Source organism: Diceros bicornis, unplaced genomic scaffold, assembly GCF_020826845.1.
Source record: "Diceros bicornis minor isolate mBicDic1 unplaced genomic scaffold, mDicBic1.mat.cur scaffold_61_ctg1, whole genome shotgun sequence".
In the NCBI taxonomy this organism is placed as follows: domain Eukaryota; kingdom Metazoa; phylum Chordata; class Mammalia; order Perissodactyla; family Rhinocerotidae; genus Diceros; species Diceros bicornis.
The window spans coordinates 912,811-984,899 of NW_026691491.1; the positions used below are offsets into that span (position 1 = coordinate 912,811).

The 72,089-nt window shown below is 43.8% G+C and overlaps 2 long non-coding RNA genes across 3 annotated transcripts in view; one reads left to right on the forward strand and one right to left on the reverse strand.

Annotated features, from left to right (window-relative positions):
* Window positions 1-11,772, reverse strand: part of LOC131403261 (uncharacterized) — a 19,420-nt gene extending 7,648 nt beyond the window's left edge. Inside the window, exons 1-2 of the long non-coding RNA XR_009219346.1 lie at window positions 11,726-11,772; window positions 4,789-4,906 (exon numbers count right to left, since the gene is read on the reverse strand). This is a non-coding gene — a long non-coding RNA (uncharacterized LOC131403261). The remainder of the gene's footprint in view (window positions 1-4,788; window positions 4,907-11,725) is intronic.
* Window positions 11,773-24,614: 12,842 nt separating this feature from the next.
* LOC131403237 (uncharacterized) lies at window positions 24,615-51,753 on the forward strand. 2 transcript variants are annotated; one of them, XR_009219315.1, is made up of 4 exons: window positions 24,615-24,951; window positions 31,264-31,326; window positions 51,067-51,188; window positions 51,349-51,753. It is a non-coding gene; the product is annotated as an uncharacterized LOC131403237 (long non-coding RNA). The 2 variants fall into 2 exon arrangements; XR_009219314.1 differs by having other exon boundaries at window positions 51,070-51,188.
* The last annotated feature ends 20,336 nt before the right edge of the window (window positions 51,754-72,089 follow it).

The window sequence follows — 72,089 nt, forward strand, 5'->3', positions numbered from 1 at the left end:
CTTAGGGTAGGGACCTGGATGGAGCAGGCCCTGGGGCTCTCCCTGGGCTTGGGTGGGCAACCCCGGCCTGCCTCGGATCAGGATACACAGGGCCAGAGCTGGCGGCTTGCGAGGCTGCTCTTCCCGGCCTCCTCCCAGACTCGGAGGGCCGCTCTGAAGGCCCGCCGCCCAACCCGGCCCAGGGTTTGGTTTGGGTATACTCGGGCCTCGTAGATGGCGCTGTTACTTGGGGGAGAGAAGAATGGGCAAAACGCTAAGGGACAGCGTGGCTCAGGGTCCGCAGGGCAAGGCCAAATGGAGGGTGCAGGCACGCTCAGGCCTCCATCACCCCATCTTGGGCAGAGGCCCACGCCTTCCCCGCAAACCCCCCCCACCCCCGACACTGCTCCTGAGCTAAAGTCTGCGCCGACCCCAGAGAGAGAAATTTAGTTGCCCACTCGGCCCGCCTGTAACCTCCCCTCTGGGCGCCTCCCCACACCCCCCTGCTCCCTGGCTCCTCCCAGTGCGGGGGAAGGGGAAAGGCTCCCACCCTGTCCCCAAAGGCTCAGATGAACTCCCTCCGGGTCTCAGGACCCACTAAAAGGGTCCTTCCAGTTCACGCTTCAAATCGAGTGCACAGGTGAGTCTCCGGTAGGCGGACCTCAATTTACCTGGGGGAGAGAATCTAATTCGGCCTTCGTGAAGTACGTTAACACAAATGTAATAAAGACTTCAACAGACAGGTTCGCCAAGGCCCCGCTCGTCTTCAGTTACCCTGCTCCTTGGCACAAATGAACCAAGCACCAAGGAGTCAAATCTTCTTTTATATCAAAGGGGGGGGGAGTGGATCGTCCCCATCGAGCTGAACAATTGCCACCCAGTTGAACAGGGTGTCAATTAACAAACCGCTGCTCGTGGCCGACTTCAAAAAGGTTAATACTTTCTGAAACCTCTCTGGTGGCGAGTGTGCAGCGAACAGGAGTTCGCCCCTCTCCTCCCTTTCTCCTTCGCCCTCTCCCTCTGGACTCCGCGCTGAAGCCGCAATGAGGCTCCCTCCTCTTCCTGTCCCCAGTCAGACTCCGCGAGCCACGGCCCGGGCTAGGCGCCCGTGCAGAGGTCAGAGAGGGGCGCCGCGGCCGCAGGCCTGCAGGGCGCACCGGTAAGCAGGGCGCGGCAGCAGCGGAACGCTCTAGCTGGGAACCCAAGACCCGCCAACTTGGAGAGCGCACACGCCGGCCGCAGAGCCCCAGACCCGCGGCAGTCTCCAAACGCGCAAGCCCCGCAGGCAGCGCGGCGGGACACACGGAAATCTGCGCCTTGCACACCCGCCCATCTTTCTCCGTGGGACACTAACGCGCCGTGTGGCCGGAAGCGCTTTCTCCCGGTGGCTGGGGCTGTGCATTTTAATTCCCAAGCCCAGTGGTTGAGTCATCTCTAAATTGGCGAGCGAAGGGGGCGGTGGCAGGAAACCGGGTAGCTGAATGCCTTTGCCTGCGGGGTGGCAGAGCCCTTCCCACCAATAGCGACGGCTCAGGGCTGGCTTTGTAGTTATTTTTACAGGTTCTGCCCGGTGCCCAACATATTGCCCTGAAAAGCAAGAGGCTGCTGCAATTTATTCCAATGGGCGGGTTTTAAGAAGCTGGCAATTTGAACCGGCTGGGTGTTATTTAGTGCAACATGAAATCAAATGATCCTATTTCTCAAATAACAGTGTCTGTGAGGAGACGTGAATCCTCTGAAAGGGTAATTGTCTGCTGATGGTGTTTTCTATTATACCCGATCTTGGCCTAAATGATGCGCGGCAGCAGGGCTGAGAGCGAGGGGTGAGATCAGTGCGCGAACTCGCGCTCTGGAGGCAGGAAAAGGCAGCCCCGCTCGCGTCTTGGCAAGTCGAATGAACAATGCCACCCAAAGCGCCACCAATTTGACGTCATTTTGCAAGTGTCTGACATCATTAGACATGAGTGATCTTGTGCATAAGAGAATAAAACTAACTCTCCTTTCGAAACGTTGGGAATCGTTAGAGATTGGAGACTGCCATCACCCTCACTGTATCCTGGCGTCGTTCAGTCAGACAACAGATCGACGATAATCTGGAAAATAAAACCTACCTGGGCTCCCCTCTTGCCCCCATGTTAATATTGAGAATGCCAAGTCCTTCTGTCCAAGGACACACTTCTGTCTAGGATCTTTCCAGTCCTGTTTCTGGAACCCAAATTCAATTTCTGGGAAAGATATTGTATCCACGAGGCGCCTATTAGTTACGCGGCATGTGGCACCTTTTGGAGGAAAAAGTTGGCCCTGAGCTTTTAAATTGTCCTCCGTGGGCCCAGCCACTGTTTTGGGTGGAAACCAGATATAGGAGTTCAGCTTGTGTCTGAGAGAAGCACCGACGAGGAGCAAATTTAAGAAATGAGCTTAAGAACAGGGACAAAAGTGGCAGGCCGCGACCTGCGCGTCTGGCCTCGGGGCGTGTCGGTACCCGCGGTTCGAGCGCCAGCGCGCACACTACTGATATCTGGGGCTACCTGTCTGCAGAATTATTCCCGGTTGCAGAGATGGTCGCAGGCAACAGCCTTGCCCATAAACCCTTTTTACTTATTACTCAGGCACCTTGAGGGGAGTGACCTCCTCTTCACACTAGCCTTCCGGCCTGGACAGAAGCGGGTTCGGCCATTCCGGAGAAAGTCACCTCCAGGACCACACCCAGACCAAGGACAAGACAAGGCTCTGAGCATTTCCTCCATCCCCACCACCCCTGCCCTTCAAACTTTTTTCCTAAGGGGGATTTTGTATGTTCCGAATATCCTGGAATTGTAGGCACAGCCTACACCTTCCGCTAACTTGCAGCATTTCAGGCTGATCCTCCAAGAACGAATTAGTAGCTTGTTTCTGCTCTGGCTTGGCAAGTTTATTTTTATATTCTCTTTGGATATTTTGAGATTATATATGTATTTTTTCCCATACTGTGATCTCTGTTTACAAGTCCATTTGGTTGTTCATGATCTTTCCCCCTTCCTTGGCGCTACTTCCCAATATCTAGAGAAGCCGAGGAAGAAATGGTAATTCCCGCATATCCGAGGAACCCGGCCTAGGATCTTCTATCCCTTTCTCAGAGGGAGGTTCAGCCACCGCACCTAGAGCCCAGGCACCGGACACCAGGCACGCCGTTCCTGGAGCTCTCTCGGACCTCTCTAGCTTAAGGAAAGCGGGTAGCCTGGGTTCAGTTCGCGGCGTCCCCCCCAGGATGTCATTGCTCGGCTGAGCAGCTGTTCTCCTGCCAGGCCCGGGGCACCGCTGGACACCGGGCCTCCGGAGCCCGGGTGTGGCCCTCTCATTGTCACCCTCCCGCTCTGCATCTGAACAGCCCGGGCTGCAGTTTCCTAGGGTCTTCCGGGGACATCCTCGCCTCTCCTTGCTGAAAGTTAAGCCCTTCGATGCGATCATGAAGTAAGAGGTGACCCTCCCTCTGGCCCGCGAGTGGCCTCTCAGGGACCCCTCCGAGGCTGCCGCCCCCCGCGCAGACCGGGAGCTCTGCTTTTCTGCGTTGCAGCAAAAGCATCCACCTGCCTCTTTGGGACAGAACTGCGCCAAGGCGGCGGGGTACAGTGTGAGGGCAGCCGGCCCCTTTACCCACGAGGACCAGTGCGGGGCGCCACCTCCAAACCCGCACTCACACCTCTCCCAGAGGAAGGGGTGGACACGCCGGAGCCTGTCCTCGGCCCCTTAAGGAAAAGAGAGTGACAGCAAGGAGTCCCCCTAGTAACCCCAAAGGGGCTTAGATCGGCTCCCCGCGCCTCCTCCCCCATCAATCAAGCTGGGCACCCCGGAGACTCTGCGCCTCGAGTGTCGTTAGCGTCTCTCCGCCGTCCCGAGGCTCCAGGCTCTTGCGAGGCTTCATACTCCCTCCCCCCGCCGGGCGTGCCTGCCCCTGGGTTGGCATGGACCCCCCCCCCCCCGGACACGGGACAGGGCTGGGGTCCGTGGGCTGGGGAAGAGAAGGGGCTTGGGGTGGCTCGACCCGGCCGCCACATCCCCGCCTGCAGGGAAACCCTCTCCAAGTGCAGGCGCGAGGGGTTGGGGGCTGGGAGGAGACCCAGCGGGGCCAGGGCTCCCCTCCTCCCAGGGGTCTCGGGTCCCTGGAACTCTCTAAGCCCCTGTGGCGCAGAGACAGAGGATTCAAGGGAGAGCTCTTCCTTCGCCCGGGGCTGTTTCCCGGGCCCTACACCCCTTTGCAGGGGGAGGAGCCGGCCTCGCCCAGCTCTTCGGCTCAGACCCAAGCTGCCCGGTGCCCATACCTCCCCGCTCTGCTCTCCAAGCCACGCTTTCCTCCAACCCCCACCCCCGCCGCCCTGCCCTTCCGGGACCCACTGACCCTGGGGGCGCGGAGCGGCCGCCCGCGGAGCCTGGCCGGGCGCCGCGCGGAGGAGGAGCCCGCAGCCCAGACCCGCAGCGCGGCGCGGTCGGCCCTCGGCGAGGGAGCGCAGAGCTCCCTCCCCCACGCCCTATAATTTAATCACACGAGACGTTAAATCATCAGGCCGCTCATTAATCATCACGCGAGTTATTGGGACTGAACGAGCCGCCGCGTGTTTTGACAGCCCAGACCCGTTGGCGGGGTCGGGGTGTGTCTGGTTTGGGGGTTGAAGAGGGTGTCGAACCACTCTTGGGAAACACTGCGAGCCCCGAGCGGGCTGAGGGGGTCTCTTGCCTGGGAAAAAGATTCGCCAAAGTGCAGGCTGGGCGTCTGAGTTTGGTCGAGGGTTTGTCAAAATCCCAAACGCATCCCTCCCGGGACCCTCTCCTTACTATTTGGATTTTGATCACGACGCTTAAGACAGCCTGCGGCGTATCCGTCAACAGCATCTTAATTTGCAGTTTTTCCGGAGGGCGAATTTGACCCGAACTTGTGCATCTTCATTACCTACTGCGGACGGTGTGAAATTAATGCGTTTGAAATACAGATGAAATCATATCACTGAAGTCATTTCAAAGGACAACTTTTCCCCCAACTCAAATGGGCTGTGTGGTCTTTTCCATACTATAGATACGAAGAAAGGAAAATAAAGGATTTTTTTTTCAATTAAATCCTTAATTTGAGGTTTTCTTTTTTAAAATAATACGTGTGTTTCACTTTAAAGTCGTTAGAAACTGGTTTTATTTTCTAGTTTTTTTCCTTTTCCTATTTCTATTAGATGGATTTTTCAAATGAATAAACAAATTAAATGAAAATTCATATGATTTGATTCCATACAATGGAAGAAGCAAGTGAAGTGCTGTAAAGAGTTGTCTTAGTGGCACAAGGAGGGTAATTAGTTCTCAGCATTTAGGATCTAACTCACCAGCAGAACAATGAACAAAAGAAAGAATATCTCCCCTCTGGTGGGGGTGGTGTAGATAGGAATCTGTTAACCAACTGTATTTTTTGTAAATATCCAGTATGAAATTAGTATCTGGAAGAAATGTAACTCCCAGATTAAGTCCTTTCCCTCTTTAGCATAAGCCAAGGCTAGTGTGTAGCAAGAGAAGGCCAGTTCCTGTTCTGGTAGGAAATGGCTGTGAATTTAGTTAAGCTGGCAAGTAGATTAAATCAAATTATTTCCCTTTTAAAAATATAACATAAAAACGAATGTCAACTCAAGACATGTTCAAATGCAGCTAAATTGCATTTTACCTTTTTGACTAGAAAGTGTGATCAATCTAGTAAGCAAATAAGTACATAAATCTTGACCCTGTGTTTATGTTTTATCACAGAATATGATCGATATTATTAAATGTGTCCAAGACCATTCTTGAGATATTTTCTCCCCTATTTATCTGTTGTCTGCATTTTTCTACCCTACTCACTAACACACAAAGAGATAGGTATCAAAAACTCAACATACACAAACACTGCTAGGTGAAATTCATAAATCCTACAGAAGCTAGTGAAGGGGGGAAAAAGCCATAATATGAGGTGAATTTTTTTTTTTAAATAAACCAATGGAAAAAAATATCTTGGCTAGCTTTATCTGTGCCTAAGTATGTTCTGCAGTTGCAGGGACATTTGTTGACCAGACTGAGAGATGACTTTCTATCCTAGCAGCTCTTTCTAGTTAAAGTGGCCATTGGTAACTGCCTGCTAAAAATCCTATGTGAAGACTCTGTTTTAAAACTGGATATTTTCAGGCAGGCCCGTGGCTTAGTGGTTAAGTGCACGCGCTCCGCTACTGGCGGCCCGGGGTTCGGATCCTGGGCGCGCACCAAGGCACCGCTTGTCCAGCCATGCTGAGGCGGCGCCCCACATACAGCAACTAGAAGGATGTGCAACTATGGCATACAACTATCTGCTGGGGCTTTGGGGGGAAAAAGGAGGAGGAGGATTGGCAATAGATGTTAGCTCAGAGCCAGTCTTCCTCAGCAAAATGAGGAGGATTAGCACGGATGTTAGCTCAGGGCTGATCATCCTCACACGCGCGCGCACGCACACACACACACACACACACAAAAACTGGATACTTTCGACATAACCTGCTCTATCCAGACAGCATGAATTGGTGAACTGGGCAGTTGTCTACTTCTCAAATGTAGAATGAGGATCAAGACCACATGAGATGCTTGTGAAAAAAATTAAACACACAATGTTTTGTTGAATGGAGCCACCAAAAATGAGAAAAATTAATTCCTTCCGTTCATTTGCTATTTTTCATCATGATACTGCTTTTGCAGACATCATGCATTTGACTCTCATGGGAACACCAGAGGTCTGATTCCAGGAGATTTTAACCTCTCTCGCTCTGCTTGGGGAAGTTACACAACTTGTTCACGACAGAGCAAAAGTGAGAACCCACATTTTCTGACTCCCAGTCCAGTGCTCTTTCCAAACATCTGTTTAAGATAGCTAACACACACACTTTGAATTTTTCTCTTTTGAAAGCCCTCCCTCCATCACTCAGTAAAGCTAAGTGCTAGAATATTCTGCTAGAATATTCTGAACCTCTTTCAGAGTGTAACAAATATGGAAAGTACTCTTGACTGGGGCTCAGCTCAGACCCTAGTTTTAGCTCTGACCACGGACCAGTTACTCTGTAACTTGAGTTGGGTTCCCCCAGAAGCTGACATTGAGACAAAGATTCAAGGGCAAGTAAATTTTTCAGCGGTTGCTCTCAAGAAGCAACATAGAGGGAGCAGGGAAGAGAAACAAGGAAGGGAAGAGCAATAAACTGAGTTATCAGGCAAGTTACCATTGTTTGCAGCTGCAGCTTAATCCTGCCAGAGGAGCTCTGAGAGGCAAGGGAATTGTAGTACCCAACTCTTGTCAGTCATTGCTTGGCTGTTAATTTCCCGTGGCTGGAGACCTGTCCCACAAGAGGCAGCAGAGGGCCGGCCCGTGGCTTAGTGGTTGAGTGCGCACACGCTGCTGCTGGCGGCCCGGGTTCAGATCCCGGGTGCGCACCCACGCACTGCTTGTCTGGCCACGCTGAGGCCACGTCCCACATACAGCAACTAGAAGGATGTGCAGCTATGACATACAACTATCTACTGGGGCTTTGGGGGAAAAAAATAAAATAAATAAATAAATAAAAATTAAAAAAAAAAAAAAAAGAGGCAGCAGACTCTGGCCATCAGTGAAAGCCCTGAGGCAGAGTTGCAGGTGCTGGCAGTTGGATGGTGAGCCAGTGAGCATGGAAGTAGCGAGAGCCATTATATTTTCAAAAAATGTCCACAACTAAATTTCCCAGCCCATACGTTCTACAGTGTGGCTTGCCACTCTCCAATCAAGAGGTGGACTCTATTTCTCCACTCTCTTGAATCTGAGTGAGCCAATGACTGCTTTGACTAATAGAACACAGTGGAAGTGACACTGTACTGGCTCCAGGCATAGGCTCTAACTGGCCTAGCAGCCTCCATTTCCTGTTCCTTGGCATGCTGGCTCCCTCTCAGAACCCAACCACCTGCTGAGAGAACTGCCAACCAGCAGAGAGGGATCAGGTGGGCATGCTGGCCAACAGCCCCAGCTGAACTCCAAAGCCGATGGCCAGCATCAACCACCAGCCACGGAAGTAAGCCATCTTGGACATCCAGCCTAATTGAGCCTTCCGAAGACATCTGACTGTAACAATATAAGAGACCCCGTCATGGTTAGTTTTATGTGTCAGCTTGGCTAGGCTATAGTACTCAGTTATTTAATCGAACACTAATCTAGATGTTGCTGGGAAAGTATTTTGTAGATGTAGGTAACATCTAAAGTCAGTTGACTTGAAGTAAGGAGATTATCCTCAATGAAGTGGGTGGGCCTCATCCAATCAATGAAGGCCTTTAAGAGCAAAAACTGAGGTTTCCTGGAGAAGAAGAAATTCTGCCTCAAGATTGCTGCATCAACTCCTGCTGAAGTTTCCAGCCAATTTTTTTAAAAAAAGAAAGATGGAAAGAAAAAAACCCATATATATATAATATATTTGTGTCTATATGTAGTTCTATTTCTCGGGAGAACCCTGACTGATACAGACCCAAAGCAAGAACCACCCAGCCGTGCCCAGTCAACCCATAGAACGACAAAAGGTAATAAAAATCATTTATTGTGCAACAACAGATAACCAGAACAGAATACAACATTGATATATCCTGCTTTTCAGGGCCTCAGGTTCATCATCTCTACAGTGAATATCTTTTCTAGATTTACCTTTTAGGTCTTTTTCAACTTTCTTGTACTCAGAATCCCAAGACTCATTAATGAAATGGAATATTTTGCTGTCATTAAATTGATAATACATGTTTTACTAATACTGAAACAAGCAAAATATGAAATAATTAATAAAAAATGAAATAAGATAATATGGACCAATTACTAAACTATAAAAATTGGAGGACTTGGAGAGGTTATAGAGTTAATTAAATAGTTGGTAGGTTAAGGTGAAAGAGGCTTTATATCTGCTTTCTCTATAAGGTTGCTTAAATAAACCTTAAAATATTTCTGTGGTTTTATTATGAGGGAGATTTTATCTGACGCTTTTATAAAACACAATGACGCTGACCTTGTCTACAGGCTTTCCACAGAACAAGAGGTAATCATTTTCTTCAATGACGTAGCCAAAATATTCTGGAGATGTAGTTGACTATCTTATTGGAAATGACATGATGTCCAATTATTCTCCTACTCTTGGAATGCCCAGGTACATTCTCTGAGATTTGAGAGGTCATGGGTAATCTTGTATTTCTGTTTCACGCCCATAGCAGATAATATTTTCTCTTTTTGTCTTTTTTTTTTTTTGAGGAAGATTGGCCCTGCACTAACATCTGTTGCCAATCTTCCTCTTTTTCTTTCTTTCTTTTTTTTTCTCCCTAAAGCCCCAGTACATAGTTGTATATCATAGTTGTAGAGTTGTAGCTCTTCTATGTGGGACCTGTCTCAGCACGGCTTGATGAGTGGTGAGTAGGCCCGTGCCCAGGATCTGAACCGGCAAACCCCAGGCTGCTGAAGCTGAATGCGTGAACTTAACTGCTACCACCCAGCAGGCCCCTCTTTTTGTCCTTTTATTACCCAAAGATAATGATGTCATAATTTCCAACATGTCCATTGGAAATATACTCATAAAGAGAAATTCAGCTTTGAAATAGTCAAGGAAGCTTAAGAAAGGTAAGCGATTTAGAGAATGTTGGAGAAGGAATCTCACGGGGTGTTGAAAATGGAGACATGATAGAGAACTTTGCCTTCACGCTCTAGGATATCTTAGTTTCTCTATACACCTTTCAATATCCAGTTGGGCTGAGGCTCTTTCTTCATTTCATATCGTCAGTTATAGACCACTGAATTATTTCATCTCCTCTACTTTTTACTTAAAATTCATTCCATTGATTTACAGTTCCTGCTCAGTGATGTAGGGAGCTGGAAAGACTGTTGTTCCCAATCTTGCAACAATAAAAGCCAGAAAATCAGCAAGTACTCTACAGTAGTTCCTCCTTATCCATGGTTTCAGTTACCCTCAGTCAACCTCAGTCTGAAAATATTAAATGGAAGATTCCAGAAATAAACAATTCATAAATTTTAAATTTCCCACCATACTGAGTAGCGTGATGAAGCCTCATGTTGTCCTGCTCTGTCCTGCTCTGGACGTGACTCATCCTCTTGTCCAGAGTATCCATACCATATATGCTACCCACCAGTTAGTCATTTGTTAGCTCTCAGGGTTATCAGATCGACTGTTGCAGTACTGCAGTGCTTGTGTTCACGCAACCCTTATTTTACTTACTAATGGCCCCAAAGCGCAAGACTAGTGATGCTGGCAATTTGAATATGCCAAAAAGAAGCTGTCAAGTGCTTCCTTTAAGTGAAAAGGTGAGAGTTCTCAACTTAGTAAGGAAAGAAAAAAAGTCATATGCTGAGGTTGCTAAGATCTACGGTAACTTTTATTACAATATATTGTTATAATTTTTCTATTTTATTATTAGTTATCATTAATCTCTTTCTGTGCCTAATTTATAAATTAAGCTTTATTATAGGTATGTATGTATAGGAAAAAACATAATATATATATAGGGTTTGGTACTATCCATGGTTTCAGGCATCCAATGGGGATCTTAGAACATGTCCCCCACAGATAAGGGGAGACAACTGTGTAATCAGCAAGTAAAAAAGTCATTTTCATGAACATATTGGAGTTGCTAATGTCACAAGGCAACAAACTGGCCCAAGACTTAGGCTCAGGGTTGCTCATGCCAATCTCATCCATCTTCCAGTTTCTGAGTGCGTCCACCTAGTTGTTCAACCCAAATCATGCAGGGGCAGTTGAACAGTTTCCTTTTGAGCAAGGTAGTAGATTACCATAGCACTGTAATAAATCTTAAAGTCAGTCTTCTCCAACTGTCTTGTTTTTTTAGAGTTGTTTTATCTATTCTAGGTCCTTTGCATTTCCATATGAATTTTAGAATTAGCTTGCCAATTTCTACAAAAAAGCCTGCTTGGATTCTGATTGGGATTCCATTGAATCTATAGATCCGTCTGGGAGAACCGACATCTTAACAATGTTGAGTTCCTGAGCCATATTTCTCTCCATTTATTTAGATCTTTAGTTTCCTTCAGCAATATTCACAGTTTTCAGTGTACAGAACTTTCACATCTTCTGTCAGATTTATCCCTAAGTATTTTATATTTTTTAATGCTATTATAAACAGAATTTTTAAAACTTTGATTTCCTATTGTTTGTTGCTGGTATAGAGAAATACAATCAATTTTTTATATTGATCTTTTATCCTACAACCTTAATAAGCTCACTTATTAGTTCTTAGCAAGGCGATAGAAACCAGAGGTCAGACACAGCCTGGTCTCCCTGCTCCCCTTTAGCCAGCTGAGAGGACATTTGTTATCTAGAGGACCATGAATTGGTTTCTATTTCTCCATCTGCTGTGGGACCTTGAACAAGAGAATCAAGCTCTCAGAGCCTCACGATCATAATGCTTACCTTGCCACACTATATCAGGACTGACGGGATCGGGTATTTTAAAGGCCTACCCAGGGCAAACACTCAGTACATGTCACTGCCCTTTGCCTTATATTCTAAGCTCCTTATGGAAACTTCTTTTGTGCCCCCAAATGCTAAACACCCTTTAGGCCCAGAGTAAGTGCTCAAAAAGGCCTTATTTGTTGAACTATCATGGAGTACTCAATTAAGGAGCCAAAGTCTATGTTCTTAGCTAACGTATATGCTGTTTCTAAAGATAGCAGATTCTGTCAGAGTCCATTTCTCCTTGGTCCAACCCTGGAAGTTACCTTCACGGTTTCTGTTCAGCCAAGGGCAGCCTGCTTCTCTCTGCCTGAGGATGTTCTGTGGTCCTAGGGTGCACTGGGAAGAGAGCATGGAAGATGAAAACCACTAGGGAGTTAAGACTCCAGGAGCAACTCTCCACTAATGAGTGATGGGACTACGTAGATAATAAAAACCCTACCTTCTCATCCCTCAATTCTGTTCTAGTCTACATCGGCCCTTCGAGGTCCCCGTTGAATTGAGCCACAGTTGCACACAGTGGTAACCTGCTGCTCAAGATGCCTTATATGTGCTTCCTCCCTTCCCTGTCTCTCATCCCCTCTTTCTCAACCACTTCCTGGGATCACCTCCTAAATAAACTAATTGTGCCCAGAAATCTTATCTTGAGGTCTGCCTTTGGGAATCAAACCAAGGCAGGTCAAAATGATCAAGCTAGTTAGTAGCAGATCTATAGGTAGAACCCAGGTCTTCTGACTCTAGACTATGTCCTTTAGTCTCACTGGATACGGGAGTAATACACGTGAAGCCATGATGACACGATGTTGAGTAGTATAAACCTGGACACTAACAGTGCAGTACTGAGTTGTCTCCTAAGAATGGTGTTATGAAGGACAGATCTGACTGTCTGGTTCTAAGCAGCAATATAAACAGCTAATGATTGAAGGAGGGGCTCAGGTGCAGGTCACTGAAGCCAAGAAGGGATAATTTCTCTAAAATAATGGAATAGTAGTAGTATGGGGTATTAAAAAAATCTAATGGAAATTGGGGAGAGGGGATTTAAAGCAGAGGAGCACATCTGTGGATAAGAGTTAATGATGCAAGTTTTAAAAAGCCCAGAGGTATGTGTCAGCAGCATTTCCTGTACCACATGTTTCCATAAGCATGACACATGCACGCATTTCATGAATGACCCACTAGTAGTACTACAGTGGGGTGGTGCTGTGATATACCAGAAAGATGCCTACCCCCATGACATTATTAAGTCAATTAAAGAAAAACAAATAGAAGTCACTGCATTAAATGCCACCACTGTCAGTATCATAGTATATGAAATAAAAACAAGTCTATCCTTGGGCCGGCCCCGTGGCTTAGCAGTTAAGTGCACATGCTCCACTGCTGGCGGCCCGGGTTCGGATCCCGGGCTCGGATCCCAGGCACGCACCGACGCACCGCTTCTCCAGCCATGCTGAAGCCACGTCCCACATACAGCAACTAGAAGGACATGCAACTATGACATACAACTATCTACTGGGGCTTTGGGGGGAAAAAAAAAGGAGGAGGATTGGCAATGGATGTTAGCTCAGAGCCGGTCTTCCACAGCAGAAAAAGAGGAGGATGAGCGTGAATGTTAGCTCAAGGCTGATCTTCCTCACAAAAACAAAAAACAAAAAAAAAACAAGTCTATCCAGAGAGGACTGATTAAATTGTTTCACATAACATCCATAAAAGGAAACATTATATAGCTGTTAAAAAAGAATGAGGTAGAGCTATAGCTCTCCATATACTGATATACAAAAATCTCCAGGATATGGTAAGCAAAAACACAAGAATCAGAAACGTGTAAAGAATACTACCATTTTTATTTAAAATGATATAATAGCTATAGATATAGAAATGTAGAGATATACATATGCATATAGACATAGACATAGATGTATGCTCAGAATAATCGGGAAGGCTAATTAAGAAAGTGGTAACTGGATACCTCTGGGAAAAAAAAATTGAGGGCTGGTGGCAGGGATAAGAGGGATATTTCTCACTGAATATCTTATTCACAGTTGAATTTTGCATGACGTATTGCTTTAAAAATAAGGAAATAGGGGCCGGCCCAGTAGCGTAGCAGTTAAGTTCGCGCATTCCACTTTGGCCGCCCGGGGTTCGCCGGTTCAGATCCTGGTTTCAGATCCTGGGCGCAGACCTATTCACCACTCATCAAGCCATGCTGAGGTGGTGTCCCACATAGAAGAGCTACAACTCTACAACTATGATACACAACTATGTACTGGGGCTTTGGGGAGAAAAAAGAGGAAGATTGGCAACAGATGTTAGCACAGGGCCAATCTTCCTAAAAAAAAAAAAACTTGAGCTTTAAAAGAAAAAATAATGAAATATATGAGATCTCTCTTAGAAGCCAGCCATCAGAGAAAGAAGCTAGACTATTGAATGATGCAGGACCGTGTGAAAAGAGAGGTTCAGCCAATAGCTATACCAAGGCCCAGCTCGAAGAGTGAAGACATCTTGGACATTCCAGCCTCGGCTGAACTCCTAGTTGAATGCAGCCCAGTATATAACCCAGGTCACCCAGCCGAGCCCAGCCACCTACAGATTTGTGAGACATAATAAATCATTTTTGTTGAAGACCCTGACACACACATACACACACACACAAGAAAAAAGAAAGGAAAGAAATGTATAAGAGAAAAAAAACAGAAGGAAATGTTGAATGCAAAAGGGTAACTTTTCCAAAGTAGATTCCAAGGTAAGTATGAGGTGCATTTGGGGTCACTCTTGTTGCTGCTAAGTGATAGCAAGTAATTGTGTTCACAACAGCAGTCCTGGTTGAGGGCATCCTACAGCAATGGTTCAGTGATACAGTAGAAAGCACGTAGATTTAAACCTTGGGCAAGTTCCTGAACCTCCCGAGCCTCAGTGAAACAGTGATAATAACACACATTTTACAGAGCTCTTGTGAGGCTTGAAGATAATTCCCACAGATGATTCTATGGCTAAAAGATAGTGGGTATATAATAATCATTGACTTCTTCAACCACTACCATCCCACTCAGCTGTGTCAGTTATCTAATGCTGCATAACAAATCACCCCAAAACTCAATGACTTAAAATAGCAAGGATCATTTATTATCTCATGGTTTCTGTGGATCAGAATTCAAGAGCAGCTCGGCAGGCCAGTTCTCTCTTGAGATCTCTCACGAGGTTGCAGTCAGATGTTGGCTAGAGCTGCAGTCATCAGGAGGTTAGACAGGGCTGGAGTATCCACTCACACTCCCTCACATGGCTGGTAAGTTGGTACTGGCTGTTAGCAGGAAGACTCAATTACTCTCCAAATGTCCCTTACCTCAAGACTGCTCAGGTGTCCTCACAACATGGTGGCTAGTTTACCTCCAAGTGAGCCATCCTTGAATGTCACTCACTGTCACATGAGTTAGCCCTGACTCAATGTGGGAGGGGACTACACAAGGGCATGAGTTCCTGGTGGAAAGGAATATTGGGGGAATGTTATGGGCTGAGTTTGTCCCCCAAAATTTATATGTTGAAGCCCTGACCCCCAGTACCACAGAATGTGGCTATATTTGAAGGTAGGACATTTAAAAAGGCAATTAAGTTAAAATGAGGTCACTAGGGTGGGGCTAATCCAATAATTGCTGTCCTTATATGAAGAGGAGATTAGGACACGACTAGAGGGAAGATCATGTGAGGACACAGGGAGAAGGTGGCCATTTGCAGGCCAAGGAGAGAGGCCTCAGAAAAAACCAACCCTGCTAACACCTTGATATTGGACTTCTGGCCTCCAGAACTATGAGAAAATAAATTTCTATTGTTTAAGCCGTCCAGTCTGTGGTTCTTTGTTATGGTAGCCCTAGCAAACTAATGCAGGGGCCATTGTGGAAGCTAGCTTCCACAGTGACTATCCTATTGCATTTAAAAAATAATGGCTTCCTCAGACACAAGGCTACCTATTGTATAACTATATTTATATGAAATTTCCAGGATAGGCAAATCCATAGAGACAGAAGGTAGATTAGTGGTATCCAGGGACTGGGGGCCCAGGAGAATGGATAGTGACTGCTAATGAGTATAGGGTTTCTTTTCAGGGTGATAAAAATGTTCTGGAATTAGGTACTGGTGATAGTTACACGACTTGGTGAATATACTAAAACAACTGAATTGTACACTTTCTAAGAGAGTGCATTTTATGATATGTCAACTATACCTCAATTTTTAAAAATGGCTTCTTATTGCTACATCTTCCCGTCAGCTAGTATTTTTGGGTGGTCTTCTGGGCTGGGTTCTGATCCTAGAGCTGGGCTGAAGAACACCAAAGAAACATATGCCAGTCTTCCTCCCTGCAGAAGACTTATGATTGAGTTATGGTAACGAAACATGGCTTCAAAATACTCTCAATGCATTATTTAAGTAGCTGAAAAGATTCTAGCTTGAGTCCAACCCAAAAAAGGTCTACCATTGCGAAGAAGCACTGTCTCTGTCTCACCTTCACAGGCCACACTCCAATGTCTGCTCCAACTGCAGTGGCCTGCCCTGGACAGGACACAGCCTCTCATGCCTCAGTTTCCCTGCTGTAACAAACACTTGCCATTGTGAAAAGCAGTAGAAGACAGTAGTTGAGAGTTCGGGCTCTGTGCTACATAATGTGGGTTATAATACCACTCCTCCTCTTATGAGATGTGCCGCCTTGGTTTGATGGCTTAACCTTGATGTGCCCTCAAATTCCTCTTGTAAAAAATGGGGATAATACATGTAAAGAGCTAGGAACAAAGTAAGGCTCTGCTAATATTAGCTATTTATTGGTGCACATGAGCGTGCACACACATAACAACCATTAACACAATGAATCAGTTGCCATTCCTCTTCGGTTACACGTAAAAGTCCTAGGAAATTAGGAATGCTCCTAATTCTCAGGGAGAAGTTGGAACCATTTGTTTATTGAATGTTTTCTATGGGCCAGGCCTGTGCTAAGAGCTTCTCAAATGTTACCTCATTCACAACTCACAATAATTTCATAAATAAAAATATCATTACCCTCATTTAGAAATGAGCAAAATGAAGCATTCAAGATGTTAAGAAATGTGCTCAGAGCCACACACCTGATATGAGGCAGAGTCAGGATTTGAACTCGGGTCTTCTGATTCCAAAGCATGTGATCTTTTGACAACATGGTGCTGTGTGCTCCCTTCCGTGTCCTGGTTTTCTGTTCCTGAGGGGTGGTGGGCTGGGATCCATACAACTGCCAGGGTTGACACAAAAGGACTGAAAATGAGTCTGGGATTGAGGTTCCCAACTGATGTCAGCTACTGAGTCAGCAGCAATGAGTTCAGGTGACCTGACCCCTTTGAGTGGGCATGTGAGTGCAGGGCCAGCAGCGTTGATAAAGAAGGACAGAGAGGACGCTTAGGAAATGACTCTGAGAGACAGACAAATAGTAAGAAGCAGAACAGGGGCCCTTACCTCTGATGACTCTCTTCGTCTCCCAAAGGGATATTCTTCTTGCTCTCTGAAGAAGTGATGCCAGCTTGTGTTTACCGAGGGCTAACTCTACCAGGCATGATTCTAAGTGCATCACACAGACGACCACATTTAATCTTCTCAACAAGCCTGAAAGGAAGACACTATTACTATCACCATTTTACAGGTGAGGAATTTGAGACACAGCAAGGTTAAGTAATCTGCCCAAGGTCATACAGCTTCTAAGAGGAAGTAGTAGTATACCACGCAGAGGGGCACTTGAGCCAAAATTCTCAACCTCTGTGTTCTACACTTCTCTAGGACACAATGGCAAATGTTTGTTGGAGCCGGGAGGGTGTTCTCTGTGGTGGACACCACCCAGGTGCCCCAGGAATGAATGAAGCCAACATTTCTACACAGACACAGGCCATGGATAATTGCAGACAATAAGAAGTGGAATGTTCTACACCTGGTGCCCTGTCACCTTGTAAGCATAAACACATAGCCATCAAATTAAATGGTATTTATTATGCAAGACCCTTGGTTTCAGTCTGCTTGTGAGTTGTAAGAGCAGGCCTAGAGCATCCCTTTGTTTCCAATCCTTGTAGTTAGGAGTACTTGTTGAACCCTGATGAGAAGTGCATCTAAGTGGCAAACAATTATGAAATCCACCAAATGATTTTTGAGGAGAATCTCAGCATTCAAAGATTGCTCATGCATGACATCAGCACCTACAGGGATGCAAGGATGTTGCCCACGCACCAGGAGTCCAAGGCTGTGGAGTAGTCCCTCCCAGGCAGAACCAAGACACCATCCAGGGAGACACCACGCACGGAGAAAAGAGTACAAGGACTTGAGTGTGTGGAATTTATCACTTCTGAGGATTCCGCTTTGTCAACAAATGAATAATCCTGGAGACCTCGTGGAAGCACAAATTCAAGGACTTCAGTGGAAATAGGCATGCAAGAGCTGTGAGACAGAGGGAGCCCATCTCACTGAATTAGTGAGGCTCTCGCTGGAGCCATTCAACTACTCTATTGTTCTATCGTTTGGCTGTTATTTAGCTTTCATAGAGCTGGTGTATTTTAGAGACCCACACATTAGTTGTTGGTTTACACGATATGAAATAAAATGAGGGAATCTATGATTTCATTTTATTTATTGGAATTTGCACCTGATTCTTATTGTTTTAAATTAGCTATTACGAATACATTTGAGCAAAATGTTCTTAGTAACCTCATGCCCTCCTGTATTAGTCAGGGTTCTCAAGAGAAACAGAACCAGTTAAGATAGATAGATAACTATATCTATATCTAGATCTAGATCTATATCCATATCTATATCTATATCTATATCTATATCTATATCTATATCTATATCTATATCTACATCTACATCTATATCTATATCTATATCTATATCTGGAGAGAGAAAGAGAGAGATTGATTAATTTTAAGGAATTGGCTTATGCAATTGTGGGGGTTTGGAAGTCCAAAGTCCACAGGGCAGTCCTGCAGGCTGGACATTTCAGCAGGAGTTGATTTTGCAGTCTTGAGTCTGAAAGCGGTCTGGAGGCAGAATTCCTTCCTCTTTTGGGAACCTCAGTCTTTTCTCTTAAGGCCTTCAACTGATTGGATGAGGCCCACCCACATTATGGAGGGAACTCTGCTTTACTCAAAGTCCACTGATTTAAATGTTAATCACATTTTAAAAATACCTTCACAGCAACATCTAAACTGGTGTTTGACCAAACAATTGGGCACCATGGCCTAGCCAAGTTGACACATAAAATTAACCATCGTACCTCTCCTCTTGACCATCATCACCTCCCACCAAGGATGACATCTTACCTTCCAGTTCCTGCCTTTCCACTTCCAAGTAATTTATGACCTCCCCTCTTTCCCCACCATGCTAATCCATCTTTCCACTTTATCTCTATATCTGCACTGTCCCATACATAGCCACTAGATACACATGTCCTCTAAAATTTAAATTTTAATTAAAATTAAATGAAATAAAAAATTCAATTCCTCAGTAGCACTAGCCACATTCACATGCTCAATAGCCACATGTGGCTTGCAGCTACCGTATTGGACAGCGCAGAATAGAATATTTCCATCATTGCTGAAAGTCTATTGGCCAGAGCTGCTCTAGATGGTTCTTCATTGTAACTTTGCCTTCACTATCTAGGCTTCTCTTCTCAGACATTGACTCCTTTTTTAAAAATTTATTTTTTTATTAAGGTAACAATGGTTTATAACATTATATAAATTTCAGGTGTAGATCATTCTATTTCGACTTCTTTATAGACTACATTGTGTTCACCACCAAAAGTCTAGTTTCCATTCATCACCATACAACTGTGCCCTTTTACTCCTTTCACTCTCCCCCCACCACCCTTCCCATCTGGTAACTACCAGTCTATTCTCTGTGTCTATGTGTTTGTTTGTTTTTGTTGTTTTTTTAAATCTTCCACATGTGAGTGAAATCATATGGTATTTGTCTTTCTCCATCTGACTTATTTCATTTAGCATAATATCCTCAAGGTCCATCCATGTTGCAAATGGCAAGATTTCATCTTTTTTTTGACTGAGTAGTATTCCATTGTCAGACATCAACTCTTAATCTCAGAGTTCCAGGTTTTCAGTCTCCTTCACCATCTGGATAGTCACATAAATCCATTGAGAACGTTGTAGAAAGTTGTTTTGGTGCATTTGCGTAATTGTTGCATGGAATGTTTGTGTATTAGTCAGGATAAGTGTGCCAGCTGCTGAAACAAACAACCTCAAAACATCAGTGGCTCAATATAGTGAAGGTTTAGTTCTGGCCCAAGACACAGTTCTGTGCTCGATGCTTTGCAATCATCCACTCTTCTTCCAGGGCCTCAGAGTTCTCCATTGGATCCTCTGCATCTAGCTGGCCAACTAAGGAAAAATAAGGAAGAGAGTGCAGGATGTTTGGAGGCCAGGCCTGGAAGTGGCTATATCACTTCTGCTCATACTTCATTGCCAGACTGGGTCATATAGACCCATCTAACCACTAGAAAGGATGAGAAACATAGTCTTACTGAGTGCTAAGGAGGAAAATTAACAGAATGGTGAACACATAGTGTTATATCACAGCATGTAAAAAATGCATTCTATGTCAATGAATACTATTCCTCAAATAATGAACCATGTATATGTGTAAACCCTTCTGGGTCACACAACTTCTGGGTCACACAACTCATACAAGGAAAATAAAAAATATCAGTAGCTGTCAAATGATGAGTTTCAAGGCCATATAGAATGGAGGATAAGAAAGGATAGACTTTGGATTTGGAAAAGATCTGTTTGAATTCTAGCTCTACCACTAGCTGGTCAAGAACATACTGGCAGCATGATCTTAGGCCAGGTGCCCTCAAAGGACTGTTATTGGGTTTAAATAAGGCAATAAATGCTTATACTGGTGTAAATGCTCAATGGGTGGAGGGGTTCCATATACATATTCATGTGGCATCACAGCCTTTCTCCCTACTTTCTACTTTTGAGTCATCTCTACTTAAAAGTGAATTTTCTAATAGCATAGGATGCAATGTCAAATATTTCTGAATAGTGATTGCAAAATGAAATACTTTCCATGTTCATGTCTGTTACAGGTTGAATTGTGTACCCCCTAAATTCGTATGTTGAAGTCCTAATTCCCAGCACTCCAGAATGTGACCTTATTTGGAAATAGGGTCATTGTGATATAATTAATTAAGATAAGGTCATACTGGAGGAAGGTGGGCCCCTAATCCAATATAACTGGTTTCCTTATAAAAGGGGAAATTTGGAGACACACATGCACACAGGGAGAATGCCATGTGAAAATGACATCAGAGATCGGGGTGATGCACCTCAAGCCAAGGAATGCCAAAGATTGCTGGCAAACTACCAGAAGCTAGGCGAGAGGTACGGAGCAGAGTCTTCCTCAGAAGGAACCAACCCTGTCCACACCTTGATCTCAGACTTCTGGCCTCCAGAACTGTGACACAATAAATTTTTGTTGTTTAAGGCACCCAGTTTGTGGTACTTTGTTATGGCAGCCCTAGCAAACTACATAATATAATATCCAAGCAGTTATTGACTCAAATATACAGGATTTAATTTTAAAATTGTGTGGTGTTTACATTTTAAAATGTAAAATTCTAATTTCAACATATTTCCAAAACCAATCTTCCATTCATTGATCCAACTGTTTCTGAGCTACAAAAATGGCAATTTCATATGGTTCACCCAAAGAGCCATATGTCTACTGAGATGAAACACTGGCTTTCTTTCCTCTTTGCCTAATGGGGCCATTAGGGACCCATCTTTGGAACTAGACTCATTAACATTACACAGATTATCAGCTGTGACCCGGGCCAAGTCCCTTACCTGCCCTGAACCTTTTTCTCCTCTAAAAAAACAAGGGGGTGAAGCTAGATTCCCTCTAACTCGCAGCTAAGACATTCTGTAGCTTATAGGAAGACTTGTCCATCTAGGCAGACTTCATGGCCTGTGGTCCAGGAAGTACAATCAGAGCTGTTTACAGAAATCAGCTCTCCTAATATAAACGGATTTAAGAACAATATTAAAAGGGAGTGCTCCAGCAAATTAAATATTCAAAGTGAAAAACTCTGCATTTAATAAAAGTCTGTCACCATTTAGAATGCATAATTTTAGCATAAATACTCTAGAAATATTCAGTTTGCTATGTGTTATTGTTAATAAAGAGGGTCCTGCATTTAGATTTGTCATATGTCATTAATAAATCAACCATAGAATGCAAATTTTAATTTTGAATTATCTATTTACTGTTTAATTATATTTAATTTTAGACTCTCCTAAAATGGCCTAATAAAAATTTGGGATGCTAAACGATGCCTCACCTGGTTACTCTATGTATTTACTGAAAATAATTAATTACATTCATTGTTTGGGGGATTTTTTTCCCTTAGAAAACTCATCTGGGTGAGGGGAGACCTAAATAAAACATGCTAAAAAGATGCATTTTTTTTTTTGCCAGGGTTGTAGTACAGTAGTTGTTTGCACTAAAATCAGTAAAGTAAACCTTTGTACACTATGTGGAAATTAATAAACATAAACTTGACTAAAATGGAGTCAGGAGGCCAAAAAGGGGAGCTCTGACACCCTATGAAGATAGCAGAGCCCAATAGGAAGAAGAAAGACTTCCTCTTCTTGCCAGCAACAGCTCGGCCAATGATAGACTACCACAGCTCAGCCAATGAAAAGCCACTGCACTTTCAACTCCCAGTCTCCTCCTCTTTGGAGGACTCTTTGTTTACATTAGCCCTCCCAACTTCCTCTTCCCCTCTATAAGAGTTTCTCCTCCCTTTTCTGCAGGAGGACTTGCAGGTGGCTTGACAAGTTTGTAGACCTTAGATTGCAATTCTTTGCTGATCCCAAATAAACCTATTTGTGCTGGAGAAATAACTGGCTGTTTAAGGTCCACAACTACCATGGAATCAATTTGGTATAATGATTTGATATAACAACTAAATAAAAGTAACATCAGGATTACCCTTAGACCTAGGCAAGAGGGCCCCTACCCTGGCTTTTATCTATTACAAAGCCTGTTCTGGCCCTTTTCTGGCCATGCCATTCTGTGCAAGGCAAGGAGGCCCAGGGCCAGGGGACATGCCTGCCTAGAGCGCACTCTCTCTCTCTCTCTTTCACACACACACACACACACACACACACACACACACACCATTCTGCAACACATTCCAGGTACCCATCACCCTGACAATCCCTGCTCAAAGGGCCCTAACCTCCTTTCTGAGGCCCTTAAAGACCTCTTTCCTGGACTCTTCCTGCAAGGGTGACTATCACTTCCTGCAAGGTGCTCACCCTTAGGCCTGAGGATTGGCCAAGAGGAGGCTGAGGTGGGGATGAGGACAGAGCTAGGACTTGTAGACTGGGGTGGCGGCGTTGGGGAGACACACACATCCCTGCCAGCGTGTGAGGCCCCTCACAGTGCAAGACTGGGCCCAGGGTGGGAAATAAAGTGGGCTGGGGAAGGAGTCAGAGAACTAAATTTCCCTCTGGCTTTCCAGGTTCTTATGAAGGCACATTGGCCAAGGTAGGAGGAGAGAACATATTTTATCTACAATTTGTCATCTTGATTTATAATTGTTTAATATTTTGACAGATGGTATGAGGGCGTCCATTCACACTCTTGCCCTGGCCCTGGCAAATGTGAAGGGAAGGCTAAGTAACATTATAATTTTATATTATTGACTTTTGAGTAGTCCATCTCTCTTGCTAATGATTGATTTACTAGTTTAAGTCACACCTTGCAAGTAAGTGAAATTAATGACTGAGAAAAGAAACCAAAAGAAATGAAGAATAAGAGACTAAAGAAACTATAATTTCTTTTTTTCTGCCCTGCAGGTTTTGGAGTATGGTTGTCTTTCTTCAGGAAGCTTTTCCCCCAAGTTGGTGATGATGTTGATAAAAACTGATGCTTCCTATGTGCTGGGCCCTCTTCTAAACACTTACAAACGTTAACAGATCTAATCTTTATAGCAATGGCATAGCTAGGCCCTGCAGTAATCATCTTCCCGGTTTTACAAATAAGGAACCCTGGGCTTCAGGAGGGTGACCTGCACTTGGTCACACAGTTGGGCAGTGGAAGAGGGGATTTGAGTCTAGGCAGCCTGGCTCAAGTCCCTGCTGCAGGATTCTATATCTGCACAAACAAATGTCTGCTTTGCAAGCAACTTGTTAGCAACTTTCCTCTCCTCACCAACTAGTAATGTGACCTACAGCATTAACCACATCCTTATGGTCAGCACGGATTTACAGGTAAGGGATTGTTCTGCTGTCAGGGCTGAACACAGTTGCTTAGAATTTTGTCTTTTTTGTGGTGTTTTCTTTTGCTTTTAAGTGCTGGTAGGAAACCAAGCTTAGCACAGTGCCTGGCACTCAGCATATCCTGGGAAGAAGAGAGGGAGAGGTGGCGGGAGGGAAAGAGAATGCGTCTTGCAAAATTAATGTAGTTTCATGCCAGGACAAAAACTGATCACGTGACTTGCTCCCAGCCATGCTCCATCCTTTACCCATGGTGGGGATCAGGAGTGGGCTTCTGACTGACCCTCAGAGAACGGCTCCGCCTGGAGGAGGACCAGGGTCTGTCCCGTGAGAGTTCTGAACGGTTAGGGAGAAGGAAGACGCCAGTCTCGGACAGAGAGCCCTGGGCACCCAACCCCCAAGGACCCCTGCCCATCCCGCAGCGTGCAGCCTGGGCCGGCTCCCCGCAAGGCGGCTGTCAACCTCTCCCACGACGCCCCGCCCCTCCACGACCGTCGGCCCCGCCCATTCACGGCGCCCCGTCCCGCCCCGCCCCTCCACGGGGCCCGCCCCTCCACGGCCGTCGGCCCCGCCCATTCACGGCGCCCCGTCCCGCCCCCTGCACAGCGTCGGGGCGCCGTGTTCACCCGCGGTGCATGGTGGGGCCGCCGTCCCCGACAACCCGCCCCTCCCCTCCGCGCGCTGGCCCGAGGCGGCGCGGGCGAGCGTGGCGGCGGCGGCATGCGCCAGGCCTCCGCACGGTCCGCGCCCCTGGCGAGCCCCGGCTACTAGGAGAGGCTGGGCCGCCTCCAGCGCGGGCTGCGGGACAGGAACGGCCTACCCGAGGCGGGGGCGGGAATCGGCCGGCGCCCAGGGTCGGCTGGTGCCCTGCCGTCTGTCCTTCCCACTCGCCCCGCCCGTGGTTCCCCTGGGCCTGGGTCCGCCCGCGACGGCCCCCAAGCTCCCACTGGGGCCTGGAGGACAGAGTTTACCGGAGAGACCCCCTTGTTGGAGATCTCCCGCTGAAGGACGCGGCCGCGTCGCTGAATTTGCCCGGAAGGGGGAGTAGGAGTTCTCCTGCCTGTCACTCTCAGTCAAGCCTCGTGAATTTCTCTCGTTCCCTTCTACACGCCCCCTCCGCAGTCTCTTCAAATTGTCATCCCACCCTGACAGCTGCACTGCATCAGTGGTGACAGGTCCAGGAACGCAGGCAGGTGAGTGTGTGTGTGTTTGTCAAACATATGCCCTATTTAAATGCGGGAGACTTTTTGAGGGCCATAGTTCCAGCGAAGGGATGAAATTTCCAGACAGAGAAGTCCAGCTTCTGGAGTATGTATGATACCTTGATTAAGACATGAAAGATGAGAACCGCTGAAGACAGCTAGATCTAAGAGCACATAAAGAAAGAAAATTAAAAAGCACTTTGCTATAAATAACCACATAAAAGATAAGTTGTTGGAACTATTATTTAGCTGCTATATTAATTGGTGTTGGAAATCTCATGAGTTGACAAGAAAGGAAATAGATGTTTGGATCTCTTGATAAACAAAAGGTTTAATGAGTGTTAAAGTTACAAAATCATTTTAGTGAAGAGAGCTGTGTGTGTGTAACAATGCTAAAATGACAACAATAGTTACGTGTAAGGTAAAGGCAGAAGCAAGTGGTTTTGAAAAGGAAGGAATTATATTGGTTTTATGCTAGATTTAATTTTTGTCAAATATTTTTAGAGCATCTACAACAGGCCTCCTTAATTGTCCTCACCATATTTTACTCTTTAATCTTTTTCTACATCCTATTTTCTTTCTGACATACCGCCACTCACCCACCCCAGGAACCTCCTCAACTCCAGCTTTTGAAAAATCACTTCCTTCAGTGGCTTCCCTGCACTAAGTATTGATCAGCCTGTTCCCTAACTCATGCAACGTCGGCATTCTTAAAGGACTCTAGATAGTGGCTTGAGTGACTTGCTCCCTGCCTAGATGGAGAATTCCAGGAGCTCAGAAACCATATCTAGCTGAAGCTTTAGCTGATAATAGAGTACCTTAGGTGGAGGAGGGGCTTGATATATGTTTGTTAAAGGAATGGAAGAAATCCCAAGTCAACCAGCTAATGTCCAGGAGGTATAAATGTCTTGTATAGAACATTAGCCACACATTGCCACCAAATAATGACCATGTTCCAGTCAACCAGGAAGAGTGGACAGTGTGATATTTCAAAGATGATATTGTGTCTGCGTATACTTGATAATTAAAAGACAAGACATTGCTCTGTGCATCAGTACACTTAAACTGCTTTTTCTTAAAGAAAAAAAACCCAGTTTCTTTAATGTTGTTTGTTAGGTTGTGTTTAAAATGAAACCATTGGGGCCAGCCCCATGGCTTAGCGGTTAAGTGCGTGCCCTCCGCTACTGGCGGCCGGGGTTCGGATTCCGGGCGTGCACCGACACACCACTTCTCTGGCCATGCTGAGGCCACGTCCCACATACAGCAACTAGAAGGATGTGCGGCTATGACATACAACTATCTACTGGGGCTTTGGGGAGAAAAAAAAAAGGAGGAGGATTGGCAATAGATGTTAGCTCAGAGCCAGTCTTCCTCAGCAAAAAGAAGAGTATTAGCATGGATGTTAGCTCAGGGCTGATCTTCCTCACACACACACACACAAAAAAAAACCCATTATATATAAGATTAAATACATTAAAAGAAATCACCAGGGGGAAGAACAATAAGAATAATAAAATAATTTTTTGTGTGTGTGTGTGAAGATCAGCCCTGAGCTAACATCTGCCAATCCTCCTCTTTTTGCTGAGGAAGACTGGCCCTGGGCTAACATCCGTGCCCATCTTCCTCCACTTAGATGGGATGCCGCCACAGCATGGCTTGACAAGCAATGCGTCAGTGCGCGTCCGGGATCCGAACCCACGAACCCCGGGCCGGCGCAGCGGAGCGTGCGCATTTAACAGCTTGCGCCACCAGGCCGGCCCCTAAAATAAATTTTAACATTTCAATTCTGCTCCAAGGTTCCTTAACCATTTTGAAAAACTAAAGTTTGGTTTATAGATTCAAACCAATTTAAGCTATTGTCCCATCCCCAAAGTGAAATCTTATACTGAAGTCCAGCTCCAAGTTAAAAAGCAAACAAACAAATAATAAAACAAATTCACCTCTGGGTGTGGGTGTAATTTTTTTCTTTACATTTTACTAATTTATTTTTATTGAGGTCACGTTGGTTCGTAACATTATATAAATTTCAGGTGTATATCATTATATTTCGACTTCTGTATAGAGTCCATCGTGTTCGCCACCCAAAGTCTAGTTTCCATCCGTCACTGTACACATGTCCTGCTTTACCCCTTTCACCCTCCCCACACTCCTCTTCCGCTCTGGTAACCACCAATCTGTTCTCTGTACTGTGTGTGTGTTCGTTTTTTGAGTTGTTTTTTTTTTTAACTGCTTTTTGACTCTGTTCTCTTAGAATAATAGCTTAGTTACCCCAGGCCTTTAGTTATTTGTATCTCTTAGCCCAAGTTCTAAATTTTAAAATGTCACTGGTTCAAATGGCATTCTTTTTGAACTAAGTTCATTGTGAGTTATCATTTTTGCTTCCTGTGCTAGGAACACCTGGCTGTTTATAGTCCTTATGGTATAATAACTGTGTAATGATTATTACTTAATGTTTAACACTTAATGCTTTAACTATTAAGCAAGGTGAGGCTGTTGAAATTGTATAAGGAATTTGAGTCAAATTTTATAGCCTATTCATGGTTCTGCCTTTGGAGGTTGGTTTTATTTTTAAGTCAGTACAGATATGTTGCTGTGTATACTCATTTTTCATTTTAAAAGTCCATGACTAACTCTAATGCATAGTTAATAAGTACAGAGGCTAATAATTTTGGATACACAGAAAAGTGCGGTAGAAACATGGAAACCTGGGTTCCAGTCTGTGAACTGTTGTGTGACCTTGAGCAGGTCGTTCAGCCTCTCTGAACCTTGGTTCTTCACAGAAATGAGAGGCCTTGACTAATATGTAAAGTATGGCCACAGATTTTTTTTTTCTCTAGTAAATAAAGAGCCTCAAAGTAAAAAAGTTGAAAGCTGTAGTTTTGTGAAGCAACAGATAATGAATATCATTGTCTGTACCCTATTGGAGTGTTTGAATGTACCTGTTTTTCGTAACCAATCCCGCTGACCACAAGGACCATTGTCTCCTAAAGCTCCAGAAATTTACAGGCTACGACCTTGGGTAGTCACAGCTGCTTTATCAGTCCACAGATTTCTTGGGAGTGAGAGAGAAAAACAACCTGCCCTTTCTCAGCCCTCTTAGAGGTGGGTCATTGCAATGTTAGCTGGTCTAATAACTGGGCTTTTCCCTTGTACTTGGTGTGTTTCTAGCCCAGATTGTCTTAGCTGTAGTCACACATAGATGTAATTTTATATTCTGAATTTTTTCCTTTTTGTATCAGTGTTTTCTTTGCATTGTGGGAATGTCGTTGAATCTACAAGAGCCTGATGGAATGACTCTGTACAGTGCATATAGTGCCACAAGTGTAGTAGAAACATGTAAGTGGAGTTGACACTTACAATTATATAAAAACATCTGTTTAAAAGGCCCATTAACCAGCCCCAGTGTTTTCAATACCAATATTGATTCAGGGTGAGATATCGTAAAGGTCCAGAAATTGACGCTGAGGTATTAGTTGAGTAAAGCTGAAGATGATATTGATACAAAAACTGAATAACAGGTGGCTTAAAAGGAGGAAACTAGACCACATACTACACTTTAAGGACCACCCAGCTGTGTAAAACTTCGAAAGGTCCAAGTGAGGGGTGCAGGTGCCTGAAACCGTTGACAGCGGGTACATATCCCGGGGCTGGATGTTCCAAAGATTCTGAAACAGAGATTTAATCTGTAGGAATTGCAAAATGATCCTCCCAATAATCCTTTCTCTGGCTTTTTATTGGGGTAGATATCTTGTTTTAAGTTTTAAATTTAAAACATATGAAAGACAGCACTCAGAGGCACTGCTGCATGGATGTTGAGGTTAGAAAATGGGCCTGTGATGAAGAGTGAATTAGAGTAGCATCATTTTGCCTGGAATAGAAGGCCAAGAGGTGTTTGTGGTTTTTCAGTGTAGGAAGTGTCATGCTAGAGAAGAAGTTTGACCAGTCTGTCCCTACTGGAGATAGAGCAAGAACAAAGAAGTTTTATGTTCTTTATTAAAAAGAACTTGCTGCTCGTGAGGTGGTGGATTCCCAAAGAGACTGTGGTCCTTCTTCACTAGAAGTCAGAGGTAAATTGTTACAATTATTTTGAAATGAGTTCAAGCTTACAGAAAAGTTGCAAGTAGAGGACAAAGACCTCTAATATTTCCCTCACCCAGATTCCTCAACTCTTAACATTTTGTTATATTTTCTCTTTCTCTTTCTATCTAAAATTATTAATCTTTTCTGAACCATTTGAGAACTGGTGCCCCATCACTCCTAAGCACTCCAGTGCATAGTTCCAAAAAGCAAGGGTGCTCTCTCTGTGATCACCATATAACCCTCCCAGTCACGAAATCAATGCTGATCTACCAATCCACAGACCCCAGTCAAATTTCACCAACTGTCCTAGCACTGTCTTTTTTATCGTCTGGTCCAGGAGTCCATCTGTGAACCCATTTGCCATGTCTCTTCAGTCTCTCCCCATCTGTGCCTATTCCTCAGTCTTTCCCTGCCTTTCCTGTTCCTGACAGTTTCATAGAGAACAGCTTTCATTCTGGAGAGTGAGCCTCAAGCTGGGTCCATCTGATGTTTCTTCATGACCAGATTCCAGTCATGCTTTCTTGGCAGAAATTCCACAGAAGTAAAGCATGACATCAGAGGCACAAGGTCATAGATGCCTTTAAGGGTCTGTCTCATAATTTAGTGACGAATTGCTCACTCTGTCCGGACATTCATTTTTCATGAACTAAATATCCTATTGATCACTGAACCTTAGAAGGGAGGAAAGTGACAAATAAAAATTTCTAACGTGGAAGCAATTATACCATATTTCTTTCACTTCTCTTCTGAGTTCAGTCTTCTTAATGAGAAAATAAAGATCTGTGTGAAGCTATTAGATTAAAAATTTGTTTCTGTAATTTTTTTTTTTTTAATTATTTTTCCTTTTTTTTTAACGTAGGCATACCCCAACTGAGGAAGAGATTATTCCCCAAGCAAAGATTCAGTGTTTGGATTTTGGACCCCATTTTCCCATTAAAAGAATTTTGGTTAAATGATGGTTTCCATTCTAGATTATGCTAAGCAAAGAAATTTACTTAACCTATAATTTAGCTAACAGAGTAACTTTTGGGCTTTTTTTTTTTCTCTGAAGGAAAACAGAAACTAATAATTAAGAGCTCACAAATGGAATGTGGGCTCAGCCCCTGTCCCTCAGGGGGCCAAGCTAGGCTCACCTTCTGTTGGACTCCTTGTCATTGATTCAGTCTTTTCTTTAGCATTTTTCTCTCAGACATTATGTGATTTCTCTTTTGGCCTTTAGTTCTTGTTAACTTAGATTCGCAGTTTGGCTTCAGTTAGATGGGGTTGAAGCTGGTACTTTGGTGGTGGTTGAGCGGGGCCCTCTGTGGTTAAACTTCCCAAGGACTCTTTTTGGGACTGAGATGGCTTCTCATTTAGCAGTTTTACCCCTAGCCCCTTGGTTTTGGCTGCTACCACCCCTGCTGCCCAGTTTCCCCTACCTCTTGCCCAGGCTGGGTGTGCAGGGTAAGCTCTGTCCTCTAGCTGACTGCCAGCACTCACCTGATCATCACAGGATAGCAGTCAGTGACAAATCACGGCGATGTTACAAAGTTGTAAAAAGAAATCCCCCCAAATTTGAAGTAATAGTGTTAGGGGGCCTAGTCTTCATTAAATGTGAGTGAGGGCAGGTCTACTTTTCAGAGACCTCTTCCTAACTCAGCTACTTGGCTCTGCCCAGGCGTGTCTAGTTGGGAACAGAGCAAGCCACCAGTCTTCAATCTAGGGTGGATTTGTGGAGGCATTGTGTCCAGACCTGGTGGGATCCCCATCACTCAACTGTCACCGTCTCAGAGAAGTCTGGCCATATCATATTTTACATATTTATCTTGTTTATTGTCTCTCCTTCCCCCTAGAATGTCAGCTGCCTGAGGGCAGGGGCCTTGGTTGGTGTACACCGGATTAGTCTCCAGACCTAGAACTGTGCCTGGCTCATCATGGCACTCAAGAAATACTTGCTGAGTGATTGAACCTGCTTCCCAGCCTTTTCTTACTGCATTTCCCCATTTACTTTGAGAATCTTGTTTTTGCTTCATTTCAGTGTCCTTTTTGCTTTTTAGACTTCCGTGATGACTGCTAAGTATTTTTGTCTTGAGTTTCAAACGCAGCTGGCATTTTCTGCTTCTGAGAGAGGCCAGAGAAGCATTCTTAGAAAAGTGTGATTTCAAAGGAGATCATGTTCTAAATCCAACTGCCTATTACTTATCAGTGTAATTATTCATAAAACATTTTCTTTCTGTATTATAGTGAAAAGAAGAGATTGGACCTGGAAAAGAAACTTTATGAACATAATCAATCTGATATATGCAGGTAAGAAAGGACAGCGGTAACAGTTTTTAAACCAATTTGCATATGTTAGTCAATAAAAATTTAACCCTAATATATGTTAGAAATACCATAGTTACAGTACTTTTACCATTCTCTTATTTCTGCTGTGTAGTAGTTTCACCTAAACATTGCAATTTAATATAATCACTGTCAAATGTAAGAATAAACTTGGTTAAAATTAGTATAAGATAAAAATTATCTTCTTTTCATCATTCAGTATTTGTGTTATCTCAGGAATCTATTTTGCTTAAATGTCTTAAGAATAAGATGGATTATAGGCCGGCCCAGTGGCGTAGTGGTTGAGTTTCCGTGCTCCGCTGCGGCAGCCCGGGGTTTGCTGGTTCAGATCCTGGGTGCAGACCTACCTACGCATGGCTCGTTAAGCCGTGCTGAGGCAGCATCCCACACAGAAGAACTAGAAGGACCTACAACTAGGATATACAGCTATGTACTGGGGCTTTGGGGATGAAATTATTTAATTAATTAAATAAATAAATTTAAAGAAGAAATTTTGAAAAAAAAAAGAAAGATGCCTTGTGGTCTTTCTTTCTTTTTGGCCACAATTTAAACACCTTGAGCCTGTGTATTGATTAAGGCGTAATTGCTGTAGCTGGCCCTTCAACAAACTGTTGTAGGCAGGGTTACATGGTGTCTCACTTATTCCTGGATATATGATAATGACAGTTAAAATTACTATGAGCAGTGGATAATATACATGTTATCCTTTTTATGTTACTTAATCTAATATTAAGAGCAAAATGTTAATATTTTTAATTCTATTTTATAGAAACTGAACTTCATCCTTAAGCCAGATGTATGGTGTTACCTCCAATATTGTTCATATGAAAAATTTCTGGCTATTATAGCATTTAATCTGTGATTTATTTACATCATAATATGAGTGAGAAATGAAAACATCTCATCCAGAAGAGAGAGAAGCCAAGAATATTTTAAAACCAAATCATCTATCTATTCCATTTATTTCCTCATCTTCAAGCTTATTCTTTGGTTTTAAGATTTAGTGTCCCTCCAAAGGTACCAGTCAGGTAGCCATATGTCTCTAGTAGGTCTAGAGGAGACGAGAAGAGCCAGTGAGATGGTGGAAGAAGTAGCAGTGTTGTAGATGCCGTGGCCTCAGAAGTGGGCCCCAGGCTGAAGGAGTCCAGGGCAGCTGCCATTTTTCTAGCCTCTGGCTAACGGAGCAGAAGACAGGGTATAGACTTTTCCTGCACCCTATTCTTGGGTGGCTTCCTGGTGTAATGGTGGTGGGAGAGGTGAGGTGAGAGAAGAATGGGAACCTTTACCAAGCCATCATTTTGCTGAGTTTGTTCCCCTCGCTCAGCCTCTTGTTGCTTCCTGGAAGAGAGAAGGTATGATTTGCCAAAAATATGCTGTCTTTGACTGCCCGAAGGATAAAATCTAAACTGTCTAACATGGCTGTTTCAATCTGGTTCCCCACAGAAGGCAGAGTGTGAGAGGAGGGTTTGCGTGTAGGTGGTAATTTGTAGGAAGTAGTCACATAAAACTGAAGAGGAGGGCTGGGCAGAATGAAGTAGGAGCTGATCACTGCTGTGGGAACCTAGGGTTCCATCCCTCCAGGTTTTCAGAGGAGCCATGTAGTCTGCCCCTCTTCTCCCCACAAGTGTCCACTGAAGGCAAGGAAGAAGGGGCTGTTTACCTACTGGTTCCTGACCCCTGTTGGTCAGGGCTGTCCCAGGAGGTGTTGACTCCTCACATCCAGGCTTTCCGTGCTGCAGCCCTGGTAGCACCTGATGCACCTGACGCAGGTGCTGCCAGGTTCACTGCATACAGCAGGTTGCTGCAGCTGTGGCTGGTAGAAGAAAAGGTGGGCCAGGAGGATGTGAGGAGGACATGAGAGGTGTCTGGTACAGGGGCTTCCCAGACCCTCCATTATCTGCCCTGGTTTAATTCTCATCATCACCACCCTTGCCAGCCTCCCCCTAAAATTCTTCATGGACCAAAATTCCAGTTTCTGAAGCATGACCAGATCTTTTGTAGCACAGTGTAAGCAGGTAGGCTCTGTCTTCAGGCGCCTCAGTTCAGTCCAAGTCCCACCACCTCTTCGCCCTATGACCTTGGGATGATTACTTCAACTTTCTGTGCGTCCATTTCTTCATCTGTCAAATGGGGATAAGGATATTTATGAGAACTTAATGAGTTAATACATATAGAACCTTAAAGCAGTGTCTGATCCAGAGAGTCAATAATTTATTATTCATCATTATTTTTGTCAATATCATCATTATTCTTATTTATTACTTTTGAGCCTTCTAACATGCTAGTTCCCCTGCCTGAATGTTCTCCCCTCGTCTTTTTACTCTTGCTTTCCCCAATTTTGGGTTAACTCTTACCCATCCTTCAGGTCTTAGCTGAAAAGTAATTTCCACTGTGAAATCCTCCTTGAGTCCTTCTGCTAGGTTAGGGTGTCCAGTCTGTCAGGGTCCCTGACAGGTATTGTACTTACCTGATTGTTTTCCCTGTTGATCCTAGCTGAGTGGCTTTCATATTCATCTTCAGAGCCCTGAATATATGAATGATTGCACGGATGCGTGGATGAGTTGCTTATGTGGTCAGCTTTGAAGGTTATTGTGGAGGCAAGAATGAAACTAGAATTTGGATGGAGAAGGCATGGTTACTATTGTACCTGTTCCAGGTGGACACTGGCCACCCCTGGCAGCTTTACCAAGTGCCTGCATGTGAAAGATAGTACATTTGGGTCTTCCTCCATTACTGTTGCTTGTGTCGAAAATGGCAGATATGGGCAGCAGTAAAACCAGTCTCAGGTTTTTTGTTCAGAAGGAAAAATGGGAACAGCCAACCAAGATTAAAGCACAGTATTAGCATGGTAAGGAAGTTTTTAAAAATTATTGGCCCAGGGGTAGCCTGTTGGTTAATTTTGGACGTCTCCAGTATCTTTGCAAATCTGTGTTTTGAGGGTGAACGTTTTTGTGGTATTTAACTTATTTTTGCTTGCTAAAAGAATGTTGAATAATTTATTGAGCCAAGAATAGAAATGCTACATACCGGGTACTCTTTTATGATTTAAATACTTGTAAAGGAGAAAGAGCTAGAATTAGCAGTGTTGGTTCTTTGAGAAGAATGGGCTGCACAACTTGAGCTATGCAGCATTACACTTTTGATGACAGTCTCTAAAGGTTTTTTCACAATTTGAGTAAAGTTACAGTCCATATATTATTATAAAATATTTGGGAGATAATGTCAGCATCATGATGGAGCAAGCTCTCCCCTTAGACTCTCCCCACTAAGATACAACAAAAAGGACATTCATATACCAAAAGAGGACACTCACACAACACAAAAGACATCTGAGAGACCCACCCAGCTATACATCTGAACGTGGAGGTGCTGGACACCCCCCCAGAGGAAGTGGAAGGAGGTAGGGAGAGCTCCTCTTGCTCCCCAATGGCAGTGACCTCGGGACCGCATGGCTTGCAGAGAGAGGGGGAGAGGCGACCCTCTGTGGGAAAACTGTGACTCTCCAAGTTCGCTCACAGCCCATGGGAAACCCCCACACAGAGGTGACTGAACTGTTGAGGGGTATCTTCATCAAGCTAGCACCCCAGGAGAGCAGATAGCAAAGGAAGAGCGAGAAGCCCCTGGGATTGGGCAGGCAAAAGAAAGCATCCCTCCCCCTGTCCCGTGCTCCAGCACAGCCAGTCGGCCAAAGTATCCATGGATCACTGTGGGCTCAGAATATACAGCTCTTGACCCCCACCCAATGGTGGCAGGTGGAAGCTGCAACCAGATACTATCATGCGGAGACACAAATCCACACCGTCAAACAGTGTGAAAAAATATATTAAATATCCAGACCAGAAGGAAAGTGACAAGCACCCAGAAGTCAATCCTGAAGGCACAGAAACCTATAATCTAAATGACAGAGCATTCAAAATAGCTATCATGGGGGCTGGCCCAGTGGAGTAGCGGTTAAGTTCACACGTTCTGTTTTGGCGGCCCAGGGTTCGCCAGTAGGTATCCTGGGCGCGGACCTACTCACCGCTCCTCAGGACGTGATGAGGCTGCATGCCACATAGAAGAACTAGAAGGACCGACAACTAGGATATATGACTGTGTACTGGGGCTTTGGCGATAAAAAAGAAAAAGAGGAAGATGGCAACGGATGTTAGCTCAGGGCCAATCTTCCTCAAAAGAAAAACAAAACACAAAATAGCTATCATAAAAAGGCTCTATGAGTTACAAGAAAATACAGATAGACAGTTCAATGAAATGAGGAACTTCTTCACAAAAGAGATTGAAACTATAAAGAAAGCCGGTCAGAAATGTTGGAGATGAAAAACACAATGGAGGAGATAAAGAAAAGTCTGGAATCTTTAAAGAACAGAGCTGAGAGTATGGAGGATAGAATTAGAAATCTAGAGGATAGGAATGCAGAAATGCTCCAGATGGAGGAGAAGACAGAACTAAGCCTAAAAAAAAAGAGAGGAAATTCTGCAAGAAATATCTGACTCATTTAGGAAATGCAACATAAGGATTATAGCTATTCGAGAAGGAAAAGAGAGGGGAAAAAGGAGCAGAGAGCTTGTTCAAAGAAATAATAACTGAGAACAGTCCAAACCTGGGGAAGTTTGAAGTTTTTCCAAACCTCTCCAAGGCATGTAATAGTAAAGCTGGCAAAAGTCAATGACAAAGAAAAAATATTAAGGGCAGCAAGGCAGAAGAGAGTAAGGTACAAAGGAACTCCTATCAGGCTCTCAGCGGATTTCACAGCAGAAACTCTACAGGCTAGGAGAGAGTGGAATGATATATTCAAAATTCTGAAAGACAAAAACTTTCAGCCAAGAATATCCAGCAAAAATATCCTTCAGATATGATGGAGAAATAAAAACTTTCCCAGATAAACAAAAGCTAAGAGAGTTCATTGCCACAAGACCCCCACTACAAGAAATGCTCAAGAAGGCCCTCATACCTGGAAAAAAAAAGGGGGGGGGGATACAAATCCGTGAGCAAGGAGAAAAATAGGTAAACAAAATCAGAAAAATTGAAGCTCTCTATCAGAACAGGTTAGCAAATACTTAATTATAACAGCAAAGATAAAGGGAAGGAAAACACCAAAAATAAATATAATCTTGTCATTTTAACCACAAACCATAACACAAGATGGAATAAGTTGGGACAATAATAACTTAGAAGGGGAAGAGGAAACGGATGGAATTGACTTAGTCTAAGGAAATAAGAGACTATCAGAAAACGGACTATCTCATCTATGTGATTTTTTATACAAACCTCATGGTAACTACTAAGCAAATAATCAGAACACAGACATGTATGATAAATAAAGAGAAAACTAAGAAAACCATCATAGAGAACTACCAAACTGAATTGGTAGTCCAAAACACACAGGACAAGAAACAAAGGAAGTGCAGAAGAACCAGAAAATAGGTGATAAACTAGTAGCATTAAGCCCTGATATATCAATAATAACTCTAAATGTAAATAGATTGAATTCTCCAATCAAAAGACACAGAGTGGCGGGATGGATTAAAAAACAAGACCCCACAATATGCTGCCTCCAGGAAACACATCTCAGCTCTAAAGACAAACACAGGCTCCGAGTGAAGGGATGGAAGGTGATACTCGAAGCTAATGGCAAATAAAAGAAAGCAGCTGTTGCCATACTTCAGACAAAGTAGACTTCAAGATAAAACAGGTAATGAGAGACAAAGAGGGGCAATATATAATGATAAAAGAGTCACTCCACCAAGAAGGCATGTCACTTATAAATATATATTCACCCAACAGAGGAACACCAAAGTACATACAGCAACTATTAACAAACCTCAAAGGGATATTAACAACAACACAATAATAGTAGGGGACTTTAACACCCCACTTACATCGATGGATAGGTCATCCAGACAGAAAGTCAATAGGAAATAGTGGACTTAAATGAAAAACTAGACCAGATGGACTTAATAGATATATAGAGAGCACTCCATCCAAACACAGCAGAATACACAGTCTTCTCAAGTGCTCATGGAACATTCTCGAGAATAGACCATATGTTGGGAAACAAGGCAAGCCTCCATAAATTTCAGAAGATTGAAATCATAATAAGCCAAATTTTATTCTTTTTGTTGCGATTGTAAATGAGATTGTATTCCTGAGTTCTTTCTGTCAGTTCGTTATTAGAGTATAGAAATGCAACTGATTTTTGTAAGCTGATTTTGTACCTTGCAACTTTGCTGTCGTTGTTGATTATTTCTAATAGTTTTCTGATGGATTCTTTAGTAGGGTTTTCTATATATAAAATCATGTCATCTGCAAACAGCGAGAGTTTCACTTCTTCATTGCCTATTTGGATTCCTTTTATTCCTTTTTCTTGCCTAATTGCTCTGGCCAGAACCTCCAGTACTGTGTTGAATAAGAGTGGTGAGAGTGGGCACCCTTGTCTTGTCCCTGTTCTCAGAAGGGTGGCTTTCAGTTTTTCCCCATTGAGTATGATGTTGGCTGTGGGTTTGTCATATATGGCCTTTATTATGTTGAGATACTTTCCTTCTATACCCATTTTGCTGAGACTTTTTATCATAAAGGGATGTTGGATATTGTCAAAAGCCTTCTCTGCATCTATTGAGATGATCATATGGTTTTTATTCCTCGTTTTGTTAATGTGGTGTATCACGTTGATTGATTTGCGGATGTTGAATCATCCCTGTGTCCCTGGTATAAATCTCACTCGATCATGGTGTGTGTTTTTTTTTTTTTTTAAAGATTTTATTTATTTATTTTTCCCCCAACGCCCCAGTAGATAGTTGTCTGTCATAGCTGCACATCCTTCTAGTTGCTGTATGTGGGACGTGGCCTCAGCATGGCCGGAGAAGCGGCGCGTCGGTGCGATCCCGGGATCGGAACCCGGGCCGCCAGCAGCGGAGCGCATGCACTTAACCGCTAAGCCACGGGGCCGGCCCTGTGTGATCTTTTTAATGTATTGCTGGATTCGGTTTGCCAATGTTTTGTTGAGGATTTTTGCATCTATGTTCCTCAATGATATTGGCCTGTAATTTTCCTTCTTTGTATTGTCCTTGCCTGGCTTTGGTATCAGAGTGATGTTGGCCTCATAGAATGAGTTAGGAAGTGTTCCATCTTCCTCTATTTTGGAATAGTTTGAGAAGGATAGGTTTTAAATCTTATTTGAATGTTTGGTAAAATTCTCCAGAGAAGCCATCTGGTCCTGGACTTTTATTTTTTGGGAGGTTTTTGATTACTGTTTCAATCTCTTTACATGTGATTTGTCTGTTCAGATTCTCTATTTCTTCTTGATTCAGTTTTGGAAGGTTGTATGAGTCTAAGAATTTATCCATTTCTTCTAGATGTCCAATTTGTTGGCATATGGTTTTTCATAGTGTTCTCTTATAATCCTTTGTATTTCTGTGGTGTCCATTGTAATTTCTCCTCTTTCATTTCTAATTTTATTTATTTGAGCCTTGTCTCCTTTTTCCTTAGTAAGTCTGGCTAAAGGTTTGTCAATTTTGTTTATCTTCTCAAAGAACCAGCTCTTTGTTTCATTGATCTTTTCTACTGTTTTTTAATGGTGACAAAGGGGCCATACTAATGTAAGGTGCTAATCACAGGGAAAATTTGGTGTGAAGTATATGGGAACTCTGTATTATCATCACAATTTTCTGTAAATCTAAAACTATTCTAACATTAAAATTTTATTTAACAATTTTTTAAAAATAAAGGCAGGGCTCCCTGATATCAATAAGCCTCGTGAAAATGCATTCATTAATAATCAGAGGAAGCACCCCCCACATGCTTGTACATGCACGCACACACGCACACACACACACACACACACACACAAACTCGGGCACAGGGAGGGAGCCCCGGATCTGACTCTGACATCTCAATGAACAGATTCCAAAAAGCAATTACACTGCCAAGTATTATGCTAAAACAATTATTGAAATTGCTATTCAAAAACAGTTAATGGATTAATTAAGACAGATTGACCTAAAAGCTGATTTAAAATTAACCTGACGCGTGCATGCTATCTAGATAATGACTCTCTCCTATGAGCTAGCCTCTCATTAAAATCAAATTCCACTGGGAGAAATTACACACTTGCACCATGATTGGGAAGAACAGGCCGCGTTCACTCAACCACTGATGGAACTGGAGGGTCATCAGACGAGGTAAATGGAAATGAGTGTCCTGTCCTTCTAGGTGTGCTGCGATCTGTCTCAGTAACAAGCCACCTCCCTCCCATTTTTCCCTTTGAAAATGATGGAAACTCATTAAAATTGCGTCAGCTCAGGACCCCAAACCACTAGGTGCCTGAGTGGGCACATCTGAAGCTTCCAAAGGGAAAGATCGGAAGGGAGGGGTCGTGGGCTGGGGTCCCGTGGACGCACTGCGGGCAGGGAAGGGAGCTGAGCAGCTCTGAAAATGAGGCCCCTCAAGCACTTGAGGAAACTCGATGGCTTCTACCCCTCGTTTCTCTAAAGGTGAGAAAACCCATGCTTGTTGGAGACCAAACTCCAGGCGGGTGGCAGAGGCAGGAGCTCTTTTCAGCGTAATGCTTTTCCCCACCCAGCACCTTCTCCTTTCCACTGCCGTATCCAGATGGAAAGAACTCATGGTGAGGTTTTTGGGTCTACAGGCCTGGATCACACCTTGCTCCTGAGTTTAGCCCAGGGGTGTCCCAGTCTGAGTGAGCAGTTTTCACTTGTCCCCATATCCCTAGCCGGCTGCCTGCCACTGGCTAACCTAGGATCCTGTGGTGTGTGCGCCCATGTTGGGGGACGCACCTGAGAAGGCCCGCCCTGCTGGAGGAGGGTCATGGGCACCCCTCCCTCCAAGGGCCCTGGCTCCTGGCAAGAATGTCTCAGCTGATGTCTGGAACACAGGGGTGTAGGCTCCTTGTTCCTTGTAAACCCCTGGAGTTACTTTGATAACATTTTTTTAAATGGATCCCCTGCTCAGCATTTTTATGAGATAAAGAATTTCCCCCATTAAAATTATTCAAGTTTAGTAATAATATATTATTGGGACAAGCAGGAAAACACAGGATGCTCCAAAACGATCCATTACTTGGAGGATTTTAAAATTCTAATGAGAGAAACCACTCTCTCTCATTGTTCATCCTCTTGGCCATCAGCAGGATTAGTCTGGGAGAAGGACAAGGCAGGAATTGGGTACATTCCTTATTTATCCCTCTGATTTCTCCAGAGTTTTTCTTTTCTTCAAAGAGAAATCTCTGGGCTCTGCAGGGCTTGTCAGTGGTGATGTCAGGCAACTCTGAGACTGTGCAGAGCAGGAGGATGAGAACAGGGGAGGGAGAAGAGGAAGAGCTGGGACCATCACTTCCCATCACAGGCTGAGGCTGAGTTAATCTCCACCTAGGTCAGGATCCCAGGAATCGGATGTCATCGGCCTTGTCACACCGTGGGGGTTGGGAACAGAGAACAGCCAAGTCGCCACGGCCACTTTCAGAGAAATAAACAAAGTGGGAGGGCACCACTGGGAGCCAGTTTGAAAATGGTCACTAATGTGAAATAATAAGACACACTTTTCAGAAAAGTGAAGACAATTCTTTTGGTTCTCAGACTCGCAAACACCGTGTGTTCTTTAGGAGCAGACTGAAGCCGTTGACCTCTAGGGTGATTGTGAAAGGAATTTGGGCTCCGTCACTGTTTCTGAATAAGTCAGAACAGTCCAGCACTCACTCCTTGGCAGTGCGGAAGATGACCGGTGTCCAGGTGCTGGGGGGTTGAGACCTCTATCACTCAGGGCATCCTGCCAGGCAGAGGGGGCTGGCCTGGTGGCCACTAGACTTTTATCAGATGTGGGATTTGCAAATATTTTCTGCCATTTTGGATTGTGGATTATCTTTTTTCCTTCTTAATATTCTCCTTTTATGCACAAAAGTTTTTCATTTTGAAGTCCGATTTGTCTAATTTTTCTTTTGTTACTTGTGCTTTTGGTGTTATATCTAAGAAATCATTGCCAAATTCAAGTCACAAAGATTTACTCCTATGTTTTCTTCTATGAGTTTTCTAATTTTGGCTCTTATATGTAGGCCTTGGATCCATTTTGAACTCATTTTGTGGATGGTGTGAGGTGAGGGTCCAGCTTCACGCTTTTGCATGTGGGTGTCCAGTTGTTCCAGCACCTGTACTAACTGTTTGTGGGTTTCTTCGGATTTTTCCTCATGTATGATTCTATCTGCATAAAGAGGCATAAAGAGGCAACTCTACTGCATTTCCAATTGTTGTGATTTTTATTTTTATTTTATTTCAAACTGTCTGTGCCTTTATATTTAAAGTGCAATTTTTGTAGATAGTATACATTTGGGTCTTATTTTTATATCCCTCCCGAGAATCTCGGCCTTTAACTGAACTCTTCAGTCCACTAATGTGTAAAATGATGAGCAAACAAGATGGTGGGATAGGAGTTTCAAGCACAGGTTGTTCAGCAACAGCCTTGAACAAAAAGAACAAAGTTGGAGGCATCACACTTCCTGACTTCAAAATATACTACAAAGCTATGGGGGCCAGCCTGGTAGCATAGTGGTTAAGTTCGCCTGCTCCACTTCGGAGGCCCAGGGTTCACAGGTTCAGATTCTGAGCGCGGACCTACACACTGCTCATCAAGCCATGCTGTGGTGGTGCCCCACATACCAAAAATAGAGGAATATGGGAACAGATGTTAGCTCAGGGCTAATCTTCCTCACCAAAATATATATATGTATACTACAAAGCCATAGTAATCAAAACAGCATGGCACCGGCATTAAAACAGACACACAGACCGATGGAACAGAAGAGAGAGCCCAGAAATAACTCCATGCATTTATGGTAAATTGATCTTTGACAAAGTTGTCAAGAATACACAATGGGGAAAGGATAGTCTCTTCAACAAATAGTGTTGGGAAAACTGGTTTTGCACACATGGAAGAACTGAACCCTTACCTCACTCCGTATGTAAAAATTAACTCAAAATGGATTAAAGACTTAAATTTAAGACCTGAGACCATAAAACTATTAGAAGAAAATATAGGAGAAAAACTTGAGTTTGGTCTGGGCAATGCTTTTTTTGGACATGACCCCAAAAGCAGAGGCAACAAAAGTAAAAGTAGATTAATGGGATTCATTCAAACTAAAAAGCTTCTGCACAGCAAAGGAAATCATCAACAGAGTGAAAAGACAACTTACAGAATGGGAGAAAATATTTGCAAACTGTAATCTGATGAGGGGTTAATATCTAAAATATATAAAGAACTCATACAACTCAATAGCAAGAAACAAGTAACTCATCTGAAAAATGAGCAAAGGATATGAATAAACATTTCTCAAAAGAAGACATATGAATGGCCAACAGATACATGAAAAGGTGCTCAACATCACTAGTCATCAGGGAAATGCAAATCCAAACCACAATCAGATATCACCTCACACCTGTTAGAATGGCCATCATCAAAAAAACAAAAAATAACATGTCTTGTTGAGGATGTGGAGAAAAGGGAACCCTTGTGCACCATTGGTGGAAATGTAAATTGGTGTGGCCACTGTGGAAACCAGTATGCAGGTTCCTCAAAAAATTAGCAATAGTATCAATAGAACACCTTGGTATGATTGATAGAACCAATCATTGTACATAAAACAGATCTGCACATATATGATAAATAAAAGAACGTAAGGGAAAAAATTAACAGTAGAACTACCACGTGATCCAACAGTCCCACTCCTGGGATATATCCAAAGGAAATGCAATCAGTATTTCAAAGAGATATCTGTACCCCCATGTTCACTGCAGCATTAATCACAGTAGTCGAGATATGGAAACAACCCAAGTGTCCGTTGACAGATGAATCGATAAAGAAGATGTGGTACATATACACAACAGAATATTATTCAATCATGAGAAAGAAGGAAATCCTGCCATTTGTGACAACACGGATGAGCCTGGAGGACATTAAGCTAAACGAAACAAGCCAGACAGAGAAAGACAAATATGGTATAATCTCACTTATACGTGGAATCTAAAAAAACAGAAAAACACATGGAACTCATAGAAGCAGAGATTAGAACGGTTACCAGGGGCTGGGGTTGAGGGGGGGAGATGGTGGTCAGGGGTACAAAGCTGCAGTGATGCGGGTTGAATAAGTCCAGAGATCTAACGTACAGCATGATGACCACAGTTAATACTACTGTGCTGAATACTTGAGATCCGCTAAAAGAGTAGCTGGGTGCTCTCATCACAAAAAAATGGTAACTGTGTGAGGAGATGAGGTGTCCATTAACTTGACTGAAGTAGTTATTTCACTACGTATATGTACATCAAATCAGCATTGGATACTTTAAAATATATAATTTTTATTAAAAATATATAAAATTAAAAATAAATAGCTATTGACATAGTTTTGGGTCTGTAACTTTATTTCCTTTCTCTATTCGTTTCCTCCAGTTTTTTCCCCTTTATTTGTCTTTTTAAAACTTTCCTACTGGTTTTTCCAAAGGAAGTAATGGAGACATGATTCACATGCCATAAAAGTCAAGTTTTTTTATTTTACAGTACTATTTGTTATGAACACATGCATTCATAAACCACCACAGAAATCAAGACAGAAAACAGCTCTGCTGCTCCCAAAATTCCCTGTCTGCCCCTTGTGGCAGCCCCTCCTCCCCACTAGCCAACACTGATCTGCTCCCTATCAGTAGTTCTGCTTCTTCCTGAATCTCACAGGGATGGGATCACACACTATGTAACAACTTTTTGAGCTTTACCTTCTTTACTTAGCAGATTGTATTTGATAGTCATCCATTTCGTCTCACATATAAAATGCTTATTCCTTTTCATTACTGAATAATATTCCATTGGATGGATGTGCCACTTATTTACTAGCTGAAGAACATTTATATCTACAGTTTGTCTGTTTGGGTTGTTTCCAGTTTTTGGAAATTGTGAATAAGTCTGCTATAAACATCAACATACAGATTTTTGTGTGAACGTAACATTTTGATTCTCTTTGACATATATCCAAGAATAAGATTACTGGATCAGAAAGATTACATGGTCAACATTTCTTTAACTTTACAAGCAACTCTCAAAATGTTTTCCAATATGGCTGAAACATTCTGCTTTCCCAGCAGGAGTGTAGGAGCATTCTGGTTGCTCTGCTTCCTTGCCAGTACTTGATATTGTTGCTAATTTTTTAAGCCATTCTGAAAGGTGCACACATGTATCTCATTGTGGTTTTAATTTGAATTTCTCTGATGACTGATGATGTTGAGCATTTTTTCCTGTACTTTCATTCCATTTGTGTATCATTTTTGCTGAAGTGCCTCTTCAAATCTTTTGCCAATTTTTTACGAGGTTGTTTGTTTTGTTATTCAGATTTAAGAGTTCTTCATATACACCGAATAAAAAGCCTTCACAGATATGTGTTGCAGAAATGGTTTCTCCCAGTTTTTGACTTGTTTTCCTTCTCTCAACAGTGTCTTTTGAAGAGAAGAAGTTCTTAGTTTTGATAAAGTTTAACTAAACAAAATTTGTTATGGGTGTGCTTTTGGTTTCACACCTGAGAAATCTTTGCCTAATCCAAGGTCATGAATATTTTCTCCCAGAAGATTTATAGTTTTAGATTTTACACTTACTGCTATGATTCACTTTGAGTTAATTTTTGTATGTGGTGTGAGACATGGGTCCAAGGATTTTGGGGTTTTGTTTTGTTTTGAGTTATATATTATGGTGGATATTTTTGCATATGAATATTCCATTTTTCCAGTGCCTCTTTTTGAAAATACCATTCTTTCTCCATTAAGTTATTTTAGCAACTTTGTCAAATATCAATTGCTCATACATGTGTGGTTCTGTTTCTGGATTCTCTCTTCTGTTCCACTGATCTGTGTGTTTATTCGTTCACCAGCACACTATTGATTATCGTAATGTTATAATATGCCTGGAAAGCAGGTAGTTTAAGGCCTCCAACTTTGTTCTTCTTTTTCAAAGTTGTTTTGGCTATTCTAATTACTTTGCCTACTCAAATAAATTGTAGAATCAACTTCATAATTTCTACCAAAAATATGCTGGAATTGTAATTGGTATAGATCAACTTAAGGAAAATTAATATTTAAAATACTGAGTCTTCCAATCCACGAACACTGTATATTTCTGCTGGGGTCTGAATGCTTATGTCCTCCCAAAATTCACATGTTGAAATCCTAACCCCCAAGGTTGAGAGTGTTAGAAGGTGGGGCCTCTGGGAGGTGCTTGTGTCATGTGGGTCGAGCCCTCATGAACAAGATTAGTGCCTTTATAACAAAAGAGGCTCCAGAGAGAGCCCTTGTCCCCTCCACCGTGTGAGGACACAGCAAGAAGGCACCAGCTATGAACCAGGAAGCGGGCTGTCACCAGAATGTGACCGTGCTGGCACCTTGATCTTGGACTCTCAGCCTCGAGAACTGTGGGAAATAAATGTCTGTTGTTTATAAGCTATCCAGTCTGTGGGTTTTTTTATAGCAGCCCGAATAGACTAAGACCATTTCCCTGCTTATTGAAGTTTTCTTTTACTTCTTCCATCAGTGTTTTGTAGTTTTCAGCATAGAGATTCTACAGGCATATTATAGGATTTATTCCTAAATATGTTATGATTTTTGTTGCTATTGTAAGTTGCACTTTAAAAATGTCAATTTCTGGGGGCCGGCCTGGTGGCGCAGTTGTTAAGTTCTCATACTTCACTTCCACGGCCCTGGGTTCTCGGGTTCAGATCCTGGGCATGGATCTACACACTGCTCATCAAGCCATGCTGTGGCAGCATCCCATACAAAGTAGAAGAAGATTGGCACAGGTGTGAGCTCAGGGACCATCTTCCTCAAGCAAAAGAAAAAACATGTCAATTTCCAATCATTTATTGCCACTGTATAGAAATACAAATGATTTTCGTATGTTGACTTTGTATCCTATGACCTTGTTACACTCATTTATGAATTCCAGTAGCCTTTTTTTTTGCTATATTCTTAAGGATTTTTTATGTAGACAGTCATGTCATCTGTGAAAAAAGACAGTTTTACTCCTTCCTTTCTAATCTGTATGCCTTTTATTTGATTTTCTTGCTATTTCACACCAACTAAGAATCCAGTGGTGTTAACTGGGGACAATGAGAGCGGATGTCTCTGCCTTGATCCTGACTTACAGGGGAAGCCTTTAGTCTCACTGTTTGTGATGACTGCAGGTCCTCAGGGACGCCTTGTATCAAGTTAGAGAAGTTCCCTCTACTTCTACTTTCCTGGACTTTTATAAATGGATGTAGAATTTCTTCAAATGCATTTTCTGCATGTCACATGATTTTCTTCTTTACTCTGGTGATGTGGTGGATTACATTGTTTTATTTTTTGTCCTATTGGCTATTTTTTTTTTTCAGTCATTTCTCCAGGGTTCACAATCTCCATCTCTAACTTTTCCTATTCCACTTACAATGAACATTTTAGTACTTCAGGTAAAATATGGAAATAGTGCAGCCATATTGGGCCACCCCGCCCATCCTTTATGCTGTAGTAACTGTACGTACTGCATCTACATATCTTATGAACCTCAGAAGAAAATATTATCATTTTTTAAAGACTTTATTTTTTTAGAGCAGTTTTTGTTTCACAACAAAATTGAGTGTTTGGTACATATATGCCCTGCTCCCATATGCACAGCCCCCCTATATCAGCTTTGCCCATCGGATGGTGTATTTGTTACAGATGACGAACCTGCACTGACATGTCATCATCACCCAAAGTCCACAGTTTACACCAGGTTCATTCTCGCTGTTGTGCATTCTGTGGGTTTGGACAGATGTCTGATGACATGTATCCACCATTACTGTGTCATACAGAATAGTTTCACTGCCCTAAAATCCCTCTATGCTCACCTATTCATCCTTCTGCCCTCCCCATAATATTACAGTTTTTACTGTAAGTTGTGTGTATTATACAAAAGTTAGAAGGAGAAAGCAGAAAAAATGAGTAGCCTTTGACATTTACCTAGATATTTACCATTTCTGAAGCTACTTATTCCATTCTGAGGATCTGAGATTCCTTTTCTGGTATAATTTCCCTTCTCCTAAAGAATTTCCTTTAGCATCTTCTGTTGTAGAGATTTGCTGGTAATAATTTCTCTTAGTTTCTCTAAATCTGAAAATGCTGTCTTTCAACAGTGATTTTCGAAGGATATTTTTGCTGGATATACGATTCTGCATTGACAGGTCTTTTTTTCTCTCTCTCTCAACACTTTAAATCTCTTTTCTCATTCTCTTCTGGTCCCCATAGTTTCTGATGAGAAGTCAGCTATTAATCAAATCATTATTCCCCTCTGTGTGAAGTGTCATTTTTCTCTGTTGCTTCCAACATTTGCTTTTCGGCCTTGGTATCCAGCTGCTTGATCTGATGTGTCTCTATGTGGGACTGTCTTCATTCTGCTTGGTGTTAGTTGAGCATCATATTTGCAAATGTCTATCTTCCATCACTTGGATAATTCCAGCCACTATTTCTTCAAGTATTTTTGTCTGCACATTCTCTCTCTCCATTCCTTCTTTGAAGCAGACCACATGTATATTAAAGTTTGATCTTACTTAAGAGTGACTGAGGCTCTGTTATTTTTCCACCCTTTTTTCTTTCTATTTTCCATGTTAATTTCTATTGCTCTACTTAAATTCCATGTGAAGAATTTATTTCTAATATTGTATTTTTCAATTCTAAAATTTTCTTTTTTAAATTTTTCTGCTGAGATTTCCTACTCTTTCATTTTCTACAAGCATGTTTGTTTACCTTCACGGAGGATAGTTATGACAATCACTTTAAAATCTTTGTTTAATACTTATGCTTTCAGCCAAGATGAAATAACAGGGAACTAATTTACCCTTCTTCCCACAACAACTGAAAATTTTGGGGAACATATATGAAACAGTAGTTTTCATGCAGTGGGTCTCAGGCAGCAGAGTTCAGTGACCCCTGAGAGACCTGGAACTGATGAGGTGGGCCCTGTGATGGCCCTGCTGCCTGGAGAGAGAATTCCAGGCTCCAGCACAGGGAAGGAGAACCCAGGTGGACCCCTGAGCTCTCCCTGAGTTGAAGAGATGGCACTGGGTGTCCTGGGAGGCTGAGGTGACTAGAGCACATATGGAAGACCACCCAAGAAGTGAGAACTGCAGCAAGAGAGAACTTCACAGATTCTCCGTGGGCCCACTGCATCTTCCACTGAGTAATGACCAGTGCACCCATGTGAGGAAACTACCCAACACTACAGAATCAAACACCAAAATATTAGAGGAAATAATTCTTGGAGCTCACACAGACAGGAATGGTTTGGGTTCAACCAGTCCACACATGGCTTAGGAAAGCCCCATAACTCGCAGGAGATTGTGTCCAGTATTCAGAGTGGCCTCAGTGGTGGAACACAGTCAGCCCTGGACTAAAGGTTACTCAGATCCCACCTAACAAAGCTTAGAATCAGCTTGAATGTTTCCAATTGTTTCAAAGTAACACAACTCTGCCCCAGGAAACAGCTCAAGAATATTTTTAGGAGTACAAACTATCCAGGTTCCAACAACGAAAAATACACAATGTCTACCAGCCAACCAGAAATTACCTGGTATGCAAAAAAGCAGAAAAACACATCATGTAATGAGGAGACAAATCACTCAATTGATACTGACCACAAATAGCACAGATGACGTAATTCATAGACAAAGATGGGATGTTATTACTGTCATCATATTCCACATGTTCAAGAAGTTAGAGACAAGACTGACAATGTAGGGGGTCGGGGGTGGGTGAAATAGGTGAGGGGATAAGAGGTACAAACTTCCAGTCATAAAATGAATAAGTCATGGGGATGGGATTACATCATGGGGAACAAAGTCAACAATATTGTCATAACTTTGTATGGTGACAGATGGAACTAGATTTATCATGGTGATCACTTTATAATGTATATAAATGTCAAATCACTATGCGGTGCGCCTGAAACTATCATATTATTGTATGTCAATACTTCAGTAAAAAAAAGAAAAGGCTGATGATGTTAAGTAGAAATATGGAAGATAGGAAAAAGACCCAAAAACTTTTAGAGATGAAATGTCTGTAATTAAACATCTGTAATGAAAACTTACTAGATGAGATTAAGAGCAAATCCGTCAAAAGGTTAATGAACTTGAAGACATACCATAGAAACCATTCAAAATAAAATAGAGAGAGAAAATAGACCAAAGAAAATGAACAGAAAGTTAACTGCAGGACAACTTCAAATGGCCTAAAATATATGTAATCAGAGTCCCAGAAAGAGAAAGAGAAGAAAACAGAAAAAACAATTTGAGGAAATAATGACTGAAAATTTTCCATATTTTATTAAAAAAAAAAAAAACTATAAACCCACATATCCAAGATACTTAATGAACCCCAAGTCTAAGAAGTATGAAGAAGGCACATTATAATTAAATTGCTTAAATAGGGTGATAACAAGATAATCATGAAATCAGACAGGAGATAGAAAGACCTGCTGAGTGCAGAGGAACAAAGGTTAGAATGAAGGCAGATCTCTTACTGGAACTGAGGCCAGAGCAGAGTGAAGCAAGGTCTTCAGAGTATTGAGAAAAAAAGCTGCTAATTTATGATTCTATGCCTGGCAGCAAAGGGTACAAATAAGATAGAATATCAACTTTCTCAGACACACAAGAGCTGAGATAATTCACGGTCACCAGCGGATCAGCGCTGAGAGATGCTGAAGGAAAATGACACAATATGGAAACCTTATGTGAAGAAAGGGATAGAGAGCACTTTCTGTGGGGTATGTAACATGTTGAATAAAACGTGTGACAACATGGACACGGAGGCTGCAGTGGGGGTGGGAGAGTACTGTTGTGAGGTTGTTCAGGCGTCATGAAGTGGTCTGATATTATTTGAAGATAAACTGTGAAAAGTTAACGATGTTTACTGTAAACCCTAAGGCATGCACACACACGCATGCACACAGCAAAGACTTATCCAGAATAAGCCAAAAAAGATTAAATGGAATCATAAAAAATACTTAAATTATCCAAAAAAAAGCAGTCTAAGAGGAAAAAGCAAACAAAAAACAGATTGGTCAAATAAGAAACAAATCGCAGGATAGATTCAAATCTAACTATTATCAGCAGTAACATTAGATGACAGTGGTCTAAAAACCCCATTTAAAAGGCATAATTTGTCAGATTGAATAGGAAAGCAAACTCAACTACATGCTGCCTACCCCAAACCCACTTTAAATATAAAAACACAAATAAATTAAAAATAGAGATTGGAAAAACATGCCATGCTAACACTAGTTGAAAGAAAGCTGGAGAAGCTATACTAATACTAGATAAAGCAGATTTCAGGCACAGTGAATATGACCGGGAATAAAGGAGGTCGTTGTGAAATACAAAAGGGTCCATTATCAAGAAGACATAATACAGACTGTTTATGCACCTAATAACCGAGCTTTATGGCACATGAAGAAAAATCCTTATCTGCCAGTTCCAACACCTGGGTCATCTTGGGATCTATCTCAGTTGATCCTCTTTTCTCTTAATAATGTGTCCCATTTACTTGATTTTTGGATGTTGGGTGATTTTGCACTGTGTCCTGGACATTATGAATGTGGTGTGGTGGAAATTCTGGATTCTGTTATTTTCCACCAATGACTGTGTCTCTTGGTTCAGCAGGTAGTGATCTCAGCTGGTCTTGAACCGCAAACTGGCTCCTGGCTGCAGCGCCAGCCTCAGTTCAGATCTTCTGTTGTTAGCGAGTGGCTTGCGCATGCGTGGTTCAGTCCGTCAGAAAGGTGAGGGCAGAGTCTGAAGTTTCCCCTGCACATTTCTTCCCCTCCTGCAATCCCCCTCCCTCTTCAGTGACCATGTCTGGGACTAGGTGCCTGGAGAAACTCAAAGGTGGGTTTGGAAGCAATTAACTGTTATTCCAAGCTGTTTCTTTTCCTTTTGTAGGTTAAGGAGATGTAACCACCAGCCATCCTGAAACTGACCAAATGAGGCACTCAAGGGAGATGTAACCACCAGCCATCCTGAAACTGACCAAATGAGGCACTCAAGGGAGATGTAACCACCAGCCATCCTGAAACTGACCAAGCCTCACCACAAGAGCTATGCCCATGACCTTTGCTTTATTTTTAATGCAAAGATCTCTCCAGGAGGAGCTTAGGCCTCATTATGTGGAAGCATGTTCTCCAACTGAGCCTGTGCTAGTGAATACCCCCACCTCTCCCTTTTGAATATTATTCCCCAACTGAAATAAAAGTTCCTGCTTCCCTTAGTTCTGGGACGCCATGACTTTGGAAATGATTCCTCACGGCCTCCTATTTGCTGCAAATACAGTTTACTTTGTGAGACAACTTCCACTGGTATAGTCTTATTTAACTCACCAGGAGGCGAGCCCACTTGGTTCGGTAACAAGCCCACTTGGTTTGGTAACAACCACAGCCCCCCAGTTTCATTTTTCTTGTTCTTGGGCTGTGAAGACTGTGGTTTTCCCAGAGCCACTGCCTCCCATGCCCTGCTCTGACTGCACATGGCCCCAGACTGGAAGCCACAGGAATTCACTTCAAACTACTCCCCTGGAATCTGTCTGCTGCTGTTCACTCCCCAGTGCCGTCAAGTGGCTCCTGGTTGCATTATGTACAGATTTTCTAGTTGTTCTCTGTGGGGGAGGCAGTGTGGCGTGATTTCACAAAATCATTACAGGAAGCAGAACCAGTAATTACCCGTCCACTTTTAGAACTGCCTTGTGCACGAACCTCACATCCTTTGAGTCACATTTGGAAAAAGTGTACTTTTCATCTGTTTCAAAGGTCGAGATAGCTTCACTGCAGGGGACTTGAATAGATTACCATCTTCCAGAGGACATGAGTGCAGCGTAGTGAACGGAACCCCTGAATAGCCACGGGTGCACTAGACGAGGGTTGGGGCCGGCTACCACAGGAGGGAGGAGGAGAGGACAGCTGGAGCCTATTCTGTTTTCAGAGTCCCTGTCTCAGCACAGCTGTCTGCTCCTGCCCAGAAGCCACCCCCCCTCCTTCTTTCTATGTCCTTAGGGAAAAATAAAGCCAACCTCCTTTTCTCCCCCCTCATCCCCACCAACCCGCCAGTCGTTCAGTGTCAGCCTGACACCATGCCCACTAGTCATTCAGTGTCAGCCTGACACATGCCCACTGGTCAGAGTGGGCCCAGGATCCAAGGACACACCACTGAGCAGTCTGGTCTCTGCCTCACAGCTCAGCAGAGATAGTCATGCTAACAGACGCCAGGTGAGAGGCAGATGGGTGAGGGTCAGGACAGAGGAGGTTACACCTGAGGGAAGTTGGGGGGCCCCCTTGTGCCACGGAAGGAGGGTGGTCCTCACTCTGCAGGCAGCAGGAGCTGGGGCACCCAGGAGTGTTGTGCTAGGAGCGTTGTGATCCGACTGCGTTTCACTCAGCATTAACAAGCTCCCATCCAGCCTCCGCCCCTGGCACGCCCAGTGCGTCTCCAGAGAGGGGCAGACGCGAGCCAGAAGGATCCCGGCGGCAGTATTTCCCCACCAAGTGCAGGGGGGAGGGCTGTGGTCCCGGGTTTGGAGCTGAGAGGAGGTGGAGAGCTCCAGCACGGGAGGGCGGGGTGAGCAGGGAACTGACGGGGAGCCCAGCCAGGGGCATTGCCAGGACAGGAATGCGGGTGCAGGTCGGTCCTGGAGGCTCAGTGTTCAGGTGATGGTCTAAGGGCTGGAGCTCTCCCCTGCACACTCATTTCCTGTGGATGGGGCGGCAGGGCCCCAGAACCCGGACACACTGTTGTTAAGACAGTAAATCTTGTAACAGCAGCCACCGTGCATCGAGCACACGCTCCTGCTGTGCTTCACCTGCACCACCTCCCCTTCTGACCACCTCCCAGAAGTGACCTGTAGACCCCATGGGGGTGTCTGATGGTCCTGGTGAGCTGACAGGGTGACGCGGTGGGAGGAAATGAGGGGGATGCTGCTGGCTCTGCCGGCCACGCCACAGCCGGGACTCAGGGCCAGGACACGAGCTTCGTGGGGGTGCTTGCCCCCCATACAGACGCGACGCTGTGACTGGAGCCGCTCAAGAACTTGGTCCGGCCGTGTGGCTCCTGAGTGGGGAGCAGCCAGGCTGGCCACACGCGGGCGCTCCTGGAACATGCGTGCGGAGCCTCTGCTCCAACTGTCTGCATCCTGGTCCCCTCAGGAGCAGCTATGGGACCCAAGCGCTCTCTTCTTCTTGACGGTTGACTGCACTTGTCTGAAGCTGGCGGACACAGTCAAGGCGGTGGGAAACGCTGGGCATCGTGAGGGGGACTGGGCCCACCCTCAGAATGAGCACGTGTGTGTGTTGTGTGCCACTGCTGGCTTAGGCATGCTTATAAGTGACATACGTGTGCGCACATGCACACACACACGCACGCACACTCACAGCTCCCTTTCACCAGAAGTGTTCCCGAGGGAACGCCAGCCCAGCCCTGGCCTGTGTCCAGGTCTCTGTCACACCCCTGCAGCTGGAAGGCGTGAGCTGAGACAAGGAGAGAGAAGAGGACACCAGGAGAGGAGAAACTGCCTGTTCCAGGAGGTGTCAAGGAGAACAGCGCCCCGTCTCTGAGGCAGAAGCTGGGGCCTTCTCGGGTCCCCTGAGGGCTTGGCCAAGTCACTTTCTACAGAGGACTTGGGGTCCCCACAGCCTGTCCAGGGCCCCTTCCCTGGCTCTACTGAGAAAATACAGACCACTCTGGACAGCACCCACGAGGGCCACGGTGAGACCTGTCTGCGGGGCAGCGGCCTGGAGCAGGCCCTGTTCAGAGGGGCCGGGAGATGTCACCAGGCTGTTAGGGGGGTGGTCTGGGAGGCTCAGAGCAGGATGTCAGAGGCGGTCCATGCCGTGCTGACTGTGTGACTCACGGGGTGCTGGAAAAAAACGGAACTAACCAGAATGCTGAAGCAGCTCTCTCCTGGCCTGAACAGACTCCTCTGTGCTTCTCCCACCCAGAGGAAGAGGCCAGGAGTGTCCCCATAGCTTCATTCACCTGCCCACACCTGCTGGCCAGGACTCAGGGAAGAAGCCAGGCCTGCTGGTGCCCTGGGCACTGGGTTCCGTACAGGACACGGACTCACACCTGACAGACAGACGCAGCCCCACCCCCTGCCCCTCTGCCCCCTCACCCCTGACCCCTCTGCACCCCTGACCCCTCTGCACCCCTGACCCCCGACCCCTGCTCCCCTTGGGCCGGGCTCCAGCAGCACCACAGCAGCTGATGCCTGGCTAGAGTTTCAAGCTGTGGCTTTGACTCATCGCATCTCTGCTCCTTGACTCATCGCCCTGTGACCCGCTCAGAAACCACCCTCTGGTCCTGGGTTGGCTCTCATCCCCGCCTTCTCCCTGGAGTCTCACCCTAAGAGCCCAGATGTCTCTGCCCATCTTTCCTTTAAACATTTTTTGAGCAGAGCAGAGCTGATCTTAAAAACATAAATCATGTCTGTTTTGGCCAAATGCAGTGATTTCTCCCAGATTGAGAAATAAATCTGTTTATTAAAAATAATTCTGTTGCAACGAAGCAGGACTGGGGCAGATCTGAGCCGTGATCAGCGTGAGCCGCAGAGAGCAGAACGTACAGCCTTCGCCCCTAAATGTCACGCCCAGATTATGGGGCTGAGAAAAAACAAAAGATAAGAATGGACGAGGAGAATGGGATTTGGACAAGGATGTTCCTGCAGATGCCTGTGGAGACAGGAGGGAGGAGGGAGGACCAGGGCCTGGGACAGATGCCCTTCCAGGTCCCGTTGGAGAACCGCCAATCCTGCAAGGCCGGCCTGCGTCAGGGCCACACCGGACACCAGGGGCCCCAGGGATGCTCTCGCTGCAGTGACTTGACAGCAGGAACATCAGAGGGAGGTACAAACTTCATGAGCACTGTCCAGGGATCCTCACTCCAGGCCAGAACCCAGGCTCTGCCTGTAGGTACCACCCGGGGCCACGTCCACAGGGGCTGCCACAGTCCTGTCACCAGAACGACAGTGCGGAGGGTGATGATAGCATCTGTCGTTCATTAAACATGACGCCACCTTTCTGCAAAGCCGTCAGCCCTCCTGGGGCCCAGCTAAGAAATGGCCTATAAAACCCTGACTCATGACCTCAAAGCACATTTGCCAACCTAAAGAGCCTTCTCGGCAACTGTGTCCAGGGTTTATCCGTGTGCAGTAATTTCACACCCCTGACCTTTAACACGTCCACGGTCTGACACCTCCCCCCAGAAGCTCTCCCCATCAGCAGCACTGAAGCGTCCAGAACATGCTCGACAGTCGTGGGAGCCCAGGGCCCTGTCCCTCTGGGTGACAAGTGGCAGCCCTCTGCCCTTTGCCAGTGGACATGTCGGCACACACAGGCCACTGCCTTCGTGGTGGTCTCCAAGCTGCCAGGGAGGAGGAGCTCAGCCCTGTCCCCTTTCTGTTTGTTTCCATGGTAACCTTGAGACTCGGGGGCAGGCCTCCTCCCTGGCCAGAGTTGGCAGGCCCTCCTCTGCCCACGTCACCCTGGGCAGAGCGTGGGGTGTGCAGAGGACAGACAGTTGCAGGTGGGGACCCTGTGCAGGGCTCACCTGGAGCTCACCTGGGGCTTCACCTGAAGGTCAAGGGGCCACAGGGATGGTGATGACTGAGCTTGAACTCCACCCCAGATGGTCTCATTCCCAGGCCAGTTGTCTTCCCAGAGAACCCAAGGCTTCCTGAGTAACTGTCATACCAGGAAGGGTGGTCCTACACCTCAGGCACCACTGTGAAGCAGAAGGTGGTGGAGCCTGGTGGCCTGGTGCCTCATAAAGACCCAGGGAAGTGCTTTCTTCCCTCTCCCTCCTCCCACGTCCCTCCTCCCTCCTTTCCTGCCTCCCAGAGGCACTAGGCCTAGACTGGGAACAAGCCCCCACCTCACTGAGCCCCCAGTTTGGATGAGGGACGCCCTCGGAGACGTCCCTTGAGTGAAGCTCTGTGACCTGGCTGCCATTGGAACGCCCACCCGTTCTGGGGGTTGGCTCTACCTCCGCCCTGGGGCCTGGAGGACTTTTCCAGAGCTTGACTAGAAGCTCCCAGGCCCCTGAGCACACTTTGCTCTCCAGCTCGCAAGAATCTCCCCCAGATTCCTGGGCCCTGTCCCAGCCAGGCCCCTCGCGCCTGCCAGGCCTGGGAGCCAGGCCATCGGCTCCTCTCAGGTGACAGTCAGCAATCCTGGGACGCTCCGGGTTCCAACGCAGAGAAACAGGTGCGTGCGTTTGGGGAGAAGAGACTCCGGTTCCTGCCAGGTGAAGTGACCGACGACGGAGGGAGGCTCCTCCCGGTCACAGAATCGGCCATCACAGGTCCCTCCACTCTTTACATTGCTGGAGGCCACCTGGGAAGTGACGGGTCACCAGGGACTGGTAACATGATGGACAGCAAGTAATTAGGGGTGGATTCTCCCTGTTTGCAGCGTCTGGGGCCGCTGTGTGCACAGCAGATCAGGTGAGGAGGGAAAGGGGTGCTCAGGGCTGTGGGGAATGGGTGGGCATGGAGATTGGACCTCTGCCCACCCTGCCCCATGGGCCCCCACCCGCCCGAGCCCAGCAGTCTCTCTGCACCTTCACTCCCTCCCAGCCAGGGCCCCTGGATGAAGGAGAGGAGATGGCTCTGCAGCCATAAGTCCCGCACCCCGAAATCCAGACCAAATCTCTTCTCAAGAGTCGCACAGATAGAAACACAGAATATTAGAACTGGGAAATACCTCAGAATAGTGGTTCTTAGCTTGTTTGGGAACACATAGGCTAGGGGTCAGGGTATAATTGGCTTCATAAGCTGTTGAGTTGCTCTTTTAGCCATCCCTCCATCCCCAGGTCGACTTTGCCATTTTTTTTCACTATTGCAAGGAAGTCCTCAGTTGATAACAGTGCATATCAGTCTCCCCTCTATTTTCAGTTATTTTATTAGGATATAGTTCTGGGAATGAGAAATCCACGGACATTCTCTTCAGAGAAACGCAGTCATGTACCAAGACTTCTGCACGCAATAGCAAGAGAGCACAGTCTCTGACTTCCGTCTCTGGATCCTAGACTAAGCATAGGTGGTTTAGAAGAGGTGGGGATTAAAGTAGATCACCTCCTCTGTGTCAAGTACTGGAGTTTAGGCACGTTCTATCCATTACCTTACTTACTTCTTATCTCAATGCCTGGCTAATTTTCGTCAAAACTCTATCAGGTAGATAATCTTATCTCCATTGCACAGATGAAGAAACAGACTGAGGTTCAGTGATTCACACAGTGGGACTCACACTTAGGCTTGCTTTACTCCAAAGCCCATCTTCTTTTCATTATACCCTTCTGACCTTTAAATCAGAAATATCAAGCACCTACTGTGTGCCAAGGCATTTTCTCCCTTACAACAGTTTTTCAATTAGGGATTATTACAGATAAGGATCTTAGTCTAGAGAAGTGAAGACATGATCAAGGAAACACAGCTGAGTTGTGGGAACCTGATCTAGAACTCGTACTTCTACCTCCTGGTCCACAGTTTTGGCAGAGTAGGGATACAAATCCGGATTTGTCAGATTCCGAGACATGTTCTCAACCACTGTGATGGTTAAGACTAGGAAATTCTTTTACTTGCATTTGTTTTGTTTATACAGTTAGGAATCCCCTTTTTATTTCTAGACTTCTGTCCTAGTCTAGTTGGGTATCTGGTTTTCTTTGACTGGCATTGTTTCAGTCTTGATTTTCGTTTCTGCTGCAGTTAGGAATCTAAGTAAACAAGAAAGCATGACTCTTCAATATGGTCTGAATGTACAGTTGGTGGGGTGAAGATGAACTTTCCTTGTAAAGCTTGTCCATCATAGCTTGCTATAATGAATTCTGCAAGGATTTTTCAGCAGTTAAGTCTTTATTAAGATAAAGATGCTGATAATTCATAACATATACTGAATCTGTGACTACATTCATTTTCTCAGATAGTAAATGGATTGAAAATATTTGCTGGGTTTATGGAAGAACATGTAAGCTTTCGAAAAATGATCCTGATCGCTATAAACTGTATATGGTTAGGAGGCAAAGGAGAATATTCTGAAAACTATTCTCAGCTCATTTGGAACTTCTATTTACTTTACGGAATTACTACTTTCTACAAAGTATTTACTGTCTTTTACACAGAATACTATATTTCTCACCATATTTTTTGAGATGTTTCAATCATATAGAAAATTAATAGACAAATGAGTAAGCCAAATTTCCAGAGTTGTTCCATCTTAATATTTTGCCATATTTACTTTATAACTTGTTTGCAAGTAACATTACTAGTATGCTGAATTTATTCTTTTTCTTTCCTAGACGTGTTGTTATACTTTTGTTACATATGTATGTATCTGTAAACAATATAGAGCATTACTCTACCTGTTTTTAAACTTTGTACAATGATATGATACTGTACCTATATTTGTTCAGATGTTTTTTTAGTTGCTTAACATTATTTTTAAGAAGTAGCCTTATTGATTGTTAATCTATTTTAATTGCTGTATAGTATTCCATTGTATGAATGTACCAGAATTTTTTTATCCAGTTTCCTTCTGACAGACATTTAAGTTGTTTACATTCTTTTGCAATTCTAAACAATGCTGCTATGAACTTTCTTATGCATGTTTCCTTATATTCCTGTGGGAAAGGTTTTGGATATATACATAGGACTGGACTTCCTGGTGTTGGGTATCTTCAACTTTGCTAGAAATTGTTAATTTCTGTCCAAAGTGGTTGTAGTGATTTACACTCTCTAGCAGTATCCTCCATTAAGTTGTCTTCAAAGGTATTAGTGTACTCTAGTTTTACAGAAATGATGGTGCTTGCATCCTTAAGGCACAAATTGCTTTGTTCATTTCTTTATGCCTATATGCTTTTAAGTCCAACATAATTTTAGGGAGAAAGATAAAGGAATAAGGTCTAGATTGAACGAAATACTAATTCTCCCTTCTGCTATGGCTATGTTCCCTCAAGTACAACTTTACTGCTTGTTGTGTTTGTACTTGTGATGCAGACAGACCCTAATGAAGTAAATTGTTTACTGATTTTTTTTTATTGTTTTTGTGTCAATAGATTGTCTGAGGATTAAAAAGTAAGCCCCATTGTTTGTTGGAGAGCCCTACAGGAAGTGGGAAAAGCTTAGTCTTACTTTGTGCTGCTTTAGCGTGGCAACAGTCTCTTCTTCGTGGTAAGTATTTGGTTGATATATTCAGCTTGATTATTGGGACTTGAAAAAAATATAATAAAGTACTTTTTATCCAGAATGATTCATTTAAGGAAATAGCATTAACTAAGAATATACTTTTGGTCTTTCTTTTACTCCTCTCTGCTTGATATTTTAATGAATCTCAATATAAACGAATACTCAAGTGGTTGTGCCTTTATTACATTATTAATCTTTGACTATTATCTTTTTGTAAGTTATGTAAATTGATGATAATTTCTCTATAAATGTCTCTGACAGCATAAGTGTTTCTCTCCTGTCCTAATTTGATGCTACAGATAGGGTGACCAACTTGTCCAGATTTGCCAGGTACTTTCCCAGGTTTAGCCCTGAAAATCTTACAGCCTGGGGGACCTCCCAATCCTGGGAAAATTCGAGTGGTTGCTCACTCTAGCTGCAGAGGATGATTAATGTTTGTTTAATTAGAAATATTATGAATAGAGGTTCTTTCACTTTGAGGGAAGCCAGTGGATGAAAGCTTAAGCGAAAAAGCTGAAGTGCCATTGTCACGTCGTTGTACGTGCCACTCAAAGAGTGTTACAAACGATGGCGAGGACCGAGGAGCTTCACGTCATTTCAACAGTCCAAGTACACCACCTTCTGAAAGAAATGGCAGTTCACCAACTTGTCAAGGTAGGTTATATTTTTGCCTGGGTCTGTTGGTATGTGTAATAGGAACCTTCATTACTGTTGTTATGAGACCTAATTTGATAAATTTGATGAGCATAATTCATTAGGTACCTCCATCTAATTTCTCTGGAATTATTTTTAGATAACACAAGAGTGGTCAGAAATCCTTGGACTACTTTATTCTTGGCTTGGCTTTTAATTGATTTGGACATTTTGCTAGCTTAAATCATTTTTTGAAGCAGGCAAGGCAAAATAAATGATATTCAGAAATTGATGTTATTTGTAGGCAGGATTGTTAATTATAAGTTAGGATTTTAGAAAACATTGATTTGTATTGTAAGACAAAATCTAGTTAGCCTCATTCATTCTTGATAAGTTTGCATGAACTTCTGAAGCCAGTATCCTGCTTGAGGATGAGATATGTTTTAGGTATGATCCTTGAATAGTTCTAATTAGATTTATTTAAGTGAAATATATTAAGAATAACATAAGACTCTTAATTTTTAAAAAATATTTCTCTGGCTTTGACTATATGGAAAAGATTGGTCGTTATTTGCCTAAGCCAGAAACCTAGGAGACATCCTGTACACGTTGCTCTACCTTATTTCTCCGTGCAAATCTCTATCTCCATTGACAACTCCCTGGTCCAAACTACCATCTCTTGTTTAGAGCATGCAATAACTTCTTTTCCTGCTTTCACTCATGCCATTCTTTAACTGATCACTGGCAGGGAGAAAAGAGGTGGCCATGACTGACTTAAGTCTCAACGTATCCACTTCCTAAAATCAAGAATGGAGTCGTCTTCCTCTAAAGCACATGACTATGTGTGGAGGAGGGTGGCTGCTGGAACCCAAGTGTGATTCTGTTAGGAGTGAGGAAGAGAAGATGGAATAGTTACTGGAGAGGTGACCAATAGTGTTGTCTACACTGTTTTGACCCTTAGCCCTTTTGACTTTCTTTCCATTCCTTCAAAGGGTCATGCTTTCTTCTGCCTCAGAGCCTTTGCTTGTGTTAGTGTCTCTTCTGAGGAAAGTTACATCTTCAACTTGTGATCCTCCTCTTCCATTAGGTATCGCTTAAATTTCACTTCCTTGAGGGAGCCATGCTGACATTTCCGTTAGATCAGATTTGGTTTCCCTGTTATTTTGTGTCATCTCACTGTGTTTGTCTCCTTCACAGCACTTGTCTGTGAAGTTTTTATTATCCATGTGTCTGTGTGCATCTTTTATTGATCTCTGCTTCCCCTAGCAGACTGTGTTCTCCATGAGGTCAGGAGCCATGTCAGTTTGCTTACCATTGTAACCCTGGAACCTGGCAGAGTGCTTGGCGTATAGTAGGTGCTAGATAACTATTTGTTGTGTGAATGAATGGAGTTGATTTTGAGCTAATTATAGAAACTCTGGTTTATAATATTTATATACAACCTGTATTTTTTTTAGAAAAGCTTTATTGAAACATACTTGACAAAACAAACTGCATTTATTTAAATGGTACGCTTTGGGGTCCTCGCGTAAGGGCCTGCGCAGGGCCCTCCTGGCGAATCGCGGCGCCCGCTGCCTCGCCGCCCCCTCGCGCGGGGAGGGGCGGGGGCGGGGGGGGGGCGAGCGCGCCTGCGCGCAGGGTGCCTTGTCCCAAGTTCACGTGTCTCGAGGGTGGGACTGCGGGTCTCTGCTTGCAACGGCGGCGCTAGAGCGGAGCGTGGGCTGCGGCGGCCGGAGTCATGGCAGGACAGGCATTTAGAAAGTCTCTTCCCCTCTTTGACCGAGTTTTGGTTGAAAGGAGTGCAGCCAAAACTGTAACCAAAGGAGGCATTATGCTTCCAGAAAAATCTCAAGGAAAAGTATTGCAAGCAACAGTAGTAGCTGTTGGATCGGGCTCTAAAGGAAAGAGTGGAGAGATTCAACCAGTTAGTGTGAAAGTGGGAGATAAAGTTCTTCTCCTAGAGTTGGGAGGCACCAAAGTAGCTCTAGACGACAAGGATTATTTCTTATTTAGAGATGGTGACATTCTTGGAAAATATGTAGACTGAAATGAATTACTATTGAAATGGCATGACGTGAAGCTGCCCATTCCACTGAAGTACTGAAATTTTTCATCATGTAAATAATTTCCATGTCTCTCTTTTATAATAAACTAATGATATCCAAACTAATGACATCCCGTGTCTCTAAAATTTAGTTTCACTGTACTGATATAAACATTTCCAAATAAAAATATATAAATGAAAAAATATAAAATAAAATAAATGGTACGCTTTGATAAGTTATGGCCTCCACCATAAGGTGTACCTCCATGAAACTTTCAGTCAGCGTCAAGATAGTGAACATACCCATTACCTTCAAAAGTTTTCTCATGCACCTTTGTTATCCCTACTTCCCACCCCTCTGTGACTTTCTCTCCCCAAACAACCACTGATTTGCTTTCTATCACTATAGATTAGTTTGCATTTTCTAGAGTTTATATAAATGGAATCAGACAATTTGTACACCAATTTTGTCTAGCTTCTGTCACTTAACATAATTCTTTTGAAATTCATCCATGTTGTGTGTGTCAACAGTTTGTTCCTTTGTGTTGCTGAGTAAGGTTCTGTTCTATGGATATAGTACAAATTGTTGATCCAGTCACATGTTGATGTATATGTGAGTTGTTTCTAGTTTTGGGCTATTACAAATAAAGCTGCTATGAACATTTGTATGTCAGTCTTTGTTATGGACATGTGCTTTCCTTTTTATGGGCAAATACATAAGAGTAGAATGAGTGGATCACTTATGTTTAACTCTTTAAGAAACTTCCAAACTGTTTCCCAAAGTGTTTATACATTATACCATTTTACATTCCCACCAGCAGTGTCCGAGAGTTCCCATTTCTCTACATCTTTGCTTACACTTGGTATGGTCAGTCTTGTCTGCCATTCTAATAGGCATGTAGTGTGGTATCTCATTGTGGTTTTAATTTGCATTTCCCTGATGACTTATGATGTTGAGCGTCTTTTCATGTGCTTATGAGCCATCTGTATATCTTCTCTGATAAAATGTCTTTTTGAAACTTTTGCCTGTTTTTTTTTCTTATTGTTAAGTTTTGAGAGTTCTTTATATATTTTGAATACAAGTGTTTTTCTATCAAATATAGTTTTAGGTTTTACTGTTAGGTCTAAAATCCATTTCGAGTTATTTTTGGTATATGGTGTGAGGTATGGATCCAAGTTCATTTATTTTGCCTATGGATATCTCATTGTTCAGCACCATTTATTGAAAAGGCTATCCTTTATCCACTGCATTGCCTTTGTTCCTTGGTAAAAAATCCGTTGTCAATATATACACAACTTGCATTTTAGCATCCTTGTGAGTTTGGGCTGTTTAGAATAGTCTCTTGAAGCATCAGATGCGATAAATCAGGGTTGGATTCTTTCTATTTTTAAGCAAATTCTTTAGTAAGATATAAGCTAAATACAGAAAAGCATACAAATCCTAAGTGTATAGCTTGATGAATTTTCACAAAGTAAACACACTCGTGTATCTACCACCTAGATAAAAATAGGACATTACCAACACCCTACAGCCCCTTCTTATGCTCTTTTCTAGTCACTATCCTTTCTCTCCACAGGTATTGGCTATCCTCCCTTCTGTCACCATTGATGAGTTTTGCCTCTTTATAGAAATGGAGTGATATCTGTACTCTTGAGTCTGCGTACTTTTGCTTAACATTGTATTTTGGGGATTCATTTGTGTTGTTGCATATAGTAGTAGTTCTTGTTGTGGTATATTATTTACTTCTATGAACATATCACAGTTTATTAATCCATTCTGCAGTTATTAGACATTTGGATGGTTTCTACATTAGGCTTTTAATGCTTTTATGAAGGTTCTTGTTCATTCTTTTGCAAATAAGTAAGTATTTTCTGTTGGATATATACCTGGGAATGGCATTGCTGGTCATAGTGTATGGATATGTTCAGCTATAGTAGAGACTGCCAACATTTTCCAAAGTGGTTGAACCAGTTTATGCAACCCCTTCCCTACATCCAGTAGTATATGGGAATTACGTTGTTCAGCATTCTTGTTAACACTTGCTATGTCCAGTCTTCTAAAATTTTAGCCATTCTGGTGCATGGATGGTGTTCTCGTGAGTTTGAATTGGTATTTCTCTGGTGACTAATGAGGTTGAGTGTCTTTTTATATGTTTATCGGTCATTTGAATATTCCTTTTAGTGAATTGCCTATTTAGATTGCCCACATTTCTATTGGGTTGTTTCTTACTGATTTCTATGAGTTTCTTTTTTTTTTTAAATATCTTCTGGATATGTCTTGTTTCTTTATAACTTTGTATTTTAAAGACTTAACCCCTCCAATAAGCTTCCTGCAAATGTCCCTGCTATAGAGAACAGGAAGATAAGCCTTTTGGTCTATGCAAATAATATGATTTTTTTTTTTTAATGAATTGGGGTAAATCTCATTTGGCACATGGCAGTTCAGTTTTTCTAAAACTAAATTATTGTTTTTGGTAGACGTTCCCTGGTCTTTAATGGGCCCATGCAAATTTGCCCCTTGATTTATTTGGGACAGGGTTTCTCAAAAGTGGCACTATTAAAATTTGAATGGGATAATTCTTTGTTGTGGCAGCTGTCCTGTGCACTGTGGGATGCTTAGCAGCATCTCCCAGGCCTCAACCCACTAGAGGCCAGTAGTACCTACCCCCCACTTTGTGACAACCAAAAATGTTTCCAGACGTTGCTGAATGTCCCTGGGGTGGGAGGTGGGGGTGTTAAAATTGCCCTGGTCGAGAAACACTGATCTAGATTTGTTTTGTGGGTATTTTACCAGTTTGCCAGGAAATTACAGAGCTCAAAATTACGTGTCATTTCTGAAATCCATATGGAAATACAAAGCACTAAGAATAGCCAAGATATTTTTTAAGCAGCAGGTCAAGGTGAGAAGACTTGATCTATGAGATATCCTGATTTATTATATATAAAGCTATAGTAACTAAAGCACTTTGGTATTAGCACAGTGTTAGACCAGTGGAAAACAGTAGAGAACACAAATCCAGTTCCACGTGTATCCAGAAACTTGATTTCTTTTAATAGAAGTGCTCTTACAGAGCAGAGGGCAAAGGAGGGGCGTTTCTTTAAGTGGTCCTGGGACTATTAGATATCAGTATGGAAAAAATTCAAATTGGAACCCTACTTTACTCCGTACACAAAAATCCATTCCAGGTAGATTAAAGACCTAGGCATGAAAGGCAAAACTATTAAGATGTTAGAATATAGTGGTTTTCAAACGATGTTATTAAGAGTCTTAGAAAAAACATGGCTTGTAGTGGGAAGGGGACAGTGGATCAGGGAAGTTCTAGGTCTTGCGTGCTCTTTTGGAAATTTTAAACGCTATTTCTTAAAAAACTGTAGTCCTCCTCAGAAAAGGCTTGAAAACCCGTGCTATGTGGCATAGATAGCCTTCTGTGTTTGTGCAGACTCAAACTTGTGTTTTTGTTTTGAAAATAGTATTGGACTTGCTTATAGGGCTTTCTCCCCTAGTAGTCTGTAAATCCTTCAAGGCCAGGGACTGGTTTTTTTTCATTGTTTTTCCATGGGGTCTGGAATTGTATGGACTCAATAAAATAAATGCTTGTTAAATGAATTCAAGAACTGGGAGTGGAGGGAATGTATAGAGAAGAGCAGGGAGGAAGGAAGGTACTTTGAAGAACACTCTCATTTACAGAAAGGGAGAAACCAATGTATTGGAATAGTTAAGAACCGTGTTACAGATATTAAAGAAAAAGCAAATGCATTTATTCTGTTGCAAGAATACAGAGTGTTATGTTTGGCTGTATACCTAGAGGTTATGCTTATGGATTTTAGAATCAGACAGCAGGAGTCAGTCATATCTAGGCTCTGCCTCTTACTAGCTAAACAATATTGGGCATGAACTTGACTTCTTTCAAACCTAGTATTCGCACTTATAAAATGGGAATAATATTATTCAGTGATTTAAGAGGTCGTTGATGACCTTGAGATAGAGCTTTCCGGATTGTGGGATTAAAAGCTAGATTATAGGAGCTTGATTCTACTATATTGTTAAGCCTAAAGAACATTGAGAAGCTTAGTAGGAAACAAACATTGAGACACTGTAAAGAACGATTTTTATAGAAATGAAATACATTTTCTTGAGAGAATCTTACAGTTATATTTTTTAAGCCACATTATTGGGAGTGGTCTACAAAAGCATAAAGCTACAATTGGACTTTCCTGTTGAAAGTATATTTCTCAAAATGTTTGCTATATCTTTGTTAAGGTAAACTGAGTGGTAAAGTGCTTTTAAACATGTTGAGCATTTCATGTTTTAAAGTATGCTATGAAATTTTTAGAAATAAATCATACATCTTGATTCCAATATTTTTCTAGAAAAATTTCCTGGAGCAACCCCTGATGGCCTAGCGGTTAAAGTTTGGCACGCTCCGCTTCGGAGTCCCAGGTTCAGTTCCCAGGCACGAACCACACCACTCGTCTCTCATTGACTATGCTGTGGCAGTGGCTCATGTAGAAGAACTAGAAGGATTTACACGTAGAATATAGAACTATGTACTGGGGCTTTGGGAAGGGAGAAAGAAGAGAGGCAGATTGGCAACAGATGTTAGCTCAGGGCAAATCTTTCCAAGCAGGGAAAAAAAAAGAAAAAGAAAAATTGCCTAAGTGTAAGTTATTTATACTCATATTTCATGACTTCTTATATAAGACTCTCCTGAAAAAAACTATACTGGCTGCAAAGCTATCTGCCAATAAACAGGTATCCATATGGAGAGATGAAAATGGTGATTTTCAAGTAGAGAAGAATTCAACCCTTATAAACTACACAGTAGGTAAACAGAATTTGTTGGCAGTGAAATATTCCCGTTAGTTCTAGTAGAACAAGGTAGCCAAGCATCAATCAAGATTTCAGTGGTGCTTGTAGAGAGTAGTTGGGTCATGTCACAGACGTAAATTGTAAATTATTGTAACTTCATTTTATATAGTTACTCATTACAAAGGAGTTTATTATTATACTAGATTATTGAGGCTAACATCATTAAAATGAAACTGCATGGTGCTTTCTTATATAAGAGGAATTTGACAGTAAACTATTTACTTAAGGCATATACTGATAGTATAGCTACTTTGTACTTTTAATTCTTCTGTTGTTTTGATCTAATAATGGCATTTTGGGGGGTCAAAATACCTTTTTTTAGAAACCTTGATACAAACATATGCTGTCTTCAAAATCTTACTTCAAATAAAGCAATAGAGGCAAGTTGGAAGTAAAAGCATGGAATACATAAACAAAATAATAAGGGAGTTATGGTGCCAGTTATCAATGGATTGCCCCTGTGTAACAACATCAGAGTGTTGCCCTCTGTTGTCTGTTCTGCAATAATGGAGCTGCACCCAGTAGACATTTCTCTTTTGCACCTGGCAGGGGTTAAGCTTTTGTCAGAGAAGGTTTAAGACAAAGGGCCTTCCATCCTAATTCCAGGGTGCTTCCATTCTTTTCTTTTTCTTTCTCCTGCAGTACAACCAGCAGTGGCACAATTCAGGGGTGTCTACATGGACTCACCCACAGTGGGTGATCCACAGTGGATTCAGTGGATCCCCTTGGATGGCTTAATAAGGAGAATGAGTGGCACCGCTGCAAGTGGAATCCCAGTGAATCCAGTAGGCATCCCAGCCTCAGCCTACCTGCCCCTGGGAGGGGACAGGGCTTTCCTGTTTGCCGGTCTCAGCCTGCTGTTCCCTACCTGCTGAGCTCTGCCCTGACCAGGGACTGGTACTGGCCTTGGGAAACATGACAATCTTCTCCACCATCCCTGTGCTGCAATCATTCCTTCTCCAACAAGGCCTGAAGGCAGCCTTGGCGAGGGGGTCCTCTCCCAAATTTGTTTCTTTCTTAACTACTCTACTGTAATTCTGGGCTATTCTCTATAGTTCCCTTTAAAGGTTTATGGTTAATTGTTCATTATATAAACTGTCCCTGCTCAATCTATTGGTTGGTTTCCGTGTCCTGATTGAACACTGATTCTTATCATTATATATTATTTTATAGGGTGTTAGTGCTAAGGGGAAAAATGAAAGGGGAACAAGTTGGATAGGGAGTGTCAGGACAAGAGGATAGTTTATATTTTAAATGACATGGTCAATACAGCCTCACCAAGATGACATTTGAACACAGAATTAAAGATAGTGAAGAAGATGAGGCATGAAATCATCATATGGAAGAGGATTCCAAGTGGAAGGAACATAGAGTACAAGTCTACAGGTGGGAGAGTGCCTGGCATGTACCAGGAGCATAATGGAGGCAGAGGGACTGGAGCAAATGGTACAGGGGATGACTGGCCAAAGGTGATGTCAGAGAGAGTGTGGGACCAACTGTATTGGGCTTGAGGTCCATCATAAGGACTTGAACTTTCCCCCTGAGAGAAATGGAGAGCCCCTTGAGAGATTTCACAATGTCAGGGTGTGACATCTGGTTTTAAAGGGTCACTCCAATTGGTGCATTGAGGATAGATGGCGGGTCAAATATAGAGGCAGAGAAACCAGTTAGAAGGATAGAGCGATAATCCAGGCCAGAACAATGGTGCAATGTGGTCCACCCAGCCATCAGGGAGTAACAGGGTGTGGACTTACATACCCACCGCAAGCAAAGAAAAAACTAGTCCAAATACCTGATATGATTATTTCGCTAATGATCAGTCTACATATGCAGTGGGTGAAAGTCCACAAGGCCAGAGAAAAGCAACCTTCATGTAAAGAAAAATTCTAAGGAACTGTAAGTCAAACCACCTGCAACAACCACAGATTCTAGAATTATTTGAGATGCCAAGACAATGAGGAGGGAATAATCTTTTCAACAAGTAGTGCTGGGACAGGTGGATATCCACATGTGAAAGAATAAAGGTGAACCCCTACCTCACACCATATACAAAAATGTTACATCTTCTTACCATCAAAGATGTAAATGTAAGACCTAAAACTATAAAACTCTTGGAAGAAAACATGGCCCTGGATTAGGCAATGTTTTTGTAATTGTGGCACCCAACACATAAGCAACCAAAGGGAAAACAGATCAATTAAACTTCATGAAAAGTAAAACTTGAGTGCGTTGAAAGACACGATCAAGAAAGCGAAAAGACGACTCACAGAAGGGGAGAATGTGTTTACAGATCTTTACATATCGGATAAGGGTCTACTATTGAGAATATATAATACATTCTGCCCTCTCAACAATAAAATACAAATAGCACAATGAAAAATGGGCAATGCGTTTGGATAGGCATTTCTCCACAAGAGATACATGCCTGCCTGGTGCTGTGCTGTCCCTGCCTGAGGCTGCAGTTCCTGTGTTGGCCATCAGGTGGCAGCCTCCTGTGTCAGTGGTGCCCACTGAGCTTTGCTGGAGCAATTTGGGGAGAGGAGGATTCATGCAGAAGTCATGCTGACCCTCCGCCTGCCTCAGGACCCACTTGCACTTCCTATTACTAGTGTTCCTCTTCACCGACTGAGTGGAGCAAAAGCAGGAAGGAGGGATCCAAGATGCCCCTATTTGTTCATTCGGCAGCTATGTGCCAAGCCATCACCCTGGGCTGGGAGCCCTGGTGGGCCCAAGGGTGGTGCTGAAATCTACCCAGTGGTCCCTGCCCACCAGGAGCTCAGTCTGGAGGCAGATGGACAAAAGCACAAAATCAGAGACACGTGAAAGAGAAGAGCATGAACTGGAATGAAAATAAAGAGTGTCCTGCAGGGAGGGCTGGGGTCTCACTGGGTAGGAGGGTCTGAAAGGCCTGACTGAGGTGACATTTGCTGTGACCAGAATGAGATGAGGACCCAGCGCTGCACTCACCTGTGATCAGCGTGCCAGGGAGAAGGCACTGCTGGTGTGGAGACACCCAGGCAGAAGTGAGTTTGGCCAGAGGAGGTTAGAGAGGTGGGCACTGTGGCTGCAGAGAACCTGGAGGGGAGAGGAGGGAGAAGGGCAGGCCAGACCTGGGAACTGGGAGATGGTGTGAGGTGTCTCCTCCTCTCTGACAACACTGCTCCCCACCCTGCATCTGTAAACCGCAAATATTCACTTTCTCTCCATCTCTGTGGACCAGGACTCCTGCACAACTGAGCTGGAGCCTCTGCTCATGACGACTTCCAAGTTGGGGCTGTGGCCTCCACCGAGGCTGGACCAGGGTGAGATGTGCTGTCAAGCTTACTCCTGTGGGCTTGGTCAGGATCAGCTTCACTGAGAGCCTGGCTCCTTTCTGTCTGTTGGCCGGGGCACTCCCTTGGTTTTCTTCTGCGTGGGCCTCTGCATAGGGGAGCTCAGGACGTCCATGTATGTCCCCAGGTCCAGGGGTTAGACAGACTGAGAGAGGGGAGCAAGGGGAGAGGGAAGAGGGAACACAAGAGAGCGAGTGAGAGAGAATGACAGCCTCGGTGATGGAATCTGGGAAGGGTCGTCCTGTCACTTGTGCTGGGTCTGCTGGTCAGAAGCCAGTCCCTAAGCAGTCAGTGGTCCACAGGGACGTATAGAACAGGCAGGGAGATCATCCCTGCAGGGGCACGCTGACCTTGACTCGAGTGTCCTGGTGGCGAAAGGCTCCCTTCCTACCTGGGCTGATCCTGTGTTGAGCTCAGATCCTCCTCCTTGGGAGTGTTGCTCATCGCGGCCCGGGTGTGCTCTCCCGGGTTCCCTGGGCTCCTGTCCCCTCCAGGAGGGAGATGTACACTGAGGGGGCTGAGGCCAGAGCAAGCAGGGACCACTCCCCCCTCCCAGCTCATTTGCTTCCTTCCCCAGGAGGGCCGACTCCTCAGGAGCCTCTCCTCACTGCTCACCGTCTTCTCTGCTCTGAGAGCACCTCGTTTCAGCCTCTGAAGAAGACCTGGGGAGAAGTTTCCAGGTGGGAAGGCCTCTCTCCATGGGAGCCCCAGAGTGGACAGGGACCTTCGACAGGGCTGGGCATTGTCCCCTCAGTCAACTTGGACTTCCTGGGAGGCAGCAACCCCTGGGGGCAGGGCCTAGGCTGGTGGCAGGTCTCTAAGCATCCCCACAATGCCCATCTTCCTGGTCTCACCTGATTGAGCACAGGCCTGCACAAGCACACCACCTTCCAGACCCCCTGGGGTTACGTGCAGCCCATCAAGGCCGCTGTGTCTGTCGCATTGTGTGGTTGTCTGTCTCACCTTCCTGGCTGATTCGCTGCTCTGTTCTAGATCCAACCTCAGGCGGCTGCAAAGTTGACCTTCCACGTCCGCTTGCCACTGAGATGGCTACTGTTTCCAGGAATGCTTAGGGGCCGGGCTTTGCCCACGCATGGCGACATCAAGTGGGCAACCTCTGACAGTGAAGCCACCCCCATTCAGGTTTGCGCCGCTCACAGGGCCGTCACACTGAGGGGGTGGGGACGGGACCTGCCCTGGGCAAAAACACCACGACTCTCACTGTTCTTCCCTCAGCTTCACATGCTCCTCAGTTGGTTGTATGTCTTTGGTCTCTTCCCAGAGGTTGTTTTCTGACAGCACGTCCGGTGTGATCATGGCTTTCCGGGAAGAGGATTGGCTGAATTCCTCACTCAACCATTCGGTGCGTCCTGCCGACCCACGCCGATCACTTTCTGAAGGCGCATCCTTTCAGCAATCTGAGGACCCAAGATTGTGAGTCTGTGTCCTGGAGGGATTTTGAGAAGAGCTGGTGGGATGGCAGTATTGCAAAACATAAAGCCTTGCTTCCAGAAAGCTCTCTGGGATCCTCAGCATCTTGCTGTTTTGGAGTCAAAGCCCTGAGATCTTTAAAAAGCCAGCAAT